At 44.7% G+C, this 68,562-nt stretch overlaps 3 protein-coding genes across 3 annotated transcripts in view; all 3 read left to right on the top strand.

The window, feature by feature from the left end:
• The window catches only part of SRGN (serglycin), a 9,944-nt gene extending 3,917 nt beyond the window's left edge, over nucleotides 1–6,027 (top strand). Inside the window, exons 2-3 of the mRNA XM_056850515.1 lie at nucleotides 5,261–5,408; nucleotides 5,832–6,027. Of these exons, the coding sequence (XP_056706493.1) occupies nucleotides 5,261–5,408; nucleotides 5,832–6,027 (344 nt within the window). The remainder of the gene's footprint in view (nucleotides 1–5,260; nucleotides 5,409–5,831) is intronic.
• Nucleotides 6,028–13,248: 7,221 nt separating this feature from the next.
• VPS26A (VPS26 retromer complex component A) lies at nucleotides 13,249–31,490 on the top strand. The gene is given in 10 exon segments (XM_056849321.1): nucleotides 13,249–13,333; nucleotides 21,129–21,278; nucleotides 23,115–23,190; nucleotides 24,545–24,701; nucleotides 25,215–25,379; nucleotides 25,986–26,092; nucleotides 27,347–27,415; nucleotides 29,678–29,820; nucleotides 30,907–30,945; nucleotides 30,947–31,490. Coding segments are annotated over 10 exon segments (1,029 nt in total). The 5' UTR covers nucleotides 13,249–13,330; the 3' UTR covers nucleotides 31,067–31,490.
• A 3,748-nt stretch (nucleotides 31,491–35,238) lies between these two features.
• SUPV3L1 (Suv3 like RNA helicase) lies at nucleotides 35,239–62,566 on the top strand. Its single transcript, XM_056849319.1, has 15 exons — nucleotides 35,239–35,392; nucleotides 39,801–39,878; nucleotides 40,241–40,348; nucleotides 41,862–41,976; nucleotides 43,106–43,274; nucleotides 47,344–47,455; nucleotides 47,794–47,871; nucleotides 50,214–50,305; nucleotides 51,438–51,618; nucleotides 52,888–52,981; nucleotides 55,230–55,449; nucleotides 56,219–56,299; nucleotides 57,989–58,165; nucleotides 59,842–59,990; nucleotides 62,064–62,566. The coding sequence occupies exons 3-15, from the start codon at nucleotides 40,285–40,287 to the stop codon at nucleotides 62,542–62,544; spliced, it is 2,013 nt and encodes a 670-aa protein (XP_056705297.1). The 5' UTR covers nucleotides 35,239–35,392; nucleotides 39,801–39,878; nucleotides 40,241–40,284; the 3' UTR covers nucleotides 62,545–62,566.
• Nucleotides 62,567–68,562: the final 5,996 nt, after the last annotated feature.

The raw sequence follows: 68,562 nt of genomic DNA, 5'->3' as shown, positions 1-68,562 counted from the left end.
GGTATCTGACGAAGGGAGCTTTGACTCTTGAAAGCTCATACCCAAAAAATCTTCTTGGTCTCTAAGGTGCTACTGGACTTGAATCTAGCATTTTGAGGACTTCCCCTTTTAAGCTGGAGGGGGGAATGGGTTGCTGCAAGTGGAGCATTCCATGTGCACTCTTCCCTCTCACTGTTATGGGGAGTGGGTTGGCACTAAGCTACATGTTCATAATGGGCAGCTAGCTGCTGTGTGCCATCACTCTGCCGTAGATCTTTAAAGGGCGTTTTCACTTTTCCTGCTAAACCATGCTGTAGTTCTACAGTGCAGCTCAGTGGGGAAAGGGAGCATGAAAGAGGAAGATTGGTATGAACTGCCCCAAATGCGCAGGACAATTCACACAGAGAACAAAGGATTACAACAACGTTTATAACTTTGGGTCAGGGGTGTTACTATTACGTAGATTCACTGCACATTGCTTGTCTATTTCACTTTAATTAGCATAGCGTATAGATATTGGTCAAAAGCTGTCTCTAAGCAAGCATTAGGTCTTGTGATCTAGAGACCACATTCCTAAGGATGAAAGTAAGACACTGTTTTTCTCTGCTGGTGAAAGGCCGTACCAGGCAAGCAAGCAATGTAGTCTTTTTGTTCTGGCAGCTCATAATGGTGTCTGCCAGACTCATGCTAACCCTAATGATTACACATTAGGGCATCTGTTCCAAGGATCAATACTTCACCCCTTATACCTGGGGCTGCCTGTCAATTACATATATGTGCTCTCACATGGTATTGTGCTAGATGCTAACCCTTATATTTTGGGCTTAGCATCTTTATAAGTGCGAGTATGCGGACTGAGCATAGAAGCATACATTTCCAATACATTTCCCATAGCATATAATGATTTCAGGCATTACAATTCAAAGTCAAGCCCGGAGAACCCGGACACCCTACGTTAAAAATGGTCATGTGTTGTTTTGGTTTTCAGAATTTGTGGGAGTGGGGATAATGGTGATTCTCTTAGGTCACTTTGCTGAGACAGAGACAAGTCAGGGTGGTGTGTGGAATGAATTGCTAGGCTCTTCCCACTGAGCAGGCCTACAGTTTGAGAAACTGTAGCAATTTTAAGAGGCAAATGAACACCCCCAGCTCATGCACATCCATTTATAGATTGGAACCGAGCCTACACATGTGTGACCGTGACCCCTTAAAAAGCAGAGTGCCCGGCCTCGTGGGGAAAGTTCTGCAGTTGCACTTGTGACCACTCCGTTCTGACCTTTAAATGCATACGCATCAGCTGGGGGCAGGACTTGCTCTCTACCCCTCCACATTCTGCCTACGTATATTGACTGTGTAAGGAAGGGAGGTGTATTAAATGCAAGTGTCCACCAAGGTAACCTCTTATCTGAAACCTGTGGAAGGAAAAACAGCTGTGGGTGAGATTTCTGAGCAGAAAAACAGCTGTCATGGAAAGGATCAGGCACGCCCTCTCCGGGCCGCGCTTCTGAGCTTTTTGAAGTGGCCTTTGCGTGTGTGGTTGTTTTTTTTTTTAATGTAAAAGGACATTTGTGTGTGTGTCTAGTTTGTTGTTTAGAAACAGGAATTTGGGTAGCTCTCTGCTCCCGCTCAATCCATAGGTACTATTATATAGGAGATAATACTAGTAAAATATGTCTTGTTTCTTTTGCCATGTATAATTAAGATCCGAAGTAGGAATGAATAGAAGATAGGAGGGGCTGAGCACAGTGTACTCACTGCCACCAGAAGTGGTGATGGGAGCTCTCGCTTGGAAGGCATAAATTTGGGGGGGGATATTAGGTAGGGGCCATGGCTCAGTGGTAGAGCATCTGCTTGGCATGCAGAAGGTCCCAGGTTCAATCCCTGGCATCTCCAGTTGAAAGGGCCAGGCAGGAGTAGATGATGTGAAATAACTCTACGTTGAACCCTGGAGAGCTGCTGCCGGTCAGAGTAGACAATACTGACCTTGATAGACCGAGAGTCTGATTCAGTATAAGGGAATTTGATGTAGGGCATTGGCATGTCTGTCTTTCCTCTCCATTTAGGGGCTGTGGCTCAGTGGTAGAGCATCTGCTTGGCATGCAGAAGGTCCCAGGTTCAATCCCCGTCATCTCCAGTTAAAGGGACTAGGCAAGTAGGTGATGTGAAAGGCCTCTCTGCCTGAGTCCTTGGAGAGCCATTGCCAGTCTGAGTGGACAGTACTGACTTTGATGGACCAAGAGTCTGATTCAGTAGAAGGCAGCTTCATGTGTTCATAGCTAATGAAAACAGCTGTCACAATATTCCATGTATCTCTACTGCTAGCACATGAGCGGACCAATTGTGTGAGCAATCGCTTGCAGGGGTTAGCAGGCTACAGCAATGACTGCACATGCTCTTCACACATGAAACTGCCTCATACTGAGTCAGACCATTGGTCAATCCAAGTCAGTATTGTCCACTCTGACTGGCAGAGGCTCTCCTGGGTCACAGGCACATTGTATACTATTAATGGGAGATGCCAGAGGCTAAACCTGGGACCTTCTGCATGCAAAGCAGATGCACTACCAGTGAACCATGGCTCCAGCTAAAACTTTCGCCATTGTATCTGAGTTAACAGCAGAAGGCATCTTGGTTGTCTCATGGTCCGGACTTATGTTCCAGGGTCTTTGCTCTGTCAGCCTCTTACCTCCTTTTCGACCAAGTGTTTGCTCAGCAAGATCAGCTTGCCTAGCTTCATCCGGTGGCCAGAGGAATAACAGCTGCTAGGAGATAGTGGTTGCAGATAGCCCATGGTTCCAAAGCAACATCCAAAAAAACAAAAGCCATGTGATACCTTTTATGAGGACCAACCATAATGGCGCAAAAAAGGTGTGCAAGCTGGAGAAATTGAAAGCTTGCACATTGTTCTGTGTTGTTATGGTTGGTCCTCAAAAAACTGAGCTGATTCACTGTCCTCTGAGTCACTGCTGGGTCCACAAAATATTTAGGAAAATTCAACTTCTTTGGGGTCTGTGGCTCTTGGCATGCAGAAGGTCCCAGATTCGATCCCTCGCATCCGAGTTAAAAAGATTACGTAACTGGTGATGTAGAAGACCTCAGTGTGAGACCCTGGAGAGCCGCCGCTAGTCTTAGACAATACTGACCTTTGATGGACTGAGGTCTGATGGTTGCCAGCTCTGGGTTGGGAAATACCTGGAGATTTTGGGGGTGGAGCCTGAGGAGGGTGGGGTTCAGGGAGGGGAGAGACCTCAATGGGGCATAATGCCACAGACTCCACCTTCCAAACCAGCCATTGTCTCCAGGGGAACTGTTGTCTGGAGATCAGTTGTAATAGTAGATCTCCGGCCACCACCTGGAGGTTGGCAACCCTAGTATAAAGCAGCTTCATGTGTTCATGTTGGTTTTCCCCTATTCTTTTTTAAGAAGTAAATTTTGAAATATTTATGCCATTGTTATGTTTGCTTCCCACCCTTCCTCCAAGGAGTTTGAGAAGTTCTACAGGGTCACTCCATATTCATTTTCACTGTGACCACAGGCTGAGAGGTAGCCTGTGATCATCAGCCAGCACTTTTCAGGTCTACAGAGCAGGGATTTGAGTCCAGCCCAAGTCAAACGCTCTGTCATATTCACTATGCCACACTCGCTCTCCTGCATAAACTACATAAAGCTTCACGGTCTCAAATAAGTACTAAATGTAATAAGTAATTTTATTTCTGGCTTGCCACCTGCCGCTTTGATACTGGCTTGACTTTTCCAGTTTAGGCCGTAAGGGGCTGAGTTAACAGAGGCATGATCTCTGTCTTCCGGGTAGTGACTACTGTAAAAAATGATACCCTCTGGGGCACCAGGCCAGATAAGGAAACTATGCAACACATCGCCCTGAGGCCAGAACAAGACATTACAATTACTACACCGTAGCTGCCGTAAGAAGCACCAGGAGCTACTGAAATCAGCTGCCAAATATACAGCCCGTCAACTCCACAAAGTGCCATGTGTTTTCTTTTTCTGGAGTGGCTCAGCTCTGTTGGCTACTTTTGCCAAGGCTTAGCCTAGAGCAGTGGTTCCCAACCTTTTTTTGACCAGGGACCACTAGGACTTTTTTGTTCGGTGCAGGGACCCCAAGGTTCAAAATAAAAATGCCGAGAATTTGAAAATAATCTTTAATCATAACTGTTAGTTAAACATTAAACTTAGAATAATATTTGAATATATATTTTTATAACAGAGAACTTTTAATTGAAAATATTAATTTATTATGGGTTTATAACTTTGTTTCGCGGACCTTAATTTAGTTCTCAGGGACCCCTGGGGGTCCATGGACCCCTGGTTGGGAACCAGTGGCCTAGAGTGACTCTTCATAGGACTGCACGGCCACTTTGATTTAAAAGGCCTTTTTGTTTGAATCACCAGTCTACCCATCTGCACTTCCCTTGGGTTTTCATGCTAATCTCTGCTGCTTTCTTGTATGGGGTCATCCCTGACAGAAATCATGCTCGCCTTGTTAGAAAACAGCTATTGACCTGCTTTTGAATTCCATACTTCCTTGATCCTCACCCAAGTTCCTAAGCGAACAGCTGCTACACAGTATTACAAATGGTGCCTTTCCCTAACCCAAACAACTCTTGGCCAGGGTCCTTTAATGGCAGAACTCTGTGTAGCAAACTGCAGTGTACAGTTTCAAGCTGAGGCAGGAAACTATCCAACAGTTTTTGGTTAAGTTTGGTAGGCACAGTAGACCTGGTTGCCAAAATCATTCCCTCTAACCCCATCAAGCTTCGGTCAGAATGAAACTTGGTGTACATACAGCGGCCCCATCCTTGAAGGACTTTTTAAAGTCACGATTATTTTAAACGGATAAACCTTGAGCTTGTACCTGCCAGTTCTGCTATGTTAATCGAGAAATTGTACATCTTACGTTTTTATTCTGTTGTTGTTCTATCACCATTGATCCCAGCCTTTGTACTACCTGACCTTTTGGTCTTAGCCACCAGGTTTTGGAATGTGTACGTGAGCCCTACAGCTGTTTGAAAAACTGGTACCCTGTGAAGCCAAGCGGTGGTATACATGGAGTTGTTTGTGTAAGATATGAAGTTCTGTCTTCAGGAAACCACAGGGTGTTTCCCTTCAAGCCTTGGCATGGAATGTCCTTTTTTGAAACTCTAATACTGAACTATTCACGTCTGTTTCTCAGTATGTATAATAGTTGTTTTCAGGAGGATAATATTCTTTAGTAAGGATTATGAATAAACCTCGCTTTTTAATATATAAACATTTCCACCAGGGGTTCCTGTTCAGATGGGCAGGTACATGAGGGTCAGATGTAGACCTGATGCCCTTTCCTCAAATTGTCGTGAAGAACAAGGTCCACGGATTGTAATCCCTGATGGAGCTGCTAACATGATCCTTCCTCCGAAGGCTGATCCAATGCTGTAAGTAAAACTAATTTTCACCTACAAAGCCTCTCGCTGGCCTTAGTCAATCTTGAAAATATCGAATGTTTGCATATGGTGCTGGATCCAAATTAAATTTTCCCTTAAGGAGCTTCCTTAAAGGCAGTTTCGTCATGGAATGGGGAACTTTTCTGTCTCCACCCATCCCAACAACGATCAATAACCATCTTCAGAAGGATATATTGAAAAGTAGGAGCAGAAAAAGAAGCATTTTGATAATGGGTTGAAATGCTATCCCAGCTCCATTTTGTTCCTAACTGTTGATGGAAGAGGACGGACCAGAGGCATGTATTTCGTTTTGTATCGTAAAACTGATTCAGTTCGTGAAGTGATGTTATTTCTGGAGAGCAGATTAGTGTGACTTCCCATGTTTTAATTGTTTTAAATGATGACATGTTTCAGGATGAAGAAATTTCAAGAGCATCCTGATACCTTTGTACTTTCTGAAGATGAATATGGATCAGGAAATGAAATGGAATTGGAGTCTGGGTCAGGCGTTGATGACAATGTCGATGGCTTCATCGTTCCCGATTTCGTTCTGCACCAGCCGGACAGGGATATGAAGCTGAGATTAACCGACGAAGGCTTATTCCTGTGATCTCTGCCATAGCCAATTACTGCCGCCTTCTTTTTCCTATGCCTTTTGTGTTTTATAACTAGAACAGATTACACTCAAAAGAAACATTGTGTGAACTCCCCCCCCCCCACAAACTCTAGACTCAGCCATAAATGCCTTAAAATATGTAGTGCTTTTCTTTGCCCTAATCCTATTGAATGCAAGCTCTTCCTTTTAAAAGATGTAGGCAGGTCTCTTTGATTATGGGTTCATAAAAACTGTTTTTTAAAGTCAGATGTTTGCTAAATGAGGAAAGAAGGAATACCACAAATTGTTAAAAAATGAAGCAAAAACAGTTGAATATCAATAATGGAATACTACAATGCCTTGAAATATTTCCTTTCACTTGGCTCTTCACTCTGTAGCAGCTCCCAGTCCTATAGGCAAACCAGAGAGAGTGCATCCCACAGCCTTGCATTCTTTGGAGTATATCTGCATTAATAAAAAATAAAATAAAAGTGGTATTCCAGGTCACAAAATATCTGTTATGTTGTTCCCATCTGGAACTTATTTGACTTTGAGGAGATACATGTTTTAAATGCCCAAATCTTTTGTTCTATTTCAGCTGTATCCTAATGTGATCTTGTGTTGGCAGAGATGCCCATCTTAAATCTTTTGTTCATCTGAAGACCAGTTACTTATTTTACAGCACCTAAGTACCCTGGATGGGCTTCCCCCTGATGACATGCATTTTTAAAACCTATAATTGTAATAAATCTAGGTGCAACTAAAGAAGCTTTTTATTTCTGGCAACTTTTTATTTTATTTATTTCATGTATACCCTCCATTTCTCCTCCAGTGGGGAGCCAAAGTGGCTTACATCATTTTCCTCTTCATTTGACCAAATACTCTTAGTATGGTGAAATAAATGCTTTATCAGCGTGCCAACCAAAACTGTAACGCCTGTGAAAATGTTAAAAGCTAAGTTATAAGTGACCTGTTGTTGCAGAAAATCTATATGTTGGAGAAAGTGGCATATATGAAATGTATCTTTCTGGGGTGCTTTACCTACAGAATGGCTCTTTGGTGAAGAGGGATGGATTATACAATCCATCGTTCTCTCTCAAGACTGAGGCATCAAACCAGCGGTGCAAGATATGAATGCACCCTAGCATTTATCAAGCCATTTCTCTTCTAGACACAACCCCACCAAATACTCAGCCCATTTGGGGCTGATTCACATGTTACAAAGTCCTGGTGGCTGCCACACAGCCTTTGGATCACATGTGAGCTGGGAGATTCATGCTTCCCCAGTGTGTATGGACCCAAATCAAATTATGCGTGGAGAAGGGGCTTCAGCATCCCCAGCGCTCCAATTTTCCCTACGTGAAATGGCCCTGGTGAGATGCCATCTGTCACACTGGGAAACATATATGCAACGGCTGCAGACTGGGCCTTATCAGGTCACGAGAATGGTTTGAGAATGTGTGCGAAGACCCTTCCTCACATGTGCCATGGTCCTGATTTGAATTCCCCTCAAACACACCAGGGAAACACAGAACTCTCAACACATGTGTGATCCAAAGTCCTCATGGCAGCCAAAAGGCCTTGTGACATGTGGATCACCCCTAGTTCATTCTCTCTGTCTCTTGCTTACACGTTTGCAATGTGAGCTGAAATTTGCCAGGTCAGAAAGGGGACAATCCTTTCACATTGTGGCCTCTGAATCCCCTGTTTTATATTATGTCATGCTTTCGTATAAAGGGTGATCGATCAACTAAGATTTATTGTGGGGAATTGACTGGTTCTTTACCTTTCTCTTAGTAGTAGAGTTGCCAGCCTCCAGGTGGCGGCAGGAGATCTCCTGCTATTAACAACTGATCTCCAGGCAAAAGAGATCAGTTCACCTGGAGAAAATGGCCGCTCTGGCAACTGGACTCTATGGCATTGAAGTCCCCCCTCTCTAAACCCCACCCTCCTCAAGCTCCACCTCCCCAAATCTCCAGGTATTTTCCAACCCAGAGCTGGCAACCCTACTTAGTAAGGATTTTTTTTTATTTCAGTGGTCATGGCATAACCAAAGTTAAGCCTGAAGCTCAGTCTGGGCTAGGATCTCCCTGGCTTTTCCACTGGTGGAAGAGAGAGAAAAAGTGATCTTGCCAGATTCCCCTCCTTACTGCTGAGCCTCTCCTGTGTGGTTCCAAAATTCCCAGCCATTGCCTTTAGAGCCTCCCCTTCCCGTTGAAGAAGTGGCAAAGTTGGTAGTATCTGTAAGGAGCTTGGCCTCTGATCACTGTACCTTTGACCATGACAAAAGGAATTGTCATCTTTTTAAACTATTGTGGATATATCCAAAATGGGCCTTCCTGGCTGTGACCAAGGGCTCAGCAGGGTGTAGAGGAAGTTGACCTCCCTGCCATTGACTGGCGAGAGGGACAGATGAGGATCTGTGTGAAAAGAAAGTACAAGTTTAGAGGTAGGAAGAGAAAAAGGTAGACAGACTCTGCTTTGAGTGGGATGAATCACCCGGAGGCTCAGGATCTCTCTCTCTCTCTTGGGGTGTAGGGTGGTAGGTCTGCTGACCTGAAGGAGTGCCTCTGTGCCTCCACTTGTGCACTCTATCTGTATATTTGTAAATAAAGCAATTACTAAAAAAGTGCAAGTTTGCCCTCCCAAGAGAACTAATCCAGTTGAGCACTAGCCCCTGACATTTCTCACCACTTGGAGAATTGGGGTAGTGCAGATACAGCCCACTCAATAGGCAGTTAACTCTCTCCCACTGAAATAAGTGAGATAGAAAACAGCTTAAATTTGGCTGGACTGTAGCCAATTTATATAGCACCACATCTGCACAGACAATTTATATAGCACCACATTTGCACCGAAATAAAACAGAAAACCTAGGAGGAAAGAAAGGTAAGCTTTGTAGTTTGACTATGTCTATCTCTACATCCACCTCACAAGTGTTCCTATGGAGAGTCCCCTTCCCCGCAGGCTAGAGTGGTGGTTCTCAGAGTCCCCTTCCCTGCAGGCTGGAGTGGTGGTTCTCAGTTCCTAGCCATCACTTTCCCTCCGAGCTCTGACTCACTGAAGCTCATCCTAATTGTCCTGCCTCAAGCTGCTTTCATCATCCTCATTTGTAAGACTGCTTGGCAAATAATCATAAATGAAAGTATCACCAAAAATTGTTCTTCAACTGTGTTCTTCTGTGTAAGTGCTGAAGCCGCTGACCAAAAAACCAGTCAGCTAGCCAACCTGGTTATCTACAGAAAGAAGCAATCATTTGTAGCTCGACCCTTGGCAATGCTTCATGAAGGTGTATTACCTTATTGTATATCAAATAACCTTACTGTAATCAAATCTTTTAAATGCACTGGAAGAGCTGCAGAAGGATATTGACAGAAGCAACTGTTATCTGCTGAACCCCTCTGTGCTGTCATTGAAACAACTGTATGTTCACAAGAACTAGGTCTGTCATCTGATTAAAAGATTTTCAGTTGATTAGAGAAATCAAATTAATCGAATACGAAAACCTTTATTGGCATTAAAAGGGAAAACGTACAGTGGAGTTTACAGTAAAATCATGATGTAAAGTATGCAGGTATATGGTAAAGTTTACTATAAAATCATTTTTTATAAGAACGTACAAATCCCACTAGATTAGTTACTTGGTTATTTAATCCTGAGTTAACCATTATATGGTGCAGAGTAGCAACCCGTTCTCTAATTACAAGCAAAAAAACCCTCGCCACCGAGTCAATAATTGTTGGATCCTGCGTGGTCATAAGGTAGGACACCTTTGAATTGGTAGGTAACTATTCCCTATCAGCAAGTAACGGTTCTATGAGATTGGAACGGCCCCTATCGTAGAGTGGACACAAGGAGGATATGTGAAACTGTTTCTATGTCGTCGAAGGCTTTCACGGTCAGAGTTCATCGGTTCTTGTAGGTTATCCGGGCTGTGTGACCGTGGTCTTGGTATTTTCTTTCCTGACGTTTCGCCAGCAGCTGTGGCAAGCATCTTCAGAGGAAGATACCTGCCACAGCTGCTGGCGAAACGTCAGGAAAGAAAATACCAAGACCATGGTCACACAGCCCGGATAACCTACAAGAACCGATGTTTTTATGTCGCCTTCTCCACATGGGCAGACCCGATCCAGATATGGAACTTCATTTAATCTTCCATATAGTAATGCAGATAGTAATACATTTAATCTAGCGAGCATATATGCTCTCTGCTGTTGGGGTACAGTTAGGCACATGAAATATTGAGCCACAGATTGTTTATATGGCCAAGGCTCCCAGCACAGGGGCGAACATCTACTACTTGCTAATCTTCTAAACTCCTGCAGTTCTATATAATTCAAATTAATCTATTCTTTGATTACATTTAAATACATCTATACATTACCAAAACCTCAATTTGGATGCATCAATGAAATGTGCCACACGCCCTTGCTTGTATCTTTCTCTGAACTTTTTTGAAAGTAAGAGCAGGCTTAGGAAGCCGTGGCTTTGAGCAGTGAAAAGTGCATGCCTGTTGTTCTCCGACCATTTCTCCAATAAAAATCCCCAGCTGCTTTTCTACCTACAGTGATTAAGCAGACCCTTTCTTCCTGCTATTTCTCCAAAGGCCAATATAGACATGATATCATCCCTGTGAGTACTGACAGGTGCCCATATGTTTCATGCACATGTACATCTTTTCATGTGTTCATTTTTCTACTCACTTGTAAACACACTTTCTCTCTTCCTGTTTGTTTTTTAAGCATGCCCTCAGATTCATGTATGGCAAGCTATCACACTATAAAGACAATGGTGTCTGCTGCATAGTGTACATTTCACAACCTCCCAAGACTACATCTCTGTGTGTGTTAAAGTGTGCATGTGGTGGGGAGAGACAAATATTTATCTGGAGCATTTGTACCCCACATTTCTGCCAATACAACACCCAAGTTATACTACTATACAAAGTTTAAAACAAGATTGTGTGTAAACTTCTAGTTTGAGCTTCTACTGCAAGAAACGTAACTTACAATAAACAAACACTAATGGTTAGAAGGAAGGGGCCTCTATTTTTCAGACTCATTGATTAAACTTTGCCCCAGGGATGGTTTCAGCTTTGCAGGGGTTCTTGACAACTTGGTCTAGAAGGACCACTTACGTTTTGAGGTGGGGTGGGTAGCTGAGGCATGGCCAGTGCAGTTGGGGAGAAAGCACACAAGTGGAGGCAATACCCTGGTCCCGTGTTGCCCCATAAGGACTCTGAGCTAGCCAGACTGGAGGTCACATGTGCTGCCTCTGCCTTAGTCAGACCGTATGCCAAGGGGGAGGTTACCAAGTGCTCTCAGTCCCCTTGTTTTGGGACCTGTCAAATATTATATATTGAATTTACCAGACAAGGCCTAGGCATTCCACACTCAGAACTCAATTTCCAGTCTCACGGTGGCCCAATCCAGATCAGGATCACGGTTCTTCCAACTTGAAAGTCCTGGAGAGGAGATCCAACAAGCACAGCAGCAGAGCCCGTTCTTTTGCCCTGTGATGTCATCTGGATTACAGCTGTACTGTACATGCCTCCTGGTGATAATCTGGGGACTCAAACCCTGACTCGGCTCGTACCCATGGCGCAGAATGGTAAGCTGCAGTAGTGCAGTCAAAGCTCTGCTCACAACCTGAGTTCGATCCCGATGGAAGTCGGTTTCAGGTAGATGGATCAAGGTTGACTCAGCCTTTCATCCTTCCAAGGTCGGTAAAACGAGTACCCAGCTTGCTGGGGGTTAAAGTGTAGAGGACTGGGGAAGGCAGTTCCAGGTTCCTCATTGTAAAACATTATGCAGAATTTATATGCAATCTAGAGTTGCTGGCATCATTTGGGGTGGGTGGGGGGTGGGAACAGCTAAGTTTAAGAACAATATGTACCTGACACTTGCTCAGAAGTTATGTTCCTGTATGTTTAATGGGACTGGCTTCCTCCCAAGACTGCAGTCACAAGCACAATCACTAGGGGGTAAGTAGTCGCAGCTACTTTACGTTTAGGATTGCACTATACGCATACACGGGAACGCTGATTTATTTTAAAATGTTATTGTGACCTTCCTATGCAGACAATAAATGCATTGCATTTAGAAGCCAGGATATATTTTTCGACTCGAATGCCACAATTTCAAGGATCACATCTCGGTATATATCACTGTCGTTAGAACTGGTGCCAAAAAATTAATTTTTGGGGGGAAAAGGTTATAAGAGAAACTAATAATTTGATTAATATGAGAGTAAAAAGAAATCCTGCATTTTGTTTACTGGGGATTCCCCAAGAAAAAATGGTTAGAAATGATAGGGTCATTTGTCAATAGTTTTGCTGCTGCATGAATTGTAATAGCCACAGTCTGGAAGCAAGTAAATAAACCTTCAATTAGGGACTGGAGAGAAAAATTATGGATATATACGAGGATGGCCAAATTAACAGAATTCCTACACGGAAAAGATATGGAAGAATTTAAAATAACACGGGCAAAGGTCGTCACATATTGGGATAAACGGGCAAAAATGGATTTTACTAAATTAGTTAGTGAGTTATAGAAACAGGTTTTGTATATTCTTTATATTATTGTTAATAATATCTTTAAAACTGTTTAGACACTTCTTCGGAAGTCTGGTGATGGGTCACTTTTTATGGTGGGTGGAGGGGCAAAGGGGTTCTTTGAAATATTGTCGAAGGCAATAGCCCGGATAACCGACAAGAACCAATGGGCTCTTTGAACTTTCTATTTTTTTTTAAATTTAGATTGTATTAATGTAGATTATTGCATTGATACTCTTTTGTATTTTCTTTTGTATTTTCTTTTATTATTATTTTATTGTTTGTTTTATTTTGTTATTAAAAAAAATTATAATAATAAAAAAAGAACTGGTGCCAAAACAAGAAAGCAAACACAAGAGCAAAGCAAACAACCGGGGGGGGGCCGGGGGGGGCAGGCGCCCGTGCTTCCAACAAGTCCCGTTGAGTTCAGCCGAGTTTACTCCCGAGCAAACGTGGCTGGGATCAGGATGCGCGACGTCAACTCAAACGTTCCACCCACGAGGCGGAGAGACCTGCCGCTTCCGGGTTCACCTGTTTCCCCCCCCCCCCACCGCCTCCAGAGCGCCCTCTAGCGACCATCCCTCTCTCAGCGCAACGCGGCCACGGCGAGCCGCGCCGCTTCTCCCACCCGGAGGGGCGGGGTGAGGGTGGTCACGTGCTGGGGGCGTGGAGCGGAGCGACGGCCCCGAAGGTCACATGACAGGGGCGCGGGGAAGGGGCCGCTACTGCTGCTCGGGGAGGGGGGCCGGAATCTGACCGACCATGGTAAGTGAGCGGGGGCCGGCTTCGGCGAGGGGGGAGCGGGGCTGTCCGCGCTGCGTCGGCCTGGCGGTTCTGAGGCCCGAAGACCCGTTGTGGCCCGAGGGACGCCGCCTTCCCACTCCTTTCCTCTCCCCCCCCCCTGAGGCAGGCCAGGCCTTGGGGAAGGGGGGGGCTCTCGAGTGTGCGAGGGAGACTTTCCGTTCCCATGGATACGGTTCTCCGAACGTTAGCCCCACCCCCGCGCCGCTTCCCCCCCCCTCGGGTGAGCGAGGGGCTTCCTCTTCTATTCAGCCCCCGCCGCCGCCTGTCTCGCACGCGCCCACTCAGCCTTCCTTGGTGACGTTGCCGGCTTGTCTCGCGTTGCCCGTTGGAAGGCGGAGAATTTGTGCCTGTGGGGGGGGGGGGGAAGAGTCGAGCTTCCATCAGCGTGGCGCGCCGCGTGAAGGGGGGGGGAGAGCGGGGACCCCCCCTGTGGGCGGGGACATGCTGGTGTCACCTGGTCTGATCGTGGAAGTTCCACAAGAAGTGTTTTCATCAATTGGCCTATTAAGTCATTTATTTCCACAGGGCCTTTTATGAGTCACCACTGATTTCTTCAGATTATGTGAAGATCCTGCCGAAGGGGAGAGTTTGGGTGGGAGTTGAATGAATGAATGAAAAACCTTTAACGGCATAAGTAATATTACAATTGTTACAGAAGGTACATAAAGTATGCAGTCATTCAGATAAAAAACATAGGCCAGTAATTGGTTCTTGTAGGTTATCCGGGCTGTGTAACCGTGGTCTTGGAATTTTCTTTCCTGACGTTTCGCCAGCAACTGTGGCAGGCATCTTCAGAGGAGTAACACTGTCCTTCAGTGTTACTACTCTGAAGATGCCTGCCACAGTTGCTGGCGAAACGTCAGGAAAGAAAATTCCAAGACCACGGTTACACAGCCCGGATAACCTACAAGAACCAATGAACTCTGACCGTGAAAGCCTTCGACAATATATAGGCCAGTAAATTCCAAAAATAGAAATTACAAACTTGGGGCTTTTTGAACTTTCATCCCACCCGCTAGAAAATTGGCAACATCTACAGTAACCTCCGGATCGGAATCATTTAATAAAAATTGACGTTTTGCTTGTGTAGATAGGTGATATTTGGAAAGAAGCCAATTTTTAAACCATTTCCCACGGGGTGTTTCATATAGAGGGCAGACCAACAGAGTATGATCAATTGAGTCCAGGGAATAGGTATCACAGGGACAAGTCCTTTCCTGGATTGGTATTTTTGATACCTTCCATATAGCATCCTTGAAGGAAAGGCATTAACCCTAGCGAGAGAGAAGGCTGGCCTATTAAGTCATTCAGTGTTAAGCTTTGTGAAGTTGTTGCATGCCGGGCCTCCTATGTCTCTCTCACCAAGTCCCTGATGTGAGGGCTTGCCCCCCCCCCCCACTGTTAACATTCTGAGTCCATGTTGAATATATAAAGGAATATACAAAGAGCTGTTGGCCCTTTTAAACTGTGACAACAGAGCCTTCATTTTTGCACTAATGGAGGTGACCAGGTTGTTACTTCTAGAATGTGTGTAGTTCTTAAAGGTAAAGGTCCCCTGTCTTCCTGACCCATGGGGTGACGTCACATCCCGACATTTACTAGGCAGACTTTGTTTTTGCGGGGTGGTTTGCCAGGGCCTTCCCCAGTCATCTTCCCTTTACCCCCAGCAAGCTGGGTACTCATTTCACCGACCTCGGAAGGATGGAAGGCTGAGTCAACCTTGAGCCGGCTACCTGAAACCGACTTCTGTCGGGATCGAACTCAGGTCGTGAGCAGAGCTTTTGACTGCAGTACGGCAGCTTACCACTCTGCGCCACGGGGCTCTTGTGTAGTTCTTACCTTGTGGGAAAAAGTTCAGTATCTTCCAGAACAGCTTGCTTTCAAAATTATTTTTGTTAAATGTTATTGCTTCTTGAGGGTGCCTTTGAGGAACTATACAAAAAAAATGATGACAGGCAGAAGTTCTGCAGATGTTCATTTTCCTGGTGTAGAGTTTGCGTAATATGCTGGACTGTCTTTTAAGATATGTGACTAGATAGCGTTGCTAATAATTTCATGAAATTAACATGCATATATCTTGTTCAGTGGTTCCTTTTTAACAATGGTCATGTAGATAATTTTTTTGCATTGTTTCTAATTTTTGTGATCCTAGTCCTGTTGTGTTGTTTGTTGGATGCATTATGCCATTTGATTGCATTATCTTATATGGTGTAATCTGCATTGAGTCTCAGTGAGAAAAACAGGCTATAAATGGAGGCAATGTATGACTAACAGATAACTGAGAATTCAAAACTGAGGATTAAAAGTCGCTTATCTGTAAAAAGCGTGTGGTCTTTATAAGGTTATAACATGTTGCAAGTATCTGAGGTTTAATAGGATTTCCTCTGACATCATATGCTGTAGAAATCTGTGGTATATTTACTGTCTTTTATAAACATTGTTGACTATCCTTACTATCATTTTTTTTAGAAAAGTAGAGCTTATGAAACTTTAACAGCAGCATGTCCAAGCGGAAGTTCCCGAGATGGAGTGTTTCATAGTGTGCGGATAAATGATGGTGAAAGCTCCATCTGCTAAATTTCTGCTTGTCACATAGGTGCTAACGGTTTCACTAACCCAATTCTTACTAATTGAATTATTGTGAGCATGTAGGTTTAAGCTTATATACTGGCACACTCAGTGTATTTATTTCATTCATATTGTTCCTGCCCTTCCTCCAAGGAGCAGTGTACATTCTTCTCTGCTCTTCCATTTTGCCCTCACAGCAACTCTGAGTTAGGTGAGACAGACTCATGGCAGAGCGGGGGATTGAACCTGGTTCTCCTGGATCCTAGTCAGATGCTCTGATCCTTACACCATGCTGGCTAGTGATATCTGCATTATTATTTAATGGGGTGTTACGAACATATTCAGCTGGTGGTCATTTAGTGTCCAGTAACCATAATGGAGTGTTGTATTCAATTTATTAATACAGTTAATCAGACCAGTAAAAATTATACAGCAATAAACCTCAACATAAACAATATAAAAACGGATTTAAAAGATAGGATATATAAATATAAATTTTTAAAAACACTCTACATAAAAGACTAAGTGAAGAGAGAAGGAGGCCCAATATGCACAAATAACATCATTTCAGCAGAGATTTATGAAGCTTCATAATAACAGCACAATATTTAGCGACCTTGTTTGTGACCTAAGGATTCTCACCGCTTAACAATTCCCTAACCCTATATGCTGAGTTCCGGCCTGGGTATTTTATCAACAATGGAGAGATCATTTCGTCACGAACATTTTCATAGAGGGGACAGAACAGTAGAATGTGTTCCATAGTATCGACCTGCCCACTACCACACAAACAAAGCCTTTGAGATTATCCGGGCTGTGTAACCGTGGTCTTGGTATTTTCTTTCCTGACGTTTCGCCAGCAGCTGTGGCAGGCATCTTCAGAGGAGTAACACTGAAGGACAGTGTCTCTGTCCTTCAGTGTCCAAAGGAGACACTGTCCTTCAGTGTTACTCCTCTGAAGATGCCTGCCACAGCTGCTGGCGAAACGTCAGGAAAGAAAATACCAAGACCACGGTTACACAGCCCGGATAACCTACAAGAGCCAATGAACTCTGACCATGAAAGCCTTCGACAAAATATTTTGAATATTTTGACATAGGGATTTTTTTGTAACGACCCTCTAAAAAAGCTGAGGGTAATGCTGAGCATCTGACAAATGAGAATGCTCTCCTGTATCCGTTTGCTTCAAGGGAAAATAATGGAGTGTTGTATCAAATACATCCATCTGTAAACCACCTCTTAAAGGGCCACTTCATATTTTTTGCTTAAACTGACAAATCCTAGTTCCTTGATGCACATGTCCCTGTCCTACAGGTAATTGAAAACACATAGTTGTCATATGTTCACATTAGGATCAATCCAGCCCTCTTGCATATGAAGTTCTTGCATGCAGAATACCAGTGCTCCGATTTAGAATCACAGTCATTCAGTCGGAAGAGGTCACACAGGCCACACAGGATCAGCCTAGAGCATCCCTGACAAGTTGTTTGTCCAGCTGCTGCTTGAAGACTGCCAGTGAGGGGAATTCCTCCCTAGGAAGCTGATTCCACTGTTGAACAACTCTTACTGTAAAAAAAAGTTCCCCTTAATGTCCAGCTGGTACCTTTCCACCCATAATTTATACCCATTACTGCTATTCCTATCCTCTGCTTCCAACAGGAACAGCTTCTTGCCTTACTCTAAGTGACAGCCTTTCAAATACTTAAAGAGAGCAATAATGTCTCCCCTCAACCTCCTCTTTTCTAGACTGAACATTCACAAGTCCCATTCCTCCTCACTTCTCATGCATGCTTGCCATGTGTACTTCAGGTCCCCTGTATCCAGTGCACATGCAGCCCCACAACAGGGCAAATAACACCTCTTGGGACTGCTTCATGTCAGGAAGTGTCACAGCGATGCTGAAGCCCTTCCCCCCACGGTCTAGCATCCTTGGGAAGTTTATTTCTTGCTGGTGATGTGGGCCACTGAGATAATCAGAGTCTGTGACCCAACTCTTGCCAGATGCTTCATCTAATTTGAGCATTAGACCTTATGATGAACTGTACTTTTATTAAGCCTCAGTCAGCAGTGATGTATGTTGGTTGGTTCTGAACCAGGACTTCCATCAACAGTTTGAAGCTGGTTTGTTAATTACAGCTTGTACAACAGGGCTCGATAAATTCCAGGCACCATATGCCTAGAAATTTCATTGCGGGACCTAGTATTTTGAGCAAAGATTTTGTTATAATTCTCTGGACAGACAAGAGGGTCGGATCCAACCACTCTCCACTGGTGCAAAAGAGAGGAAAGGATCCCTTTGTTTGGGATCATGGGACCTGCATGGACAACAGCTGTGTGATGTAGAGGCCATAATAAGGAGAGGAATTGTCTGGGTGGAAAAGGTGACTGGATCCGACCCAAAGCTTATTTATCATTTTGCATCAGAATGTTTTGTAGTATGACAAAGGAAATGTGCATGAAGTCTTGTTGCTTCTTTATTTGTAAACTTAGGTTTACACCATTCAGTGGTGGTTGGTTGAATCCATTTCTTAACCAGTTGCTTCATGTTGTGGCTCCACTATTCCATTAAATTTAGTTTTTTAAAGAAAATAATGGAATTATGAGAAATTGGAGAGAAGTTGGGCTGGGGCTAGAGGCTAGTTTTTTTGTTGTGGTGATGACAACCTGGGTTACCACTATATTTGTTTATATGTTTATATATTACACTTTTATCATAGCTTTAAAGATATTACAAGGAACTGTGAAGAGGTTAGGATGAGGTTCGGTGGCAGCAATTGTTTGAAAATTATATCCAGCCCACCAGTTAAGATTTACTTCTCCAGCCCTGCTCTCTGTGCCTCTGCCTTCAGAGGTGAGGCAGATGGCAACTAGAGACAGGGCATTTTCTGTGGTGGCACCTTGCCCCTTGGAATTCCTTTCCCTTGAGACTCTCCTGCCACCTACTTTCTTTTGGGGTCCAGGCTAAAACCCATACTTTTACCCGGGCTTTAATTAGGGATTTATCTTGCCAATGGTCTGCTCTGCTTTATGAATAGTTTTTGTTCTACTTATGTCCATTGGCTTGAGTTTTATACTGTGTTTTTTAATTGTAAGCCTCCTCGAGCAGAACTTTGAAGAACCAACATAAAATACTCTAAATAAACAATAAATATCTGAAGAAGTGAGCTGTGACTCATGGAAGCTCATACCCTGCCAGAAATTTTGAATGATTTTAAGTTGCTACTGGACTCTTGCTCTTTTCTACTGCTACCGCTAGCGATCGTGATCCAACCGAATAAATAATAAAATATGGTTGTTAAAAGACAAAACCTTGAAGGCTGAAAAATTGGGCTGGCTTCTAATTTTTGGGCTGGCTTGTGGAGCCAGAGAAAAATTGTTGTATTAAATGTGGCTTGTGATATCTAATTCACAATCTGTAGTTTGTTGAGTAGACCATCTGTGACTGGTCTCTGGCTGCACTGGGATATGGGGAGGTTGTCCTGCTGAGGGGTGGCAAGAAGCAGAAAAAAGGGGTTACTTTGTTCATCTAACCAGAGTTTGTTGCAGTTTATGATACCTGAATGCAGCCATGGTGAAATAATTTTGTATTTACATATTTTTATAAGGCTGATGTGAAATAGCTTGTAGCTGTTTTCTCCGCTAGGAAAGCTTATGGTCTCTGTGGGAAATAAGACTCAACAAAGAATGTGTACGTTAGGGTCAAAGGTATTGCAAGTGAATTCTTTTTAGGATTTAAAAGCTTTTTTTAAAAAATAAAGCATTGTTTTATGGGAGATCAAAGGTGTTCATAAAATGTAGGGTTTAGCACTTCTTAAAGTCCTGCCATTCTGCAAGAAGTGGTAGTTTATTTATCTTTTAAAGGCAGCTTATTTTTTAGAATGCCTTTGAAGTCTGGACTTCCTTTTTGTGTATTGTTTAGGTAGCTTAGTTTTTGCTATCACAGTAAGCATATATTTTTTTAAAGGCTTACAATAATAGTTAAAACTCGGGCAAAATGACATCCAAATTTTTTTGATACTCTAAGACAGGATGCAGGTGCTGTGTCTCCATCGGTTCCTCTTTTCCATTCTCCTTCCATTCTTGTTTTGGGGTAAAATTAAGTGTTCTGCTGGCTGCCGTAGGTGGAAGACTTTTAAACAAATGGATTGGTGAAGGAATGCACCTTCACAGTATTTGTACAGCACCTGTTTTGATATCACTGAAATCTTGACAATTTTGATATCATCATATAGCCTAGCATTTTACTGAGCCCTGCATCACTATTTTTAACTGCTGTAAAAGAAGTCAGCAGCTAGAAGTTCCTGGGTCAGATTGTTCTATTTTCCCTGTAAGGGAAACCAATCTCATTGTCATTGATGCTGCTTAGTCATATTCTTTTCCCTGAAGGAAAAGAGGTATAAGTGGGCAGCATCTGTACCAGTGAGACTTGGCAATAGACTCTTAGGGGGATAAGGCATAAAGTCTTCTCTGAAGTCCCCCATTGTACTGTCGAGTGGCTCTCAGATGATGCTAATTGCTGACCAGAGTGTATATCATCTGTGTATCTTGTATAATTTCCCACACACCATATTGCTTCCAACTCTTGGGCTGCATCGACAGAGGTATAGTGTCCAAATCAGGTGAAGTGATGGCATCTCTTTACTCTGCTCTGGTTAGACCTCACCTAGAGGTTTTGGGCACCACAATTTAAGAAAGAGTGGACAAACTGGAACGTGTCCAGAGGAAGGCAACAAAGATGGTGAGGGGTCTGGAGATCAAGTCCTATGAGGAAAGGTTGAAGGAGCTGGGTGTTTTTAGCCTGAAGAGAAGACTGAGAGGGGACATGATAACCATCTTCATGTACTTGAAGAGCTGTCATATAGAGGATGGTGCCGAGTTGTTTTCTGTTGCCCTTCCAACTCTGATTCTGTGATTCTATGCTTTTGCATTGATGAAGGAATTTCTTTAAATTTAAATTGTTCTAACCTGGATAGCCCAGACTAGCCCGATCTTGTCAGATTTCAGAAGTTAAGCAGGGGTGGTCTGGTTAGTATTTAGATCAGAGACCACCAGGGACATCCATCCTATGGCGTCACCATAAGTTGGCTGTGACTTGATGGCAAAAAAATATAATTTTTTACGACACCTTATGGATACAATATTGTAAAAAGTTGTTCAGTTTTCTAAATTAATGTGCTTTTTATTACAGAGTTTTCTTGGAGGATTGTTTGGTCCCATTTGTGAAATTGATGTTGTTCTTAATGACGCAGAATCACGAAAAACCGCTGAAATCAAAACAGAAGATGGTAAAATTGAAAAGCATTATCTCTTCTATGATGGAGAATCAGTTTCAGGAAAGGTGAATTCCCATTTTTTTCTGTTTAAAAATCTTTATTTGAAAGAACATGCAGATAGAAACAGTCACTAATCAGTCCACTACTGTATCTTGGATTAACTACTCCAGTTAATTTTATTTTGCTGTCAAAGTAGGAATTAAGCTAGAATGTGTGTTCTAAATCTGGATATTTGAGAGTGAGCTAAACTGATTTATGGATGGCTGTCATCAGGAGTGAAAAACTGACATCTTCTGGTTCTTTCTTCCAAGAACTATTTGTTTGTTTAAAATATTTCTGCCTCCCACTTCTCCAAAATCTTGCTCCTGGTGGCAAACATAAGATAAAAACCATAAATAGAAATATAAAATAAATTCAGACAGTTTAAAAGAGTTAAAAAGTACTTGGCAGTAAAATTATCTGCAATAGGACCATCTCATTTGTAAAACAATCTAACCAGCAGCATAAAATAATTAACACCAGAAGGCAGGCTATGAAACATCAGATGGGGAGCACTGTTAAAATATCAAAGGCTGGGGGGTAGAAGTTCTTATCTGAAATCCTGGCTGAAGAGAAATGGTTTCATCCGTTGCCCAGAAGCCAATAAAGTCAGTGCCAATCACATTTTAAGGGGAGGGCATTCTATACTTGGAACATCACCAGTGGAGGAAGGCCTATTTCTAGACACTAGAGCACGGCTTGCTTTTTGCATAGCCGTTAGCTGCAGTGAGGAGGGGAAAGAGGAATGTTTCTCTCTCCGTCTTCCTTTTTTTGCCAGTTGTCCTTCTGTTGAAGCAAGAGGCATCCCCAGCATAGAGCAAGATAGGAGCAGTTATACCCAGCTCTCCCTCTTTACTCTAGTCTCATGCCCATGGACATTTTTGAAGGTGTCATGGGTGGTGTTGGTCTTGGGGGAAGGTCTGTATCAGCAAGTGCCTTCTGCTGGTACTTTGTTGGCTTCAGCTCTCAGTAATGATACCAAACTAATCATCTGTCCCATTAAATTGTATCCAGATCGTCACTGTAGAGCTAAAACAGTATTTGGTGAACACCGGGATGCTCTTACTAAAAAGTGTCACTGGGATCTGAGTTGACATTTGGGAAAAAGAACAAACCACAGAACAACTTAACGTTGCCAGAAAGCTCAAGTGATTTGTGTTTAAGCCATGCTTAGAGTGTGCTATTTCCACAGCTAGTAGGTGAAGTCTGTTTAAATTTACTGTCAAAATTGCAGACAAACAGTTGGAAAAGTTTCTGGGCAGTCTAGCTCATATAGTAGGTTTCAGATGTACACAAGGAACACTTAACGTGGCCTGGTGCTGCCTCATTTTCTTCTCTGTCAGGAAGTATTCCGTAAATGGGATATGTGTGGGTGGGGCACCTGATGCATAGAAAAGAACAGGGTGGCCTCTGTGTGTACACTGGATGTCCTGGATCAGAATATCTGTATTCTTCTATCCCACTGTTCTTCAAAGCCCCTTTGGAAAGCTACACAGATGTGGGAAAAATTGGCGTATTTGCCTCACGCATATGCTCCGAAACATTTTTTGCTTCTTGCCTGCCTGCTTGCTTTCTCCTTAATAACTCCTGTGTCCTCTGTGTCACATAGCTGCTTCATCACATTCTCTTCCCACATTCCGACTTCCGTATGACTTTTTTAGCCTTGCAAAGGATTGCATAAGGAGTAATGGAAGAGAGTGCTGGTGACATCCAACAGAAACTTCTCAGAACTGGAACCAACAATCTAGTCTAGCTGTTGGATGAGCAAACGCTGTAGTCCTTGTTTAGTCTTGGTTCAGAAAATGTGTGTATGCCTGCGCTAAATGGGAGGGAAACTTTAATCAGTGTCTTGCTTTTTGCAGGTGAACATAGTCTTTAAGCAACATGGAAAGAGGCTAGAGCACCAAGGAATAAGAATTGAATTTGTAGGACAAATTGGTGAGTTTTAGAATGGCTGTCGTGCTTGAATGGTTGCACAGTTCCGTAAACCAGGGTTGTGATCGTTCATCACCTGGGCTAGTCAACAGGGCATTGGAGTCTGCTTTGAAGTAAATAGTGCTTGGGATGGGGGCACTTCTGTCATTTTGCCTTACTTTTAAACAAGTGCTGTTTGCACTTATTTTAGTGAATATAGCCCAGAACATTATGTACATCTTTACATTAAGAACATGATCTAGGGTACGGGGTGGTTCTTTTAGTTCATCCCAAAAACGAAGGTGCAGTAAGTAAAAGTGATACCACTAATTGAAATAGCTTCTCAGTACTTTGCTTTTCTTCCTTTTTCAAGCTTATAAAGCTTGTGTATATAATGTTTATCTGCAGAAGTCAGACAAAAATATCTCTATTCCTAGTTGATAACATTATGGGAAATAAAATTATATGTATTTTACCTGTACTAAACCTTTGTATTTTTAAAGCTACTGCATAAAGACCTCTTCTATTAGTCAAGCTTGCTGTGTCAGCAGCCTGGTGGTTGTGGAGCTAAATAATGAATAAAACTGTTGTATTATTGACTTAAATGAAGAACCAACCAAAATAGCTCCAACTATTAAGCATGCTTTCAGGTTCCATGGAATTCTTCCTCAGGAATGTAGAAGTTGGGTGGAGGAGAGAGTTGTTGTTGGGCATGATGCAGAATCTTCTTTTAGCAGATTGCAGTCTTCAGATGTAGCAAACAATGGCGCTGTATATAGCTCCCTGAGTAGAATTACATTCTAGAACCATTGAGTTCACTGAATTTAGAAGCATGTAATGCTGTTAGTGTGTAAGAAATATCCAGGATTGCTGGGATGAAGAAGCAATGGCTGACCATACTTTGAAAAAATATAAACTCTAATTGCTCTGAAGCAGTAATGAGAATGCACAGTCCCTAGTAAGGTAGAGAACACAAATGAAGCAAAATGTAGATTATGTGTCCTGTAAACAGTATTGACTCTCAACTGAATGTGCCAAGCTTGCTAATATAAAGACTGGCTATATTTTTTTTACATGTGCTTTGTCAAGGCAGAGAGCAGAAGTATTCTGATTACTGAAGTACGGCTCCATAGCTTTCTTCCCTCCCCCTGTCTGATGAAGAGTTCTGGGGAATGTCAAAGCTTACTCTCTAAGCTGTGATAGTTGTGTTAGTCTTAATAAAAGTTGTTGTGCTACTAGGACATTTGTATTGATGCTCAAGGTATAAATATTTCTCCCAGCTTTGTATAATCTCATGCAACAACTTAGATTTCAAGCCATTTAAAGAGCATTGTGTGCTCTAAGAAGAAATGTGGTGTTCTTTTTCTGTCTTTTTTAGAACTTTTCAATGACAAGAGCAATACTCATGAGTTTGTAAACCTTGTGAAAGAGCTGGCCTTACCTGGTGAATTAACACAAAGCAGAAGTTATGACTTTGAATTTATGCAAGTTGAGAAGCCATACGAATCCTACATTGGTGCCAATGTCAGATTGAGGTATGGGCTCTAAAGAACAGTTTTTTCTCTCTAGCTACATTTACCATAGTCTTTCTCTGTAGTGCATTATTGGTAGGGATACAGTAAAAAAATTATTCAAATAAACATTTTTTGCTTGGATTTGTAAGAATTTTTTTCTGGCTTTCAGAAGTTTAGTATAACACCTTGTTAATCAAAATGCCGCAGAGCTGTAGCATAGTGCAGCTTGTGTTTCATAGGCAGAGCGAGCAAACTATGAGTCTTATTCTGTACCAAGAAACGTAAAGCATGTTAGAATAAATTCTGCATATCAGATTCTTGTTTCACTTCATTTATCTTACATAATCCACGTTGGTTATATTGCTGTGTTTGGACAAAGCAAATGCGGCAGCTGAATTTTATGATACAGTCATCTAGTAATTGGTTAAGTTAATAGAGAACATCTTCTCAGAGAGCAAATTCTGTGTATGTGTTTATATACATATATAGCATTCCGTGTATATAATTTCTACCAATGTCCCTCTCTTTTTAAAGGTATTTCCTTAAAGTGACAATAGTAAGAAGATTGTCAGACTTGATAAAAGAGTATGACCTTATTGTACACCAGCTTGCAACATATCCAGATGTTAACAATTCTATTAAAATGGAAGTCGGCATTGAAGATTGTCTGCATATAGAATTCGAATACAACAAATCCAAGTATGTATGACTCTGAATTAGCCCAAGGCATGATCTTGCACAACATAACACGGGTAGATATTCTTACTGAAAAGGAGAGAGCCCATAGCAGTCAGTACCAGTTGATTGCTAAAGACTTGCCCTCCTGGTTTTCCAGTGTAGAGGCCTTCTACCTTTTTAACAGCTTTATTTGTGATGCTTGTTCAGTCTCCTGCTTGTTCAGAATTGGTGTCCTACTGCTGTGGGTACGTTTGCATCAGCTGGCTTGTCTGATGGTGTGATAATGTGGATCCTTTCTTATTAGTGGCATATTTTTAGACCACTTGCAAAGTACACTTCTTTAGTGCTGGCATTCTTTCTTAGGCTTATTTGAAAATGGGTTTCATGTGGCTCCTAGAAACATACTAATCAACTGAAAAATCAAAATTGTTTGTAGCTGTGAGCATCCAGTGGAAGGCAATTTGTACAGTATTTTCCAGTAAAATAAACCATTTCAGTAGAGAGCAGTATTTCATGGGGTGGGGGGGCAATAACAATACAAATATGTTCCATGCATTTCTGTAAACTAGTTACAATGGTCATACAAATTATATATTTCTACAAGCCTCCTTCTTTTATCTCCTTAAGGTATCACTTAAAGGATGTGATTGTTGGAAAAATTTACTTCCTCTTAGTAAGAATAAAAATTCAGCATATGGAATTGCAGTTGATCAAAAAGGAGATCACTGGAATTGGTAAGAGGAGCAAGACCTGGGAAAATGTCAATTTTGAGGAATAATTTGACGTAGAAACATTCTGAGTTTAGCTTTGGTAATAGATTTAATTTTTAATTTGCCACAGAATCTTGTGACATGGGCATGTAAAGTTTAGCTACAGCTTTATAACTGCAATGCGTTGTCTGAAGTTATAATAATATAGTTTGTCAGCAATTTGTTCAGGTAGTGACCAGTACTCATTATTATTATTTGCAGATAATTAATTTCCTTTAAAATGGCTTGTAAATCAGTGCCAGAAGTATGCAACTGTAAAATTACATGGGTAGACGATTAGACATTTTGAGGGTACAGGAAGAGGCAGAAGAACTTTCTGTACCGTCTACATTTTAGAACATAGCAAAATCTCAGAGCTACCGTATCATGGGGTGCCTCAGCAATGATTTGTGAAAGTAGTAAATAAAAGGTTCCATAGTTGTATGGAAGATAGGTAGGTGCCCTTGTATGCTTTGGGAAAACAAAGTTACCCGCCACATTTTTTCGCCCTTTTACTGCTTTTACTGGCCATGAGGCATGCAAACATTTTGTTCAATGCTTACTACCAAGAGGGTTGTATACTGGTTTTCTGATTATTTGTGTAATTAAGAACTCTCACAAATGACAACACTTTCCTGTAGAAGCTGCATTGTTGCTGCAGCTGCCAGTGGAGCAAGGCAACAACGGGGCTTCCGGATAGCAAGCTTCTGTGTGGTGGCCGTTCCCCCATATTCCCTGGGGGGCTTTTTCAAGGATATTTTAAACCAAGTATTGACCATGTTACATCATTAAATCAGTCTATTGATGTGTCGACTTCCAGTTAAAACAAACAAAAAACCCTCAGAGTGCTCCCTAGTGGTAAGGGGGGAAGAATGGCTGTATGTGGGTGGGACCACAAAAATATGGAATTTCCTGCCCACATGGCAGCCATTCAGGCTTTTCTGTGGTATTAACCAAAACTTTGCAGCAAAGCAGGTTTCAGAAATATTGGGGGGAAGCTGGGAAAAACCGGGAACATGCACAAATGCACACAGTGCTGTGGGAAAGCGGGAAGAACCTGCTTCCTGACAGCATTGAGCCCAGGACAAATAATCCATATGGGAAATATAAAAATAAGTAGAAGTGTTCTTGCCAAGATAAAACTGCTATGGCCCTCTGGTTTGCAGAAGTCAGTAGCTAAATTAAACTATAGATGTTCAAATTACTTGGACATAAACAGCTTGCTTCCTGTTTAACCAGGACCCAGTACCACAACAGAGACAGAGACCATCGCAAAGTATGAAATTATGGATGGTGCACCAGTCAAAGGTAAGTTGGTGCCTGTCATTGTTGGCGGGAAGGGCTTCTGTGCTGAAATGTAGGCTGTCTTTGGTTCTTGTAGGTTATCCGGGCTGTGTGAGACCGTGGTCTTGGTATTTTCTTTCCTGACATTTCGCCAGCAGCTGTGGCAGGCATCTTCAGAGGAGTAACATTGAAGGACAGTGTCTCTCAGTGTCAAGTGTGTAGGAAGAGTAATATATAGCCAGAAAAGGGGGGGGGTTTGAGCTGAATCATTGTCCTGCAAAAAGTATCAAAGGTAATGTGTTAATCATTGTCCTGTAAGTATCAAGATAATGTGCTAATGAGGGTGTGGTATGTTAATATGGAACCATTGTATCCTGAAGTGATCTGTTAATGTGTGAAATCCAAAGCTAATCTGCATGGCTATTGTGGACTGTAGTCTTTGTTAGTCTGGAGGTTTTCAGGACAGGAAGCCAAGCCTTATTCATTCTTAAACTCTCTTCTTTTCTGTTAAAGTTGTGCTGATGTTTATGAATTTCAATGGCTTCTCTGTGCAATCTGACAAAATAGTTGGTAGAATTGTCCAGTCTTTCAGTGTCTTGGAATAAGACCCTGTGTCCTGTTTGTGTCAGTCCATGTTCAGCCACTGCTGATTTCTCAGGTTGGCCAAGTCTGCAGTATCTTTCATGTTCTTTTATCCTTGTTTGTATGCTCCTCTGAAGATGACTGCCACAGCTGCTGGAGAAACGTCAGGAAAGAAAATACCAAGACCACGGTCACACAGCCCGGATAACCTACAAGAGCCAATGAACTCTGACAGTGAAAGCCTTTGACAATATTTAGGCTGTCTTTAATTTAATTTTTTTATGATAATCAAAAACATCCCGTTCTGAAAGCTGGAACTGGTACAAATAGCAAACCAAAATTCTAAACAATGCTGTTGGTCTCTTAAATGAATTAGGCTCCCTAGTTTAGGAGTTCAGTCTCCTTTCTCTTCATTCCTTTTCATCATGTTGGTGATCTGTTCTTCCTATTGTGCTCATTACACTATTAAAGGGTGATCTTAAGATTCAAGTAAGGTAGCAGGGAAAATGGGGTCAAAGGCATGAGTCTTCATAATGTTGGAATGCTGTGTGCTAGTCTTCACACATGGAAATGGCAGCACTCTCCAGACTGTTCTGAAGATCATACAAGTCACTTGCATTTGACTGTTCTAGCAGTCATTCCTTTTCTGGTGACTTCCTACTTGTATCATAAACTCCAGTAGGGAGTAAGGTCAGGTGCTGGAAGGTAAGGTCAGGCGCTGGAAGCCATGTTTGGAATACTATATCAATGTGTCTCTTCATAATACTTCTTGGCTAACTACCTGCAATTCCCAATTTCATGTATCGTATGAGAGGAAGGCTATTTAGCAAGAATGTTTATTATCAAGCATCTGTTTACTACTTGAGGGCTGAGAAGTGCTGCTGCAAGTATTGCAGAGTAATTTAATCATTTAAAAATGTCTTTCCAGGTGTATAGCATCCATAAAATAAGTTCCTTTGGGATCCATTCTGACTTTGGTTTCTTTAGACTACTTTGATTCATAGGGTCGCCATGAGTCGGAAGTGACTTGACAGCACTTAACACACACACAGACTATTTAGGTAACAATCATGGTAATGTACTGTTTTTCCCCATGAAACGAATAGTGACCCAAAGTTGTTTATTCTAGTGAATTTCTGATTAAATGTAAAACTTATTAAGTAATACTTCAAAGCTTATTAAGTAATACTGCACAAAACTTGGTCGACTAGTGTTTAGAGTTCAAAGGATGGTTAATCCCACACCTTTGCATTCTAACTGGTACCCTTTTTTAGCAAGTAAAATTAACAGGAATTTCAACTGAGTTGACTGTGTCCCATGGATGCATGCAGAAGAGCTATCCCAGAGACACCCATGCACTGCCATGCATGTAATTTTAAAACCTTCCAGTCTCCCTAAGTTGTCACAAACTCTGATGAGAGTGGGTTGAAGAGAAACGCCCTTCCTTTTCCTTTCCCCTAATTGCTCTTACGCCAAGAATACACAGTGCTTTTAAAACCTTGGAGTATTTAAAGATTTCTTTGAAGAAGCCTTTGAAAAGGAACTGCAAGACCTCTAGGAGTGCCTGCCGATCACCCAGCAGCACACCATGTAGCTGAAATGCCTCAGAGTTATTGAATACCTCAAAACTGCTATATCGTTAAACCTCTCAATTCGTTAAAACTTTCAGTCAGCTACAAATAACCATGATTTATTCTCTTTAAGGTGAATCTATTCCCATAAGACTCTTCTTGGCAGGATATGATCCAACTCCTACAATGAGGGATGTGAACAAAAAGTTTTCAGTAAGATACTTCTTGAATCTAGTGCTAGTAGATGAAGAGGACAGACGGTACTTCAAGCAACAGGTATAATGCTGAGCAAATGAGTGTTTCAATGTGGTGGATTTCTTAGGAGCTGCCTTTCTCTTAAACAATATTCAAGTTGACTTAAAGTGCTATTCTGTGCAGAGTTTCGGCCGTCTAAGCCCATTGATTCCAAAAGGCTTAAACTGGAATAACTGCATAGGTAGGATTGTATTGAAAACAACCAATAAAATCATAAAACACTAAACAGTAAAATACAGTCCACTAAACCAGCAATAAAATTTGTTTAGAAATTGTTTAAAGAGAAGTAGGAGGTTGTAATTAGGAGCTTGACACTAAAAATATGAGTAATGGATCTTATTTCTTAATATGTTACCTTTGAACTGATAAGAAGGGGAGGCAAGAGGGAGCAAATCAGCTGTATGACCAATGAAAAGACCCATCTATAACTTGATTTGGAGCACTAGAAATCTTTTCTTGCTTGTATCTGATCCAGTATACTAATTAAAGCGACCCCTTTGCATTTCTCAGAACGCTCCGGAGCAAGTCAGGATGCACAGACTTGAATCTTATGATTTACTTTGAAAAATATCAGAGTATGTAACTCTCTTCTGGCTTTTAGACAGTTTTATACAAGAGCCATCTGTAAGTGGAGAGAAAGCTTTTGAGTACCAAGTAGTGTGCTGGATCCAAACTCGTATCCCAGTGGCAGAGGGGGGCGAGCCTTTTTGCTGATTTCCCCCATTCCACTGCAGGCCTCCTTGTTGTACTCTGTGTGCTTTCTTGAGGGAACCCAACCCTGAGAGCAGCATTTTGGGGGATGCAGTGGGCTGTAGTGGGAAAGGGGAGGTTGGAAAGATCCTCATGGTCCTCTGGATATGCTTGTTGGATGGTTTATGCTGAAGAATAATTTTTATTGCTGTTTTCAAATATGATTTTGCTACTGCTTAGTTACTGTGGTTTTAATATTAGGTTGCAAGCAATCTTTTGCATATGGAAAAGGTTGGAGAAATGAATACATTTTATCCAACTTAGAATTTTGATTCAGTTGTTACCATAGCTGCTTCTTTCTGCAGCTGGTTACTATAAAGCTTCTAAAATATGTATTTTCTTCCATCTTTTAATAAGGAGATAATTCTTTGGAGAAAAGCTCCCGAGAAACTGAGGAAACAACGAACCAACTTTCACCAGCGATTTGAAAGTCCAGAACCTCAAGCAACTGCAGAGCAGCCAGAAATGTGAATTGGGTCTCGGGGATAAAAGAACTTTTGGCAGATTAGCAGGTTAAATGGTGGTAACAGCCTGTAGGGAAGAAGGCCAAAATTCTCATTACAACAGTCTTCCTTCATCTTACAGTGCTGCATTTCCCACACTACTAAAACATTCTTCAAGTAAACATTCAAATGTGTACATACATTTAAAATAAGAGCTTTCTCAAACACTGGAACTTTCTTAAGCTATTTTATACTGCACATTTTATTTTTGTCTGGTGTGATGCACTCAGATATGCATAAAGCTTAAAAGAAATCTAGTTATTTGTTTCCATGCATGTAGGCTGGTGCATTTAATTTTTGCTTTATCATTGATGGTAGACTAAAGCATTTCTTCTTCCTATACCACATTTCATATCATACATCTTCAGTGTCTTTTACTTGTATCCTTGGAAATCAATAAAAGTACGATGGCCTAAAATGTCAATTTTGGGATTTATAATGGGCATTTGTCCTAAAACGACTCTTTTGCTCTCCTCCCTCCCCAGGAAGTATTTAATGTGTACAAAACACTACGTATTTGCTGGGGTAATTTTGAGACCATACTGTGTTTAGACTTCCCATTTTTCTGAGTAACCTGGTAGGCAAACTTCTTCCTGATCTCAATTTTGTATGAGGGGATTCTGCTCTTCTGATTCGTTTCTTAGTACTTCCATCCCAATAATCCTGTTGTCTGGCTCCAAAGTCCCTGAGAAGGCTTATTAGCTTACAGGATAAATGTAGATGTATAATTTCACATGGAGGGTAAGAAGTGTGAATGTATTAGTATAGCTTTTAGTGATTAAAGTATTGAATTCCAGGTCACATGCATAAAACTCTGCTGTGCTTGCACTTAAACCCTCACAGATTCGTCTTATTTTCCTTTAATCAGCTCCAACTGAGTGAAAGCTGTGTGTATGTGTGTTTCCCTGCACATTTTCATCTCCACCCTACTGTAATGAAAGCTAATTGGGCCTTACAGAAACATATAGTTTTACCAACTGTATTCCAAGCACACATTAAAAGTCTGTGAAATGAAACATCAGATCATTTAACACTGAGTGACTGTGCCACATTTGGACAAATCTCAGTAGCCTTTGAGTGTTTCCACATGGGTAGTTTTTTGCCCAAGGCTTGATGCTGTTGGTAAGCAGAGTTTTTCCCGGCTTCCCCAAGGCATCGTGGTGCATTTGTGCACTTCCTGGGTTTCCTCTAGTCTTTCCCAAATCATCTTTGCCACAGTTTTGGGAAAGATTGCAGCAAGCCTGGGTGGCTGTTGTACGGGTGGGAAACGTTTGGACTTTCCAGGCCTGCACACAATGCAGCCGTTTTCCCTGCAGCAGCTATTTCCTCTCACTTTCACCAGGGATTTTTTCTTTTCTTAAAAATTGGCAATTGAATAGCATTATCAATATACGATTATACCAATATATTAATCATGTTCCCTGAATTAACAGCTTTCTTTTTAAAAAAGTGTCTACCCCCTTTCATTGCAGTCATATAAGGAAAAGGGCATATTTTCAAGGAAAGGGACTAGAGAAGCTGGTAATTCAAAGAATCTGATACATAAATAGGAAATCTGCTGTGTAGAAACCCTGTTGCTTCTTGTGCTGTATTAGTAGCCACGGCAGCAAGGACAAGCCTGTCCTTGTGTGGAAACACCTTCCTCTCTCCCTCTACAGTTAAGGATGCTGTTTTCATAACACTTTGTATGTGTCAGGCACCACATGGGACCTGCTGAATGGAAGCCTTCTCACGTTTGTAGTTCACTTGGCCTATATACCAAGAATGTTTCTAAACTTCAGTGCAAGTATTATTGGTTACCTTACTTTATGAGTAAGCAAAATTACTAAATCTATACTTCTGTAAGAACTGTTTTATTACTATGGCACTTTGATAAAAGCAATCAGATACTGCTGGCTAGGATGCTTCTGTTAATACGGCTGCCTGTGACTGAGAGAACTTAACTCCCTCATGTAAGTGCCTGATCAGAATTTCAGAAAAAAAGCCAAATATTTTCATGGACACTTGCATGTTGCAATCTGGAAACTATTCTAAGACATTTTGAAAACTGATTGTATTTAACCAGCCTCAACTTGTGCAACTGTGTATAATAGTCATAATGAACTGCTATTTGAATTATTAAAAATAGCTGTATTCTCACTAAAACTTCTGAATTGTCTTTACTTACATATTGTGCCAAAAATGCATCTATTAGTTCTATTTAATCTTTTATTCTGTTACTAGAGGCCTTGAAGTCATGCTTGGGAGAGAGGTTAAGAGTGTTGCACTAGTATCTGGGAGACCCAGGTTTGAATTCCCACTCATGCCCTGGAAGCCTGCTGGGTGACCTTGGGTCACACTTTCTCAGCCTATCCTCCCTCACAGTGTTGTTGTGAGGTTCAAACGGAGGAGAATAATGTAAGCCACTTTGGTCCCTGCTGGGGAGAAAGGTGGGGTATAAATGAGTTAAATAAATAAAGCAAAATAAATGGGTATAATTTAGGGAACAATCCTAAGCAGGTCCACTCAGAAGCAAGGATATAAATTCAATAAATATATTGCCCTTTGTTTAACTGCTTGTTCTCACAAGTAGATTTGGTGCAGTACACGCACACAGGTTAGTAGAAACCTTGAGAAAAAAATTCTTGAGGTATCTTCATATCTAGATACACTAGCCCCTATCTAGTGTACGTTCATTAATCCCCCCGCCACCATTTTAAAATGGTTTTTCCCATTCACTTTCCAATGCAGACATTCCTTTGTGCATATCAGCTCACTCTGGTGACTTTCCTGTCAAAGCACATATACTCTGGACTGAAGTATCAAACTATTTACAATGTCAACACTTGTAAACATCTGGCAAATACATTAGATGGGGGAATACTGTAAATAAGTTTGCTATACCTGATCTGCTATCACTTAGTCTCAAATCTAGACTGACTTAAAGCTGAGGGTGCTGCATGCTAAAGGTTCTATTTAAACAAAGTTTTGTTCAACTTTTTATGCAGTTTCTGAAGGGAAAGGTTTTTTCTTAGGTTTTGCATATGAAATTCAAAACTTTAAGAAACTGTCATCTTTTAAGTAAGTCCTGAGTATGCGGTGTTGTCTAGATGAGAAAAAGACTTACTGAACCAACATTACCCCAACACCTTGCAGGTATTCAGTGAGTAAGCCACAAGATCTTGGCCAGTGGTGGACCACAATTAATCTTAACCCCACTCCCCTTTGGCATAAACTGTGGCGTCAGAACGTAACGAAAACAAACGAGCCATGGGAAAATAAGGGACTCGTGTAAGCGCTGCATACTGTTGTGACAAACCGGGGGTTCGGAGGGGAGAGAGACCCAAAGACCATTGTTTCAAGAAACAGTTATTTATTTGGAGCAGCTGCAACCCAGAGGCCCTAATGGGCAGAAATCTCTGAGTCCCGATTGTACTGAGGGAGAGATATTTATCCAAATTCAAGATATGACAACCCATCAATACATTCAGGGTAAAGCTGATAGCACTACAGACATAGAGGCGGCAGTAAAGTAACAGTTTCACTCAGTTCTTGTTATGGTTTACTGTAACCCTCCGTGACTCTTGCCCCAGTTACTTAGCCCACAGAGATACCCTGCCCAGCCACAAGCTATTCCCTTGCTGTCCTAATACATTTACAGAAAGGAAAAGAGATGATTACAAATTGCTAAATCAGTGGATCTTCCATAGTCAGGGGAAGTCTACCTTGCCGTCTCAATACGTTCCCACTTTACCACGAGGGCTCCGACTACTCACGTGCAATGCTAGGAAGCCGGCGGTCTCGGGCCTTGCTGGATACCAACCACACATGTGAGTGGCTGGCCTGCTCGATGCCTGAGGAGAGCGAGTGGTGGTACTGAAGGTCGTCGCAGCTTGGGCTGAGAGTGGTGGCGGGGAGGCAGGGGGGAGGCACTGCTGTTCCTCGGGTTCCCTTCAGTCCGGCTCAGCCTCCCCAACGGCCTGCGTCGCTTGGAGCGTTTCTCTCTCGCTCACTCAGGCACTCGAGTAGCCGCCCTCTGGGGGCCTGCCGCGCCGGGCGCTGACGCAAAAACGGCGCGCCGGAGGGCTGTGAGCATTCCGTGCCGATGTCCGTGGGTCGCTGCGCGCGGCTCGTGTCTCGGCTCCGCTATGGCGGCGCCGCCGTCGTCCTCCGGAGCCGGCAGAGCGGCCCGAGCCGGGCAGCCGCGGCGGGGGGAGCCTTCTCCACCGCTTCGTCCGACGGCCGCGACGCAGGCGCCAAAGCTCCGGACACTTCCTTGTTCGTGCCGCTCGCGGTGGCGCCGGTGGCGCCTGGCCCCGAGGGGGATGTCGGCGCCGAGCTTACTCGCCCGCTCAATAAGAGTAAGCCACTGCGCTTGCGCGGGAGGCAGAGACAGTTTGATTCGGGTTTGGACCAGGGGAGAGGGGCTGTGGCTCAGTTTGTAGAGCCTCTGCTTGGCGTGCAGAAGGTCCCAGGTTCAATCCCCGGCATCTCCAGTTAAAGGGACGAGGCAGGTAGGTGGTGTGACAGACCTCTGCCTGAGACCCTGGAGAGCATCTGCTTGGCATGCAGAAGGTCCCAGGTTCAATCCCTGGCATCTCCAGTTAAAGGGACGAGGCAGGTAGGTGGTGTGACAGACCTCTGCCTAAGACCCTGGAGAGCATTTGCTTGGCATGCAGAAGGTCCCAGGTTCAATCCCCAGCATCTCCAGTTAAAGGGACGAGGCAGATAGGTGATGTGACAGACCTCTGCCTGAGACCCTGGAGAGCATCTGCTTGGCATGCAGAAGGTCCCAGGTTCAATCCCCGGCATCTCCAGTTAAAGGGACGAGGCAGGTAGGTGGTGTGACAGACCTCTGCCTGAGACCCTGGAGAGCATCTGCTTGGCATGCAGAAGGTCCCAGGTTCAATCCCTGGCATCTCCAGTTAAAGGGACGAGGCAGGTAGGTGGTGTGACAGACCTCTGCCTGAGACCCTGGAGAGCATTTGCTTGGCATGCAGAAGGTCCCAGGTTCAATCCCCAGCATCTCCAGTTAAAGGGACGAGGCAGATAGGTGATGTGACAGACCTCTGCCTAAGACCCTGGAGAGCATTTGCTTGGAATGCAGAAGGTCCCAGGTTCAATCCCTGGCATCTCCAGTTAAAGGGACGAGGCAGGTAGGTGGTGTGAAAGACCTCTGCCTAAGACCCTGGAGAGCCTCTGCTTGGCATGCAGAAGGTCCCAGGTTCAATCCCTGGCATCTCCAGTTAAAGGGACGAGGCAGGTAGGTGGTGTGAAAGACCTCTGCCTGAGACCCTGGAGAGCCTCTGCTTGGCATGCAGAAGGTCCCAGGTTCAATCCCTGGCATCTCCAGTTAAAGGGACGAGGCAGGTAGGTGGTGTGAAAGACCTCTGCCTAAGACCCTGGACAGCCTCTGCTTGGCATGCAGAAGGTCCCAGGTTCAATCCCTGGCATCTCCAGTTAAAGGGACGAGGCAGGTAGGTGATGTGACAGACCTCTGCCTAAGACCCTGGAGAGCATTTGCTTGGCATGCAGAAGGTCCCAGGTTCAATCCCTGGCATCTCCAGTTAAAGGGACGAGGCAGGTAGGTGGTGTGAAAGACCTCTGCCTAAGACCCTGGAGAGCCTCTGCTTGGCATGCAGAAGGTCCCAGGTTCAATCCCTGGCATCTCCAGTTAAAGGGACGAGGCAGGTAGGTGGTGTGAAAGACCTCTGCCTAAGACCCTGGAGAGCCTCTGCTTGGCATGCAGAAGGTCCCAGGTTCAATCCCCGGCATCTCCAGTTAAAGGGACGAGGCAGGTAGGTGATGTGACAGACCTCTGCCTAAGACCCTGGAGAGCATTTGCTTGGCATGCAGAAGGTCCCAGGTTCAATCCCTGGCATCTCCAGTTAAAGGGACGAGGCAGGTAGGTGGTGTGACAGACCTCTGCCTAAGACCCTGGAGAGCCTCTGCTTGGCATGCAGAAGGTCCCAGGTTCAATCCCTGGCATCTGCAGTTAAAGGGACGAGGCAGGTAGGTGGTGTGACAGACCTCTGCCTAAGACCCTGGAGAGCATTTGCTTGGCATGCAGAAGGTCCCAGGTTCAATCCCCAGCATCTCCAGTTAAAGGGACGAGGCAGATAGGTGATGTGACAGACCTCTGCCTAAGACCCTGGAGAGCATTTGCTTGGAATGCAGAAGGTCCCAGGTTCAATCCCTGGCATCTCCAGTTAAAGGGACGAGGCAGGTAGGTGGTGTGAAAGACCTCTGCCTAAGACCCTGGAGAGCCTCTGCTTGGCATGCAGAAGGTCCCAGGTTCAATCCCTGGCATCTCCAGTTAAAGGGACGAGGCAGGTAGGTGGTGTGAAAGACCTCTGCCTAAGACCCTGGAGAGCCTCTGCTTGGCATGCAGAAGGTCCCAGGTTCAATCCCTGGCATCTCCAGTTAAAGGGACGAGGCAGGTAGGTGATGTGACAGACCTCTGCCTAAGACCCTGGAGAGCATTTGCTTGGCATGCAGAAGGTCCCAGGTTCAATCCCCGGCATCTCCAGTTAAAGGGACGAGGCAGGTAGGTGATGTGACAGACCTCTGCCTAAGACCCTGGAGAGCATTTGCTTGGCATGCAGAAGGTCCCAGGTTCAATCCCTGGCATCTCCAGTTAAAGGGACGAGGCAGGTAGGTGGTGTGAAAGACCTCTGCCTAAGACCCTGGAGAGCCTCTGCTTGGCATGCAGAAGGTCCCAGGTTCAATCCCTGGCATCTCCAGTTAAAGGGACGAGGCAGGTAGGTGGTGTGAAAGACCTCTGCCTAAGACCCTGGAGAGCCTCTGCTTGGCATGCAGAAGGTCCCAGGTTCAATCCCCGGCATCTCCAGTTAAAGGGGCCAGGCAAGTAGGTGATGTGAAAGACCTCTGCCTGAGACCCCGGAGAGCCATGGAGAGGGGCCGTGGCTCAGTGGTAGAGCCTCTGCTTGGCATGTAGAAGGTCCCAGGTTCAATCCCCGGCATCTCCAGTTAAAGGGACTCGGCAGGTTAGTGATGGGAAAGACCCCTGCCTGAGACCCCGGAGAGCCATGGGGAGGGGGCATGGCTCAGTGGTAGAGCCTCTGCTTGGCATGTAGAAGGTCCCAGGTTCAATCCCCGGCATCTCCAGTTAAAGGGACTCGGCAGGTTAGTGATGGGAAAGACCCCTGCCTGAGACCCCGGAGAGCCATGGGGAGGGGGCATGGCTCAGTGGTAGAGCCTCTGCTTGGCATGTAGAAGGTCCCAGGTTCAATCCCCGGCATCTCCAGTTAAAGGGACTCGGCAGGTTAGTGATGGGAAAGACCTCTTCCTGAGACCCTGGAGAGCCATGGGGAGGGGGCGTGGCTCAGTGGTAGAGCATCCGCTTGGCATCCAGGAGGTCCCAGGTTCCAGGTCAAAGGGACTGGGAGGGTGATGGGAAAGACCTCTGCCTGAGACCCTGGAGAGCCGCTGCCGGTCTGAGTAGACAATACTGACTTTGATGGACCAAGGGGCTGGTTCAGTATAAGGCAGATTCATGTGTTCGTGTGATTCCCCCCTCCTCCACATGAGCGGCGGAGGCTAACCTGGTGGACTGGATTTGTTTCCCCACTCCTCCACACGAAGCCAGCTGGGTGACCTTAGTCACACTCTCTCAGCCTCACCTACCTCACAGGGTGTCTGTTGTGGGGAAGGGAAGGCGATTGTAAGCTGGTTTGAGTCTCCCTTAAGTGGCAGAGAAAGTCGGCATATAAAAACCAACTCTTCTTCTTCTTTAGCTGTAAACCCTGGTTTCTGGCAAATGGTTGTAGAGGCAAACGAGAGCCGTTTTGTTGTAGTGGTCAAAGCAGTACTGGGGATTCCAGGATTCTCCCCGCTCCAGTGGCTTTAGGCCAGTCACCCTCATTCGTCCTGCTCTGCCTCACTAGGTTGTGAGGATGAAATGGAAGAGACAGCCTACATTGTAGAGGATGGATGCTGGCCTTATTTATTAATCTGTTATTATGAGTCAAAGTTTAAGGGTTTCAGCAAGTGGTGTTCCTGCAGCATACAATGTAGAGGTGTAGCTCTCATTCCTATGCTTAGGTCTAGAGAGTCCAGTCTTTGCCTTGGCAGGCACAGTTACAACTATTGTTCTTTACAGGCCCACCAGGATGTGCTTGTATTTTTCAGTAAAGGAACATAGCCAGCTGGCAGTTTGCCAGCAACATTTATTTATTTACATACCTGATTGATTTGCTCTCTTTCTCCCCACCAAGGGCCCAGAGCAGCTTACATTGTTTTCCTCTGCTCCATTTTATCCTCACAGTAGACCTGTGAGGTCAGTTATGCTAAGAGTGTGTGACTGGCCCAAGGTCACCAAGCAAGCTTCTGTGGCAAAGTGGGGATTCAAATATTGTCCCATTTTCATTTGCACTTTCTGGGGACTTTCAGGAAGTACACTTCATCCTCATCTTCATGTTCTATATGCGTGGAGCTCTTCTTGCTGTAGCATGCCAACTGCATTGTAGAGCCTAATCATCCATAACGTTTCAGGTATCTCTCCCCACACACATGGCCACTACTGTTTGGAGAACTTTGCCCAAGTATTCAGAAATCATCCATTCCTCATCTAAAGCACCCTAAGCAAGAAAAGACAGCTTATTGGAAGTGAGTGTGTGAAGACCGTTGTTCTTCACAGGAGATTTAAGGGAATGTTTTATAATACATGCTTGATGACAGCTGCTTGTTTCTTATGTTTTATCCATGTTTGTATAATTAAGATGCTACCCTTTGTGTTTTGTTTTCTAGGTGAAGTCTTGAAAGTACTGAATAAATTTTACAGGAGGAGAGAAGTACAAAAACTAGGGGCGGAAAATGGTCTAGATGGTATGAAATACTGAAGACTAATTTTGCTAGATGTTTTATCATTTTTGGGGCAAAAAATGTCTGTTACTTAATTTTCAATAGTTCTGAGCATGACCTATTTTTGAAGGTGCCTGGCTAAGGCGTATATTGTTTAAATATTAGTGCCTGAAAAAAACTGTGTTCTTCACTTACCCTTTCTTGTAAAGAAGTTCAGTGGCCATTTGCATCAATTACCATTTCAGTATGAAAGCAAAATACATTACAATTATTGAACTTTATTAAGCGGTTTTTAAAAATGTATTCTTACTAGGACTTTATTTTCAATTTTAGGGAGCCTGATGCTTGCATGTAACGCTGAGCTACTCCCCCCTCTTCTTTTACAGCTCGTCTTTTTCATCAAGCATTTATAAGCTTTAGGAAATACATCATGGAATCTAGTTCATTGAGGCCAGATGTGCACATTATTCTAAATGATATATGTTGTGGGGCAGGTAAGCATGAAGAATATCCAGTGATTTCATCATCATAGTTTAAAAAGATACGTGAATTGGTTTGATTTAGGGTTAGGTGTTTAAATTCAGACTTTTCTTGTATATGTATCGAAAGAAACTGCCAACAATGGTCTCTTTCATTCTACATGGAGACCTTGGAGTCTTTATTGGAGTCTTTTAGTCTTTTAGATTGTCAGCATGGCTGTTCACCACCTTGCTTCATTTTGTTACTTATATCATCCTACCTAATAGTGAAGTCTTGGCCCCTGCGCTGGCAACTGAAGCAATGCTGAGAGACCAGCCCTGATATTGGTATTAGGTTCTGCATATCCAGGGGAATCCCTAGGTATGAGGAAAAATAAGAATCCCCTCCAAAGGGATAGCCAAAATTATGCAGGCCTTGCTGAAATTCAGTGTTGACTGGGTTTCTGATGAGGTTGCTAAGATAACCAAAATGGTGACACATAGTTTTTTGCAATTCTCTTGTGAGAGTTTGGGTGCCATTTTGGTTGCCTTAGCAGCCTCAGCAGATGGGGAAGATGCCATCTCGTGTGCCACTGTGGGGCCTAGGTGAAGAGTTCAGATCCCTCACCCCAGCATCTGGCATCCATGCGTGCAAAATTATAGTTGTTGTACTTGATCATGCATAGAATTATCCTTAGTAACTTAATAAAAAGAATGCTAGAAGATGATTCTGCCCTGACCTGGACATCCCAGGCTAGCTCGATCTTGTCAGATCTCAGAAGCTAATCAGGATTGGCCTTGGTTAGTATTTGGATGGGAGATCACCAAGGAAGTGCAGGGTGGCTATGCAGAGGCAGGCAATGGCAAACCACCTCTGAATGTCTCTTGCCTTGAAAACCCCATGGGATCACCATAAGTCAGCTGAGACTTGACAACCCCCCTCCAAAAGGTGACAACTTTAGCAAAAGTGGAATATGGAAATGCTAGTATGTATTCTCTGCTTCTAATATCTGTACTACAGCAACTGTTCCTTACAGTTAAATGTAATCTAAAGTGCAGAATCTGGGCACTGCTTGTCCAAGGGTGTGACCCTGCTCTGGTTGTGTGGATGCTCCTGCTGTGACAGGCAAGCAGCAATACACCAGGCCAAAGTTCAGCAACTCCGAGACCTTTGGGGCATCCATTTAGACCCAGTGCCAGGAGATGAAGCTGTGCTTATGGGTAACTCCTTGGTTGTTCTCTGCTTCTTGAGCAGTATCCAGAAAGTGGGCATATAGCGAACATAGGGGAGCGAAAGGGAGGCTGGCTGAGCCTGTGCTCCCTCCCCCCAGTGGCCCCTTCCTTCGTGCAACCAATCTTGCCCCTCTACATGTTTACCCTCTGTGCTCCAATTAGTGAGAACGTGTGGAAGGCCACTTTTATAGCTTGAAACAGTGCTGAATGTCACATGTCTACTTTGGAGTGTTAAGTCCGAGATGTTATAGGGCAGTTGGGTGGCAATTTGTTAGTTACATTTTGATGTGTGTATGTGTGTCTCTTCTGTTTTCAGGGCATGTTGATGATCTGTTCCCATTTTTCATGAGACACGCTAAGCAGATCTTTCCTATGTTGGAGTGTATGGATGATCTGCGCAAAATCAGTGATTTACGATTGCCACCCAATTGGTTAGTTGCTTCAAAATAGCATATCCAGTCTTTAATATGATCACCAGCTGCCATCTCAGTTTATATGTTTTTATCAAGTGTTTAAGACTTGTTGCTTGTGTTTAGTTTTGCTGCTCTGTAGGAGAATGAATTAAAGGGTTGCTTTTCCCTCATTTTCTAGAAACATATTGCTGCAGATGAAATTTTGGATACTGGGATGTTGTATACTGGGATACCTTTTTTTTCAGTCTTCTTTCTCAAATGAATTTTTGGAACCATTTAATGATCTGAATATTTTAAAAATAGACTGCAAAATAAAAGAGAGCCAGTGTGATGTAGCGGTTAAGAGTGTTTGACTGTTATCTGGGAGACCTGGGTTTGAATCCCCGCTTGTGCCATGGTAGCTCGCTGGGTGACCTTGGGCTGGTCATGCTGTCTCAGCATAGGTGCTGGTTTTGACCTTTAAAGCCTTACATGGCCTGGGACTTTCATACCTTCAGGACCGCCTCTTCTGGTATACCCCCGAATATCTTTATGATCACCTGATAATAACTTACTGGTGGTCCCTGGCCCTAAGAGTGTGCGGCTGTCCTCGATGAGAGCATAGTGGAATGCTCTGTCTGGTGACATCAGGGCCCTGTGGGACCTTAAAGAGTTCCACCAGGCCTATAGTTGAGGGCAGCCACAGGTATCAGATCTGCTGGCCTCTTTAACCCCCTCCATATGATATATTATACCAACTGAGGGGGTAGCCTGTCATCTATCTCGGTCAGAATGATTGGAATGAGGCACCGTCTTATGATTCTTGGGGATTGTTTTTAACTTGATATTTTATTGTTTTAAATTTAGGATTTACTGGTATTCTTATTGTTTTAATATTTCATTGTATTTTAAAATGATGTTACCTGCTCTGAGCCTTGCCTTGGCTGGGGAGGGCGGGCTACAAATCACAAATTTAAATAAATAAATAAAATAACCTACCTCACAAGGTTGTTGCAAGGATAAAATGGAGGAGAGGAAAACAGTATAAGACGCTTTGGGTCCCCGTTGGAGAGAAAGGTGGAGTACAGATGAATTAAATAAATGAATACACATTTGAATCAAGACTTACCTATGTGTATCAATTTGTGTGTCTTTTCTTACCTTCCAGGTATCCAGAAGCCAGGGCTATCCAGAGAAAAATTGTGTTTCATGCGGGTCCGACAAATAGTGGAAAAACCTATCATGCAATCCAAAGATATTTAGCAGCAAAATCAGGAGTATACTGTGGCCCTTTGAAGCTGCTGGCACATGAGATCTTCCAAAAGAGTAACGATGCAGTCAGTATTTTTGCATATTTCTGTGCTGTTGTGAATCTCGGGGATTGATTGCTGTAATACTGACTATTGTAGTGGCTGTTTATGATATAATGTCATTGGCTTGCATAATATCCTTCCCAACTGTATAAGCAGAAAACAACCCAGTACTCCAAGGAGCACACCATCTGTACTTTGATGGTGTGTGAGACATTTGGCCAAGGGGGTGGGCAGGAAGGAAAGGGAGAGTCAAGTACCTCTGGAAATACAGTTATGATCATTTTCACTAATCTAAGTTTATTTGACTTGGCTGGAGGCACTGCTAGTCAGTTCTGTAACTGTAAAATTTGCAAAGAAAATATCTAGCTGTGCGGGCAGATTCTGGATCCTGTTGTTGCTGAATTTGAAACTCTGTAATAGCTGTTTGGTAAGCTGCAGTACTGAAGTCAAAAGCTCTGCTCATGACATGAGTTCGATGGAAGTTGGTTTCAGGTAGCTGGCTCAGGGTTGACTCAGCCTTCCATCCTTCCGAGGTTGGTAAAATGAGTACCCAGCTTGCTTGGGGATAAAGGGAAGATGACTGGGGAAGGCACTGGCAAACCACCCCGTAAACAAAGTCTGCCTAGTAAACGTCGGGATATGACGTCACCCCATGGGTCAGGAATGACCCAGTGCTTGCACAGGGGACCTTTAATAGCTGTTTACTGTATATATTCTGTGCTGTCTTATATATTCTCCAAGCATCAATTAAAGAAAACTGAAATCACTGTGAGCTGCTAAAAATCTGTAATCTGGAGCAGCTCAGTAGATCTCCTAAGGCTTCTTCAAATGAAGCAGCTATGAGTTTCAAAGCAAAACCAAGCCAGCACAGCAATGTTTCGCTTGCCTTTGCGCTGCTGCATGATTGGCAGTCCAGGGCAGTTGGAGCCTCTTCTCCCCAGGTGCATCTGTTTTCCATAAGAGGTTACGAGGCGTTTATCTAATTACTTGTAGCTACTCCAAAGTTTTACAAATTTTTACAATGAGGTTCAATTAAATTGCAAAACATGTATTACAGTATGCAGATAATGAGTAAATGCCAAAAGCAAAAGTGTTGATAATGGCAGCAACTTTTTGCTTATAATGATAATGACAAAGCTAAATTACTAGCAGGCACAATCTCTGTTTGCTTTTTGTGTTTGCTCATTATTTGTATACTGTAATATATGTTTTGCCTTGACCTGGATGGCCCAGGTTAGTCTGATCTTGTCAGATCTCAGAAGCTAAGCAAGTTCAGCCCTGGTTAGTATTTGGATGGGAGACCACCAAGGAATACCAGGGTTGCTGGGCAGAGGAAGGCACTGGCAAACCACCTCTGTTAGTCTCTTGCCATGAAAACCCCCCAAAAGGATTGCCATAAATTGGCTGCGACTTGACGGCACTTTACACACAAACAATACAGGGAGGGAAAAAAGTATTTGATCCCCTGCTGAATTTGCCCGTTTGCCCTCTGACGAAAAAATGACCAGTCCATAATTTTAATGGGAGGTCTATTGTAGCTGTGAGAGACAGAATAACAACAAGAAAACCCCCAGAAACCCAGAAGACAAAAGTCAGAGATTGATGTGCATTATAATGAGTGAAATAAGTATTTGATCCCTTTGCAAAAGATGACTTAGTACTTGGTGGCAAAACCCTTGTTGGCAATTACAGAGGTCAGACGTTTCTTGTAGGTGGCCACCAGGTTTGCACACATCTCAGGAGGTATTTTGTCCCACTCCTCTTTGCAGATCCTCTCCAAGTCAGTAAGATTTTGAGGCTGATGTGTAGCTACTCGAACCTTCAGCTCCCTCCACAGATTTTCGATGGGCTTAAGGTCTGGAGACTGGCTAGGCCACTCCAGGACCTTAATGTGCTTCTTCTTGAGCCACTGCTTTGTTGCCTTGGCCGTGTGTTTTGGGTCATTGTCATGCTGGAATACCCATCCTCGACCCATTTTCAATGCCCTGGCTGAGGGAAGGAGGTGCTCACCCAAGATTTGACGATACATGGTCCCGTCCATCGTCCCTTTGATGCGGTGAAGGTGTCCTGTCCCCTTAGCAGAAAAACACCCCCAAAGCATAATATGTCCCCCTCCATGTTTGACGGTGGGGATGGTGTTCTTGGGGTCATAGGTAGCATTCCTCCTCCAAACACGGCAAATTGAGTTGATGCCAAAGAGCTCGGTTTTGGTCTCATCTGACCACAACACTTTCACCCAGTTCTCCTCTGGGTCATTCAGATGTGCATTGGCAAACTGCAGACGGGCCTGTACATGTGCTGAGTTGAGCAAGGGGACCTTGCGGGCTCTGCAAGATCTCAGTCCTTCATGGCGTAGTGCGTTACCAACTGTTTTCATGGTGACTATGGTCCCAGCTGCCCTGAGATCATTGACAAGTTCCCCCTGTGTAGTTCTGGGCTGCTTCATCACCGAAGGCTTTCACGGTCAGAGTTCATTGGTTCTTGTAGGTTATCCGGGCTGTGTGACCGTGGTCTTGGTATTTTCTTTCCTGACGTTTCGCCAGCAGCTGTGGCAGGCATCTTCAGAGGAGTAACACTGAAGGACAGTGTCTCTCAATGTCAAGTGTGTACACTTGACACTGAGAGACACTGTCCTTCAGTGTTACTCCTCTGAAGATGCCTGCCACAGCTGCTGGCGAAACGTCAGGAAAGAAAATACCAAGACCACGGTCACACAGCCCGGATAACCTACAAGAACCAATGCTTCATCACCGTTCTCATGATCATGGCAACTCCACGAGATGAGATCTTGCATGGAGCCCCAGACCGAGAGAGGTTGACAGTTATTTTGTGTTTCTTCCATTTGCGAATTATTGCACCAACTTTTGTCACCTTCTCACCAAGCTGCTTGGCAATAGTCTTGTAGCCCAGTCCAGCCTTGTGCAGGTCTACAATCTTGTCCCTGACATCCTTGGACAGCTCTTTGGTCTTGGTCATGGTGGCTAGTTTGGAATCTGATGGATTGATTGCTTCTGTCGACAGGTGTCTTTTGTACAGGTACTGTAACGAGCTGGGATTACAGGTAAGACCTCTCCCTTACAGCAGGTGCTTCTAATCTCAGCTCATTACATACAGTGAAGATACCAGGTAGCCTGGCTGGTTGATAGGGGATCGAATCTGGCTGGTTGATAGGGGATCAAATCTGACTGGTTGATACGGGATCAAATACTTATTTCACTCATTATAGTGCACATCAATCTCTGACTTTTGTCTTCTGGGTTTCTGGGGGTTTTCCTGTTGTTATTCTGTCTCTCACAGCTACAATAGACCTCCCATTAAAATTATGGACTGGTCATTTTTTCGTCAGAGGGCAAACGGGCAAATTCAGGGGATCAAATACTTTTTCCCCTCACTGTATATGTTTTGCAATTTAATTGAACCTTGTTGTAAAAGTTTGTAAAACTTTGGAGTAGCTACTCTGGTGCTTTGCCCATTTTTTTCTTTGTCTCCCATCTACCTCCCCCTTCTTTCTCTCTGTTTTCCATCACACTTACTGTTTATGACCATGAGGGCTAGTCCTTTGTAAGTTTTAGAGAAATGAATGGGTGTGCTGTGCCTTAGAAAATGTGTATTAGAATTTACATTTTAAAAGAAAAATCTCCATTCTCCAAACATTGTGGGGGAATTTGCTTCTTTGTGAAATCAGTCTAAGATGGGAAAAAGACAGGAGAGATGAAATGCTAGCTGGGGAGAGTGACAGTTAGGTGAGGGGGTGGAAACTAGGCTGATAAGAAACGCTTGATAGTGGTCTGAGGAAGGCTCCTTACTTAAATTAAGTGCCAGAAGAAAGGGTAAGCCTGGCTTAGCATCTGTTGGTTCTCTTCAGAAGGGTTTTGTCTGACAGCAGTGGAGAGTTCCATCAGCTTTTCCTTCCTTCCCCATTTGCCTCTTTGTGTCTATTTTTCTTCTAGATCTACTTTAACGTTGGAAATCAGGATGTCCAGGTTTATACAAAGCTCCTGCCTGCTGTACCCGATGCTTTGTGTAGGACCCTTGCAGGAGATTCCTTTCTTTTTTTGTTTCTTATCTGTGTGTCCTTTCTCTGCCCTTCTAGAACGTGCCGTGTGATCTGGTGACTGGGGAAGAGCGCGTCTGTGTAGATGGTGACGGGAGACCATCTGCCCACGTTGCTTGCACTATTGAGATGTGCAGTGTTAATACACCCTGTGAGTATATCCATTAAAAAATCTCTAGGAGTGTGTAATCATGTCATGCTGTAGTGTGGAATCTATATTGTACTATATTCTGGTGCATTATAAGTTGAAATTTGTTCTGTTAACAAGAAATGAACAGGACAAACAATAAAAAGATGTATTTAATAGGAATTATGAAGTTGCCTCAGGGAATTTACTGGGAAAGGAGTGATCTTAAAATCATATAAGGGCAGTTGTTAAATTGAGTGAATAACCTGTTTAAATAACTTAGCTTGGGAGATGATTACTTCTGTACATTTAACCTTTCAAGTTACCCTGCATAATTTACCCATATATGTTTTGTTTTTTAGATGAAGTAGCTGTGATTGATGAAATTCAGATGATCAAAGATCCTTCCAGGGGTTGGGCTTGGACGCGAGCACTCTTGGGTATGTCCTCTATTAGTATCTGTCACGTGATAAGTGAAATGTCTCTAATCCTTGTTGTCGTAGAGGAAGACTAGGGTGGAATCCATAATTCTCCTGGCAATTGCAGTTTTGAGCAGGTGGCTCCAAAGAGTCTGCGTACTTTTTGGTTGCTAGTTTGGGGGCTTATGTCTCAAGCTTCCCAAGTGAGAAAGTTTATTTTAGGGGTGTGACTGGTTGGGCAAGACAAACAAAGGCTGAAGTGTAACTCCGGCACACTCCAGGTTATTACTGCCACTAGCCCCTTTAACTGTCCAGCCAGCCAGAGACCAAGCCTCTAGGTCTCCTGGGTCTAAACAAGAAATCAACCCTGCAAGGTTTCACACTTACAAGTGAGTTCCAGAAACAAGTTACTTTGGTAACTGTAGGTAACTGTAGCCAACCTGGGCCAAAGTACTGGATTCAGATTGAAGCCCCTGAATTCAAGAACCCACCAAATATAATTAAAGTGATTTCTTAAAAGAATGTGCAGGAATATACAATAAAAGAGCAGTGAAGATAAATCCTTTTTACAAACAATGGTTCTCTAATCCAGAGGTTAGCTTAGCAAGACTGAGTCCAAGATAGTTCCAAAGTCTAAACCAGGGGTGGGGAACCTTTTTTCCACCAAGGGCCATTTAGATATTCATAACACCATTCGCGGGCCATACAGAATTATCAACTTAAAAATTGGTCGACCAAACCCCAAGCAGGCAGCTGCCCCAGAGGACACCCCCGCAGTGCGGGCAAGTAGGCAGGCATCCAACCAGTGGCATCTTGGGCGGTCCTAGCAGCTCCATAGCTAATGACTCTTCTGCAAGGGGGAAAAAAGGTTCCTTTTCTCGGCAAAACAAACTCACATCTGCCTTGAATAGAGGCTATTCCTGTCCTGGCAGGGGTGGATCACCAGTCTTAGATCCTTCTGAGCTAGAGATCTGCCAAGACCCACGAAGGGCCAGACCAAATGATTTCGCGGGCCTTAAACGGCCCCCGAGCCTGATGTTCCCCACTCCTGGTCTAAACCAACAGGTGTCTGGCTGTGCTGGCCCACCCCAGATCAAAAGCTAGTTCTATTCCAAGCAAAGGAATAAAGAATATTTCCTTTATGCCTGGCGTCTAGCACCAATGTGATTCTGACTAGCCAATCAAATATAAGCCCAATGATGTAACCATTGGTGTCACTGTCCCGGTGATGGAACCAATTAGGTATGATTGCCAATTAGTCTAACATTTTGCAGCTGTATTAGATCCAATTAACAAGCACCCACAAATCTTTGCATTAATGAGATGGAGTGTGTAGGGCCACTTAGGTGGCCTTGAAACTGTTAGGGCAGATGATGTACCCAGCACCTGTGAATACCTCCCATCCCCTTTATCTTTCCCTCTGAACTACAGTCAGCTCGACCTTGATATTCCAGGGAACAGAAATCTTCCATGTTCTTTAGGCCTCAGTTTTGAACAAGAGGCTATGGAAGAGACCTAGTCCCTTGACAGCTTGCATGCAGCAAGACGTGCTGGGTTTTGCTAATTATTCCTTTTGGCAAGCAAAAGTGACCATTAAACTGCCCTGCTTTTCTTAGGGCAGAGGCCCCTCAACCTTTTTGAGCCTGTGGGCACCTTTGGAATTCTGACACGGGGTGGTGGGCGCAACCACAAAATGGCTGCCACGCGAGGTGGATCCAACCACAACATATCAGAGACGGAAGTTATGCATAACACTGTTCAATATTTCAGGCAGAAGCTCTGTTTAACTGGATGCCTTTTAACATGAACATATTGTTAAAAATATTTCCTTACATATATACACACAGTAATGCAGTGAAGGTCCTTGCGTTGTGGAAGCAGCTGTTGGTGAAGCAACTTTAAAAAAATTTGCATAGCCAATCAGATGCCCTGCTGGGCACAAGCCCCACCCACTTTCTAAAAACACTTGGGCACCAGGAGAGGTTTCGGTAGGTGCCAGGGCACCAACAGGCACTGTGTTGGGGTCCCCTGTATTAGAGCATGGTAAACATCCCAGGGAACTGAGCGGGGCTTCATTCATGGAATGGATCTCTCTCACGTGCCCATTCATCCTTAACTCCCCCTCCTGCAACTGCTTCTGAGGGCCAGGGAGCCTTTGGGAAACAGGATAGGGTAAGTGTCTGAGGACTGTGGTGGGGAGAAGTATCCCTAGTCTCTTCTTCCTACTGTGTGAGCGGAAGTGACTGTCACATGGACAAAGAGGTGTTGGGGTCCAGCCCCATTTGACTGAGTTCAGTCTGTCTGCATTGAAAACACTTTTATAATTGCCTTCCAAGTTACTGGGGGATTTCTTCTTTCCCAAGGGCTCTGTGCAGAAGAAATTCATGTCTGCGGGGAAGCTGCTGCTATTAACTTGGTGACCGAGCTGATGTACACGACAGGGGAGGAAGTGGAGGTGGGTGCCGCACCCCTTTGCAAAGTGTCTGCATCTTCCAGGCTCCTTCCTCTTAACAATCTGAATGGCATTGTGTGTGTGTGTGTGTGTGTGTGTGTAAATTATGAGTGCTTTTTAGGAATTAGAATAGGTACGTCTTAAAAGTAAAACCCCTGCAAAGGTAGATGAAGAGTAGAATTTCTTCAGCAGATCTCATTGACGTGGACTAAATTATATAGATTGATACGTGCTGAGTCCTGCTATAACAGCTGCCTCGATGATTTAACTTTTTAGTAATACTGGTGATGACTGGGGCATACAGAAACTGAAAAGAAAAACAAGGAACAATAGAGTTTTTTGTATAGATGTTAACTCCCCCGCCCCGGAAAACAAAAGTCAGTTTAACAATTCATAGGTCTATATTTACAGTACAAAGCACATCTTTAGAGCAAGTAATTCTGACAAGCTTTTTGCCAGGTGAGGTGCACTCAAGTAAGTTAGATGGCTGCCTTGCCCCAGGATGTGGTGATGGCTGCCAACTTGGAAGGCTTTAAGAGGGGAGTGGACATATTCATGGAGGAAAGGGGTATTCATGGCTATTAGTTAAAATGGATACTAGTCATGCTGCATACCTATTCTCTCTAGTATCAGAGGAGTATGCCTATTATCTTGGGTGCTGTGGAGCACAGGCAGGATTGTGCTGCTGGCGTCGTCTTGTTTGGGGGCTTCCTAGAGGCACCTGGTTGGCCACTGTGTGAACAGACTGCTGGACTTGGTCTGATCCAGCGGGCCTGCCTTATGTTCTTATGAAGGGTAATGAGTGCAAGTTGGGATCCTTCATTTCTACAGTAATCCCATTGCCAAGACCAGGAAAGGATCATAGGGAGAATAAAATCTGTGCATGATTTACCTCAGTGCACCCCCACCCCCAGTTGTTATGTGACAAACTGCATTTGAAAGCTGTAGGGGGGGTTTCCCCAATCAGTTTGCAGCCATGAGAGCTTCTGTTTGAGCTGTTAGGGGTGGGGAGTACACACCATTGCAAGCAGGCGAGTCCTTGTGGGTACCTCAAGGAGCTCTCTCGATCAGTGCACTTCTGTTCATCATAATTCTGTGGGCGGTTACAGTTGTAAGCTCTGCTGTCTGTCATTAGGTGAGAAACTACAAGAGGCTTACCCCTATAACGGTGCTGGATCAGGCACTTGGATCTCTGGATAACCTTCGTCCTGGAGACTGCATTGTTTGTTTCAGTAAGAACGATATTTATTCTGTGAGCCGGCAGATTGAAGCCCGCGGACTGGAGTGTGCTGTCATCTACGGAAGCCTGCCACCTGGTAAATGTTGTTACTGTCTATCGTGGGAAAGCCACTCGTGCCTAGCTGTTGGCGTATGTGATGAGTAATTTTGAAATGCTTGGCATTTGGAGTCTGAATCGGGTACAGCATTAAGCGGAGTTTCTGTACTTAGTGTGTTCACCTTTCCTTTTGTTCCATAGAATTTTATTTCCATGTCTTGTTCTTTGATTAGACCAGGGGTCCCCAACCTTTTTGAGCCTGCGGGCACATTTGGAATTCTGACATGGCAGGAGGCGGAGCCAGCCACAATATGATTGCCACAGCTTAACCAGTAAAACAGTGCAGATCCTTGTGCTGTGGTGGCAGCTACTGTCAAAGCAACATTTTAAAAAATCTGCATGGCCAGTCAGAAGCCTTGCTGGGCAACGGCCCTACCTGGCCCTGCTCAGTTCCTTAAAAAACTCAGTTCCTAAAAAATGGGTCAGACCGCTTTTATGGAGGAGTTTGATTACGTTAAGGTTAGGATGTAGCTGAGCTTAGCTCGTTAATGCATTCAAGCAGCCTGCAGTCCAGCCCCACTCGGATTTAGTTTCCTGTTAAAGCTGATGCTGCTCCAAAGTCGGCACTCATTGGGGGTCCTGCTGTGCTCCTTTTCTCCCATGGGCTATGTCATGTTGCTTGTGGCAGAGCTGGCTTCCCTGTAGATCTTGCAAGACATTGAGAAGGAAGAGAGGAAAGCCGTGATCTTCCCACGTGCTGCTGGCCTCCCTCCCCACCCCCAGTTGTCCTGGGAGCACAAAGCACCACCTGGCTGGCATGAACACATCATCTATGTGAAGCAAGAAGTCCATGCGGGGTGGTGTATATGCAGGGTCAGAAAAGGGTCCAGGAGATCTAGGTTCAAACCCCCGATCTGCCATTAAAGCAGATCTTGGGCCAGCCAATGTGCTCCCAGCCTAACCTACCTCACAAGGTAGCTGTTGAGGGGATAAAATGGAGCAGGGGAGAGTGATGCTAGCTGCTTTGGGGACACCCATGGGCAGAAAAGTGGGGTATAAATACTAAAGGCAACACTTCATTGTTGTGAAAATCACAGTGGCCACGTCTGCACCACCCCACAAGGATGCACCTGTTCCACGTGAACTATGCTTCCGTGTGAGTGCCCTGGGGCTACTTCCGAGGCAGCCTCTGTGCTGCTGCCCTCTTAGATGGTGTGTCTCTCAGTCCACTGTGAATGTCACAGCTGCAGGAGAACTTGAAATGGTCAATGCTACATCACACATGCAACTTGTGATTGGATTGTTTCAGGAACAAAGCTTACTCAAGCCAAAAAATTCAACGATCCTGATGACCCTTGTAAAATCATGGTTGCCACAGATGCCATTGGAATGGGGCTCAACTTGTAAGTATCCTGGATGAATGAAAGGTGTTATGCTTAAGTGAAGTGAATGTGGTGGAGGTTCTCAGCTTTTTCAGGATGTGTCTCTCAGTTATACTTTTCCCATGTGGCCTTTTTGAATACAGGCATGTCCTAGTTCAGTGGTCGGCAAACTCATTAGTCAACAGAGCCAAATATTAACAGTACAACGATTGAGATTTCTTTTGAGAGCCAAATTTCTTAAACTTAAACTATATAGGTAGGTACACTGTTTATTAACTTAATAAACTTTAATTAATAATAATTATAATAATAAAGCCACCAACACAAAATAATTACAATTTTTAAATTGATGACAAAAAAAAATACCTTTCCTCTGAGCTGGCCAGCTTGGTATCCCTGACACAGAGATCTGAGCAAGTAGGCAGCCAGCTTCCTCCTTGGCCTCCACCCTTGTCCTGCTTTATACTCCTTCCCCTTTGTGCTCCGACCCCATCCGCCCCAAGCCGAGACTATAAACACCCCCTTCCCGTCCCTCTTTCTCTCCTTGTTGGGAGAGTCTCTGCAGAGGGCGGGGGTTGCGCTTTAGACCTGCTCTGGCTCTTCCGCCCATCCTGAGCGTGCTGGGCTCGAGGCAAGGGCTTCCCTTCTTAGGTGTGCTTTCCTCGCACCTGTTCTCTCCCCCCCCTCCCCACCAGTTTACCCGCGGCTGCTGGGGCTGGTGCCTCTCCGGCCTGCCAGCTGTCCAGGAATAGCCCCCCTCCGTCGTGGCTCCCTCCCGCCAACCAGCTGAGGGGCGGCCTTGTCCGCTACCACCCCGAGGTTCCGGCTTGGGGACTGCGGGCCATTGTGGCTGCCGCGGCGCCTTATTTACTGGGTGGGCTCCGCCCAGGCCGCTTCCCCCGCTCGCCAGCTGACGAGCGGGTCTTTTGGCGGCGGCTGGGGCTTCTGGCGGGTTTGCCTTGCTGCGGGGTGGCGATTATGGTCGGTCCCCGCTTGTTGCCTCCGCGAGCCCCCTTCCAGGTAAGTGGGGGTGCGAGGGTTCCTCCCCCCTCCCCTGGAGGCTGCCGTCGGGAGCGGGGCCTGACGAGGCGTCCCGAGTGAAACTTGCCTTCGTTGCCGCCGCCTATCCCTCCCAAGCGGCAGCGCAATGCGACCCCGGAACCGGATGGGCACAAGGACAGGAAGTGACTGCGGCCGCAGCAGCTCGGGGCAGCGTAGCGCGCATGCGCCGCACACCCGGCTTTTCCCTCCCTCCCTCGCCGCCTCCTCCCCCCGCTCGTAGAGCTCACACAGGTGACGGCTGCCGCCTTCCCGCCGGGGAATAGAAAGTTGGCCGGCCCGCAGAGCGCATGGGCACGCGCTGCAGCGCCGCGAACTCTTGCCGGCCCGCCTGCTCTTGTGGGCGCCACCGCGGCGCTTTCGAGTGGCAGGAGCTGCGCAGTGGAACTCGGCGCTCCCGGCTTGCGCTGGATGCGGGGATGCTCTTTTCCTTCAGCGGCCCCAAATAAAACCATCCCGCGGTTTGCAGATTCTGAGGGGAAGGCTGCCGCCTCCCTGCCAGGGAATAGAAAGTTGGGCTGCTGTGGAAGGTGCTGCGGTGCTCCTGGCTCGCGTTGGCAGAGCCGCACTCAAGGGGCCAAAGAGCCGCATGTGGCTCGGGAGCCACGGTTTGCCGACCACTGTCCTAGTTCAACAAACTGCTGACTTGAGACAAGATTCTTAAATGTGTAAACCTCACGAAGCCCAGAGCCCTTCTAAAGGCCACCAGGTTTGAGAGAGCTTGTAATGCCACATGGGGAGCAAGCATCCCACTCTGAAATCTGATGCGGGTCAGCCAGGGGTCATATGGCTCTGGTTAGCTGCACCTTGCCTGTTCCATCCTTTTACCTTATTACTCCTGATGGCAGTTAGGTGAGTGTCAGCTGCTGGTTGGACCTTGGTGCTCACATAGCATATCCAAGTTTCATGCAGAGCTCAGAATAGACATTGGATAATTAGCAGTCCTCCGCTGGTATAAAGCAAATGGGACAGCAGGAAAGAAAGGGAGGTTTCCTTCACTGCAGTATTACTTCTGAGACCGCCACAAAGTCTTTTACTGTCATTGTCTTCCTTCTGGTACCCTCTTTGACCTACGTTCATGTTTCCAGGCAAAGATAGCATTGCCTAGAAGAGTATTTGCAGAACTTAGACTATGGTAGAATAAATGCAATAGTTTTTCTCCCCCCTGTGATTTTGACACCAGTCTTTTTTATTTGTGCTTTGGTTCTAGGAGCATAAAGAGAATCATTTTCAACTCTCTGATTAAGCCAGTGGTCAATGAGAAGGGTGAGAAAGAAATGGATACGATCACAACCTCCCAGGCGTTACAGATCTCAGGAAGAGCTGGAAGGTTTAGCACAGTTTTCAAAGAGGGGGAGGTCACTACTATGCATCGTGACGACCTTGCCTTGTTAAAGGAAATCTTGAATAAATCGGTGGAACCCATAGTGGTAAGATCTCTTCTGAATAGACTGATACTGTTGAAGCATTTTACAGTTGTCTGATTGGTACTCTGGATTTGCAGAGCAGTGTCCTCTTAACATGGACTGCACTGATGGAAGAGGGAGGGTGAGGGGTGATCTTGTCCCCTTCCTCATGGCGGTGCTCCCCCCTCCCAGCCCACTGGGCACAGGTCCCATGACTATGGAAATCATCTTTTCAAGGATCAGAAAGGTCTGCTGGTGCACAGGGGTACAAGGCAAAGAACTGCATCCATCAGGGCTTTCCGCTGATGGATTACAGGATCCAACTCACAGCCCTTATTAGTTGTTGATCTCCCCCTACATGGAACTGTCTGCCAGCAGAGGTGTAGAGATCTGCCTCTCTGGCTTCTTTTCAGAGGAGCCTAAAGCATTTTGGTTTCAGAAGGTTTTCTCAGTCTGGCTTGGCTTGAGTTGTAATGGGGAGCCCGGCTGCTTCTGTGGGTTTTTATTTTTCCTTAACGTGTGTTAAATGGTTTCCCAAGCTGCCCTGAACAGATGGAAGCTGCAGGATACGAGTGAGCCAAGATAGAGCGTTTGAACTCTTGCCCTGAGTAGCTGTTAGGCTTCCTCTGCTCAATGGTGTGTGTATGGGGGCGGGCGCACACACCTGCATGTGGTGGCATGAGATTAATGGGACACTGTGTTGTCTTGCAGGTCATTGATGATCTAATACAGTAAACTATTTCTGTTTAAAGAAAAAAAAATAGATGTTTCTGTTCCATTTTCCCCTCCACAGGCTGCTGGCCTGCATCCAACTGCTGAGCAGATTGAAATGTTTGCGTATCATCTTCCTGGTGCCACACTCTCCAATCTAATTGTAAGACCAGAAGGCCTGTTGAGTGCTTTGAGCAGTGCTTTAAATGTTGTGTTTGTCTACCGAGGGCATGCCCCTTGGGATCCCAAGGATCAGTTTTACATTCATGAACATGGCACTTTGAGGGTTTTGGAAATATATGATGTGTTGCTTGTGTAGCTGAAGGGGCAGGCTGCCTTAAAATTTTAATGGGTTTGCATCATTAGCAGCTAAAGCAGGAATCATGAGGAATCAAAGTTATGCACTGCTCCACAGGAAGTTTGAGTTTTAAATATATGTTGACTCAAATATATTAGAACACATACACATATAAAACACCAAAACAGCAAGACATACATCCACGTATAATTGTGCCAAATATAGTCATTCAAATATAGTCATTCATCTATGTGGGTATATTAAAGTAGTTCAAGATCTCGATTTAATGTTGGAGACCATGTGTCTGTGATGCTTTTGTATTTCACAATGGATATTAAATAGGTGGACTACCTAGAGATGTTAAAATGTCAGATTTTATGGCATGTTTAGTTTAAAAAAAAAAAACAGCGAAGAAGCAGATATACCTGATCCTATGGATCAGGTAATGGATTCCTACCGAGCAGGAGATCTTAGGTGAGAGATATGTTTGCCATGTGAATCCAGCAAGCTCTTCGGTGTCCACACGGTTGGATTCCCCCCCCCCCCGAAAGCAGATCATCCTTCTGCTGTCCCACAAACTGCATTTGGAACTTCCCTGATTTCTGTATCTATGTGCGGATGGCTGGATCGGAGCCCTAATGCTTAACTAAAACCTTATTACCGACATCTGAGCGCTCCTTTTCCTTTGTTGATTTTTTAAAAAAATGTTGTAATCTTAGACTTCAGAAACTTTACTTTCTTTCATCTAAACGTAGACAAAAACATCAAGAGTTGGGTGGGGAAAACCAACACATACACACAGCTGGAACACAACAGGTCACACCTTCATTATTGATAAAACCTAAGGGGGCTCAGTCTAAGGAACTGGTGTGGGTGTCGTTTCTATAGCTTCTTGCATACAAGCTGGGAATACAGACGGAAAAGAGCCACATGAGAGAGAAAGGAATGTTATGACTTTGCTGCCTTTTACCAATACTCGGAAGCGGTGGCTTTTGTTCCTTCTGTCTGAAGCCATCCCAGAGCCTCTGCGGCCTTTTGAGATGGCCTTCTCTCCAAACACCATTTGATCCATTTTGGATTCTTTCTGTGTTTATTTTCTAGTGGCACTGCACAAGAACTGTGTTCTATATCTCAAGAATCTCAACTTTTTTATTTTTAATAAGCAAGTTTCTAGCCCTTAAGGCCTGCAAGGATAAGCATTAAAGTATATGAGCAATGCTTGCTAAAATCATGAGGAAGGATCTAAGTGGTATCAAAGTTAATGAGAAGAAACAGTAAATTATGCAGAGCAAATGCATGTGATATTCTCATGGGTTTGGTATGCAAAATGACTGCGTTGTAGCATTCACCTTTTCTTGCCTCAGAAACCTGACATTTTATGTGGCATAGTATATGCATGCACGCACACACACAGATCACAGTGCCCACTGTTATAACCCCCTCCCGTGCAACTCTACATAGAAAGGACCCTGGAAGCTTTGGTTTGCTCTTGCAAGGTTTGAAACATTGACTGAAATCCCTTTTCTGCCTTCTTGACCTGTGGTATTTTAACAGGATATTTTTGTGAGTCTCTCACAAGTGGACGGCCTCTACTTTGTCTGCAATGTTGAGGACTTCAAATTCCTAGCTGACATGATTCAGCACATTCCCCTTAACTTGCGAGCGAGATACGTGTTCTGTACCGCACCTATCAACAAAAAGCAGCCGTACGTGTGCACCTCACTGCTGAAGGTAAGTGATTTGCATCGGTGGGTGTGTAGGTGGCTGGGTGGGGATCAGAGGTTGCCTGTTATAGTTACTCAAGGTTGCGACTTGGGATTCCCGAGATAGCCCAGGCTAGCCTGATCTCATCATGTCTCAAAAGCTAAGCAGGGGTCAACCCTGGCAAGTATTTGGATGGGCAACCTCCAAGGAATTTCCGAGTCACAACGCAGAGGCAAGCAATGGCAAACCACCTCTGAATGTCTTTTGTGTTGAAAACCCCTCCAGGGGTCGCCGTAAGTCAGATGTGACTTAGTGGCAAAAAAGAGAGAAAAGAAACACTTGGAAAGGATGGCTTGGCTTTTGTGGGAGATGCTGCCACCTGGAGGTGTTGAAGCGTGCAGTTTGTCACAACCTTGGTCAAAGGAAAACAGCTTGAGTGGATGTACCAGTTTAGCTCTTTGGTGACAGTTCTGCTGTCCTGCTTAAGCTTTTAGAGCAGATTGGTGTGTGATAGACTCGTAGAGGCTGACAAAGCCTCCTTCAGCTGTTAGCTGCTTGGGTCTGCAGTTGCTTAGAAGACAACAGGGCATGGCTGGTGGATAACAAATCTTTCAGGCCCGATACTCAGAGTTGTGACATCAGCCCAAATTCTATTCCTTTTCAGGAGGGGTTCTTGAAGCAGCCTCTGGCGCATCCTAATACTGACATAACCTCACAAAGAGGATACGTTTAGCTATCTCAGCGGTGTGTGGGTTACTGGTAACTTGTGGCCGATATTGGCTCACAGGGGAAGGAGGAAAAAGACGCCATAGGACAAGTCTGCTACCCTCACCCATCTTGGATTATGACTCAGCTTACAAGTCCGTACAAAATTGTAGCATAAAAAGCCTTGGATGTGCTTTGGGGAGATCTTCCTATAGGAGTAACAAGGTGCCCTTTCCTTTGAAATGGATGAGAATGGCTTTAGTGGAGAAGGCTTCTGTAGGTCTCCTGCCAGTTTTGTTTTGCTCACTGTGGACTTGTTGGTGCAATGAAACAGAATGAAATCTAGAATCACCTGCTAAACTCCCAGCTATTTAGAAAAACATTTACAGCGCTTGTTAGAATTGATCAGAAAGGAAAACACGTGGCCACAAGAGCTACTGTCGTCCTTGTACCACCCAGGAAAGAAATTCCTGGGAAATCACACAACTCTGCCCTCCTTCCCCTCCCTTCATTCTCTTTGTGCCAGAGCCAAACCTAAAGAGAACACAACCGCGGAAGCCAACAGCCAAAGGCCAGCGGTGTTAATCAGCCAGGCTGACTTTGCTCCCTCTCCTCCAACAGTGGCCCATATAAAATCCTGCTAATGAGGGTTGGGGAGGCGAAACCTCTAATATCCCTTGCTGAACTCGAGAGTGTGGGACATGCGATGTAAACCTTTATGTGCTCCAAACAAACATCTTTGTAATGTGTTTAATAAAAAAGTTAAATATCTTTTCCTTGCTTTGCTACACAGTTGGATCTTGTGTGCCAAACCAAGGTGTTAAGCAAAAATTCTGCTATAAATTACTGTGCCTGGCCTTGGTAAGGGAAGAGTAGCTTTCCACAAACAGTGTTGGGGAATATGAGACAGTGGTTGATATTTGGGATGAAAGTAACTTTAGTTCTGGAGGAAATCCAGCTGTTTGCTCCTCCAACTCCGGCATTTTTTTATTTTCTAGTTTGCTCGGCAGTTCAGCAGAAATGAACCTCTGACGTTTGACTGGCTGTGCAGACACATTAATTGGCCTCTGACTCCACCCAGGAATATAAAGGAGCTTGTTCATCTGGAAGCCGTTCACGATGTCCTCGATCTCTACCTTTGGCTGAGGTATTGAAAAGGATGCTTGGGTTGAGTCTTAATGAGGGCAGCTTTGGGGCATAAGGAAGTCTCCACTGTGGGCAGAAATTGATTTCAGCAGCACCTTTTGGCATGGTGCCGCCCTCTTATAGGACTGTACAATTTCAGAAAGCTCAGACCAAACTACTTGTTCAAATGTCTTCCTTCAAGTGGAAAGCTCACACTCCCGGGAACCAGTTTAACCTTTTCCTTGATGTGTAACTTTCCAGGTGAAGGGGCATTGTGATCCCCCACGTGTACTTTCTCTGGTACAGTCCCAGCAGAGGACTGTACTGCATCGGAAGCTACATGTCTGAATAATTTCCAAGTAGAAACTATGTGGGAATTGTGTGTTATATCTCAGAGGCCTAGGACAAAGTATATGCGAAATCACGTAACTGTGATCAGCCTCTATGATCAACACATTCTTCAGAATGGCTTATTAGACAATGCACTAATGCAGAACAGAAACAAATCACTTGGAGGCAGAGAAATAGATGAGAGCTTGTGGGGTATAGTAAGTCTAGAGCGTTGGACTAGGATCAGGGAAACATTGGTTCAAATCCCTGCTCAGCTGTGATTCTCTCTGGGTCAGGTTACCACAATACTAGAACGCGGGGTCATCTGCTGAAGCTGGAGGGTGAGAGATTCAAAACAGATAAAAGGAAGTATTTCTTCACACAACGCATAGTTAAATTGTGGAACTCTCTGCCCCAGGATGTGGTGATGGCTGCCAACTTGGAAGGCTTTAAGAGGGGAGTGGACATATTCATGGAGGAAAGGGGTATTCATGGCTACTAGTTAAAATGGATACTAGTCATGATGCATACCTATTCTCTCCAGGATCAGAGGAGCATGCCTATTATCTTGGGTGCTGTGGAGCACAGGCAGGATGGTGCTGCTGCAGTTGTCTTGTTAGTGGCTTCCTAGAGGCCCCTGGTTGGCCACCGTGTGAACAGACTGCTGGACTTGATGGGCCTTGGTCTGATCCAGCAGGGCCTTTCTTATGTTCTTATCTCTCAGCCTGGCTTACTGGCTCCAGGCTCTAGTGAGGACAAAACGGGGTAACCCTTACATGCCACGCAGAGAGTCTTGGGAAAAACGTGGGATACATTGTAATTAATATCTTTCATAGATTGCTTACATAGATCGTTTCTATGAGGCTCCCCATCAGTTGTGTGTGATAGATAATTGGTTGGATGTAGTAAGTCCCTTCCATTAAGTGAGGCGTCTTTTTCTAGCAGAGAGAGCTGTTGCTTCCAGTTCAGTATGTTCTTCAAGAACTCACCTTGCTGGCTCTAGATCAGGGGTCAACAACCTTTTTGAGCCTGCCGGCACCTTTGGAATTCTGACATAGGGTGGTGGGTGCAGCCACAAAAGGTTTGCGACAAAATGGCTGCTGCAAGACGTGGACCCAGCCACAAAATGGCTGCCATAGCTTACCTTCATTCATGCAGCGAAGCAGCTTTTCCCAAGGAATGTTTTGAAAAATCTGCTTAGCCAATCAAATCTCCAATGGCCAGTTTCCTAGTCAGAAACCCTTCCAGACCACACCCGTTGTAGAAACACTTGGCAGGCACCAGGAAAGGTGTCAGTGGGTGCCATGGTGGCCATGGATACCATGTTGGGGATCCCTGCTTTTGAAATTACCCTCTGGAAGTGGCAACAGTTTTCTCATAATTGCTCTTAGGGAAGGGACTGTGGCTTAGTGGTAGAGCCTCTAGTTTGCATGCGGAAGGTCCCAGGTTCAATCCCCCGGCATCTCAGGTTAAAGGGACTAGGTAACTGGGGGATTTGAAAGACCCCTGCCTGAGACCCTGGAGCGCCGCTGCCGGTCTGAGTAGACAAGACTGACTTTGATGGACCAAGGGTCTGATTCAGTATAAGGCAGCTTCATGTGTTCACTTTCTTTCTGTATTCCTTTCTAAACTCAAGGAGTAGGTAACTGTTTAAAAAAACCCACCTGTCACTCCCTTGGTGACTGGGATTCAGGGGAGGTTGATACCTTTCAGGATTCCTTATAGTGTCCACTTACCACAGGTGCCCACTTGCGCTCTCTTTCAGTTACCGCTTTATGGACATGTTCCCCGACACAAGCCTTGTGAGGGACATTGAGAAGGAGCTGGACGACATCATACAAATCGGGGTACTCAACATCACGAGGCTGATCAAAATCTCGGAAGCTGTTTCTGGAACTGTGGCTGTTCCGGATGATTTCCCACTTCAGAGGACTCACATCGGTGACGGGATGTTGAACGCAGAAGACCTTCCGGAGAGCGGCCAGGCGCCTCTCCCAAATGAAGCCAAGGGCCAAGGGCAGCGAAGAGCAAGGGGGTCTAAAGCGCTGGGCCACCGGCCGGCCGGAGTGCAGGCGGAGCCCCCGGGTCGGGTCCAGGGCGCGTTGGCTGCTAGACTCATACAGCAGGGACTCCTCACCCAGGAAATGCTGAAGCAGCTGGAGAACGAGTGGTTAGCGGATCGCGGAGGGGATGCTGCTGGCAGTGCTGCCCAGAACGCAGACCCAAAGGGGAAGAATAGAAAGTGAAATGGTCTATCTTTGCAAAATAAAGGAGGTTATTTAGTAATGTTTTAGTTTTGTATTACTGGAAAAATATATAGTGCTTTTACAGCACAAGCTGCAGAGACAAGTGTGTGCTCCGAGGCGCTCACGGCCCAAAGTTTGATGAATGGAGGGGCGTGCAATAAGGAGTGCAGGCGAGCGAGCACAGACAGAGCGGGCAGGCTGCTTTTGAGGAGGGAGCCTTGGGTATTAAGCAAGGGATTTGGAAGAACTGTACCAGGTGTGGTTTCAGGAATGTCTTTTGATCCCACATTATAAAGATGACCTGAAGGGATTGCTCCAGCGTGGTATAGTGGTTAAGAGTGGTGGTTAAGAGTGGACCCTGATCTGGAGAAACGGGTTTGATTCCCCACTCCTCCACATGAGCGGTGGACGCTAATCTGGTGAACCAGGTTGATTTCCCCACTCCTCCTCATGAAGCCAGCTGGGTGACCTTGGGCTAGTCACAGTTTTCTCTGACCTCTCTCAGCCCCACCTAACTCACAGGGTGTCTGTTGTGGGGAGGGGAAGGGGAAGGCCGGTTGTAAGATTGTAAGCCGGTTTGATTCTGCCCTAAGTGGTAGAGAAAGTCGGCATGTAAAAACCAACTCTTCTCCTCCTCCTTCTTCTCCTATCAGAAAAGTTGAGCTTCAAACAGTGCAGTACACTGACTGAGTCATGTCACAAAGTTCAGACTTATTTCCCTTACAGTCCAGTGTAGTTTGTCTTTTAACTCCTTATCCAAGGTACATAGTTTAGCAGATAAAACAGCAATATAAATGATAATCTACAACTTCACAGGAAATCCCAGATGAGTGGAATGGTGAACCAAATTGTTTGCCTTCTGGATTTGCACCTACCTTGGATGAAAATTCAGCACCATGTAATTGCCCTCCATATGAAGGAAATTCAGTGGTGTACTTTGGAGTGAAGGGAGGAAAATGCATGGGCTTCTCTATTCTGGTTTCTGAAGGTGTCTTTTAATTAAAACCAAACAACTGACCGCTTTCTCCAACTATGTTCTAGGAACACCTGCCCCAGTTATTTCTCTATATGAAATCAAGGTTATTCTTGAATTAAGACTTTAGCCGCTATCCACACACACAGCAATGGGAGCATCCCAAAAGGTACCAAAGCACACATCTCTTTCCTGTGTAATATTCACCCCTTCTCCACAGCAGTGTGGGATCTTGCTGCAGAGGAGCAAACTCTCGCACCATTTGGGGTGCGGAGTGTCCGCTTCAAAGAAAGTCTTTGTTTCCCTGAAGCTGTAGCGTGGGTCTCAAAGATGAGCTGTGCTCTGTAGGAAGAGCCCATTTCTGAATGATTGCAGTGCAGGTACCCTTACTGAGATGAGCTTTGTTACCACGGAAGCAAGTGGTATTGCATTTAGGCTGCACTCTCACTAACATGTCCACTAGGCAGCCTCCAAGATCCACGCTGCATATGACATGCGCCTGTGTCTGTATTCAGAGCTCCGCCTCCTGCACCGGTGTATTATCTTTTTGCTGGTGCTAGAGGGTAGGAGAGCAGTGAAGCAGAACCAGCAGGCACAGAACTGGACAGTCTGGTTACCTTTACGAGTCGGAAGAGCACCATCTGTTGTGGGTGGATGGCTGTGTGTGGCGCGAAAGACAGGGCTTGACTCAACGCAGAGCTTTTGAGGCTAGCAGCCGAGTGCTTGAGCCGCTGGGCAACGGCCACTGTTCAGGGCAAATGATGACTGGCGGAGGTGGATGGCATCTCGCTGGCCCCAACGAAACAAACGCGTCCAAAGGGTTGGGAAATGGGGCCGCCCCGAGCAGGCTCCATACAAGGGAGACACATTCTCCTTTGCTGAACTCCCAGTGCTCGGGGGCCAAAAGAGCAGAAGGAGGTGCCGTGGCGGTGAGGTGGAAGGAAGGGGAAGAGCGGCAGCTGCAGGAGAGAAAGCTGGCCTGGGGCCTCCCAAAATGCCAGAATCAGGCTCTTGAACTGCCTACCTCTATGTGGGGTAGGTGTAGAAATTAAAAAACTTTTTTGGGGGTTTAAACAGCTTGTGGCGAATCATTTGTTGTTTCTCTCAAAAGATTTGCTCGTGCCATTTTGAGAACGAACGAGAGGTTCTCAAACCTCGGGTCTTGACTCTTGCCTGGGGAGGGGGGCATCGCGACGCTCAAATTTGCCTGAACTGGGAGGGAGGGGCTCTGGAGCTCCCCTGTTCTCACTGGTGGGGAAAAAAACTTTCCTTATCTCAAGTTCAAATGGACCGGATGTGTGGCAAATGGAGGGCATTTGAAGTCAGGGGAAGGGTCGGAAGGGTTAACTTCACGCACCCCCCCCCACACGCTCCGATCTCTTTTAGAGGGTCCTGCAGCTGCTTATGACTAATTTAAAAAGCCAACCTCCCAGCGCTTTGTTTGATTTCCATCCTGACGTGACGAGTGTTTGGAAAGACAAACTCCTTAGCCAAGACTGACTTGCCTCCAATTGCACAGTAAGGATATAGAACTTCGACTCAAAAAGCTGCTGGGTAGTGGGGAACTTGCCCTGACCTGGATGGCCCAGGCTAGCCTGATCTCATCAGATCTCAGAAGCTAAGCAGGGTCAGCCCTGGTTAGTATTTGGATGGGAGACCATCAAGGAATACCAGGGTTGCTGTGCAGAGGAAGGCACTGGCAAACCACCTCTGTTAGACTCTTGCCATGAAAACCCCAAAAGGGGTCACCATAAGTCGGCTGCGACTTGACGGCACTTAACACACACACAAGTGGGGAACTTGGACCGGCTCAGTGGGAAGAGTTGTGCTTTTGTTTTTAAATGTAGGGAAATGATGTGGAGGGAAACCCCCACGTGCTGGGGGAAAGAGAGATACAATATGGCTGCCCCTACACACAGGAAGCACTATTCCTAAATCCCCAGCCTCATATTGAGTGAGCTGGCTGTGCATGATGAATGTACATTGGTGGCAAACCTGGGTTTGTTCCTGTGTATTGGCGGGGTAAGAGCAGCGGACTCTAATCTGGAGAAAGGGGTTTGATGCCCCATTCCTCCCCATGAAGCCTGCTGGGTGACCTTGGGCCAGTCACAATTCTCTCTGGATGCTCTCGGCCCGCGCGGAGGCAGGCGACGGCAACAACCTCCAAACGTCTCTGGGTCGCCATAAGTCGGCTGTAACCTGACGGCACTTTACACACCTTGTGAAAGCGCGTTGGGTCTCTTGTAGGGTTTCGTCTGATAAGAAAGTGCTTGAGCTGTGTGCACTTAGGAGGGATGGAAATGAAATCTGGTTTCTGAGCTGTGAGCCTTTAAGGACGAAGCCCAGGACGTTCTTTTGGATTTTTGCTGAGATTAGCACTTCCTCTACTTCATTGCTTGTTCCCATAGTGACTCCATAGTAACTGCTGTAAATCCTCTGAAGTTTGTTCAGGCATTTCTAAGGCTGATTTGGATGGAAGTTTTCTGCTGCGCTAATGATGTGGATGCAATTTGCCTTGATGAAAAGGGCTGGATTCACATGATCTGCATGAATGGCGGGGGTGTATTAATGTATTAATCTCCTTTGAACAAGTCTGGAAGTAGGTAGTGCTGGACTGAGTTCTTTACATTTGTGGACTGTAACGGCATTTTAGCATCCTCTAGATGTTGTTAGCATAGCAGTATGAAAGTGGTGTATGTGTGTGTGTTAAGTGCCGTCAAGTCGCTTCCGACTCATGGCGACACTATGAATCAAAGTCCTCCAAAATGTCCTATCTTTGACAGCCTTGCTCAGATCTTGCAAATTGAGGGCTGTGGCTTCCTTTATTGAGTCCGTCCATCTCTTGTTGGGTCTTCCTCTTTTCCTGCTGCCCTCAACTTTTCCTAGCATGACTGTCTTTTCCAGTGACTTTTGTCTTCTCATAATATGACCAAAATACGATAGCCTCAGTTTAGTCATTTTAGCTTCTTGGGTCAGTTCTCTGCAATCTCTGTAAAAGGAAAAGCATAGACCCAGTCATGTGCCACGAAAGTCTCTTGTGCTCCATGAACAACTAGGAAGCTTTTGTTTTGTGCTGGTTTACCAACATGTGTAGAATTGTGGTGAAAGGAAGAGGCTGTGGGCTCTTGTTTCCCAGTGTTGGCGTGTGAAGTAGCCCTCAGGAATAAGGCAAAGTGTTTGGCTTGTGTTGGTGTGGTATGAAGACTGGAATTAGCCTTTTAGTACCAAACTATATACAAGGGAATGCCTTTAATGTGTATTTTAAAAGTGTTCTTGCTCGATGTCTCATTTTTCTGTATACCGAAAAGGCCGGCTGAGCCAAAATCATAGTTTCCCTAGGGTACCAAAAAAGCCAAGGGCTGTGCCTGTCATTGCAACATCCCTGTGAGGTAGGTCAGGCTCAGAGACGGCGACTGGCGTATCAGAATGGCAACCTGAGGGATCCCATTACAACACACTGGCTCTGAGCAGTTTGAGGCTAATGTGTCTTGCTGTGGCAAAGAAGTCTTTTGGGAAGGTGAGTTAAGTAAGAAGTGGTATATTTGTCATGAGAGGTAGGAGACAACACGGCTGGTTTGCTTTTTCAGTCTGGGTGTTTTCCTAGATGTGGGTTGTTCTGTAGCAAGTGTTTCTTTAGAGGCTTGCGGTCAAACATAAAAGGCTTCCTGAATAAACAAATGCAGATTGTCAAGGACAAGCCAGAAGGCTCTCCTGCGGTCCTGGTTTCCCCATCAGTTTATTGTGCTACTGTGGAGACCCCCACCTTTCAGCACTTTCTTGTGCCTGTGTCAGCTTGGAAGAAACACAGGGGGTTACAGCACTTTGTATTCCCAGCGATGTATTAAGAGTTTGAAAATGTTGCAAAAAACATCGCTTTAAAAGGGTCTTTGGATACCATGGCTTATAAATGGTTGGAAAACGTTTTCACAGCTAAAGGGGCCAAACAAAGTGCGAAGAGTATTTTTATAACGTTTTCAAACTCTTAATACATCGCTGGGAATACAAGTACGGTAACAGCCTCTGTCGAAGTCTGCATCCTATGCTGCAAAAACTGTCAAGGGTATCCTTAGTTTTCAGAAAGCCTTCGAGTGGGATCTTGCCTGGCTGGCAGAATTTGGCTTCCCACTTGTTTGACCGGACAGAATGACTCTTCAAGCACACTTGCTCTGTCTAACGCAGGTAGAAGCAGACTTAAATGTGAGGCTTCACCAGCTGGATTGGGAATGGCATGTGCCAACTGGATGCTGATGCGCTTCTGCGTTATGATGAACTGTTAAATGCAGCGCATCCAGTTTGATCTCACCCACACTGCAGTCTGTAGATGGGGATGTCTGTTCCTCTGCGAATGCAACCTCACCAGCCATGTCGGGCTACTAGCTGTGCATAAAACTGCTGCTCTCGCTGGATTAGAGCCAAGATCTAGGGCAGACTTTGGTCACAAGCAAGTATAGTATAATCCAGCTACTGATCAGCAGGCCTAATTCCATTTTGCTGTCATTTCTCTGATAGTACTAGGGCTCACCTAGTAAAATCGATAGGTAGTCAGTTGAAGACTTAATAACAGAATACGCTTCTTTCACATGATGCATAACTAATCTATGGAATTCACTATCATAAAATGTGATGAGGACCCCACTACCTTTGATAGTTTTAAAAGGTCTGAGTGATTCACACTGGTCTGTCCGGGACTGTTTATTAATCATGATAATTCAGTAGAACTTCCATATGCATGGGCAGTAGATCTCTAAACAGCAAGTACTAGGACAAATGAGAGAAGACCATAAGCTTCTCACAAGCAGGGCAGCCTGGTGGCCTATTGTTGGGAACTGAAATCTGGACTTGGGGACAGGCTGTGGCTCAGTGGTAGAGCATCTACTTGGCATGCAGAAGGTCCCAGGTTCAATCCCAGACATCTCCAGTTAAAAGGACCAGGCAGTAGGTGATGTGAAAGACCTATGCCTGAAACTCTGGAGATCTGCTGCCAGTCTGAGTAGACAATACTGACCTTGAAGGAGGAATGGTCTGATTCAGTATAAAACAGTATA

This window comes from Euleptes europaea, chromosome 5, assembly GCF_029931775.1.
Source record: "Euleptes europaea isolate rEulEur1 chromosome 5, rEulEur1.hap1, whole genome shotgun sequence".
Taxonomy (NCBI): Eukaryota; Metazoa; Chordata; class Lepidosauria; order Squamata; family Sphaerodactylidae; genus Euleptes; species Euleptes europaea.
This window is presented reverse-complemented; position numbering and strand designations above follow the sequence as displayed.

What these genes read in the sequence shown, in the direction of transcription:
- SUPV3L1 (XM_056849319.1), top strand. Translation starts at nt 40,285, where the DNA reads ATGGAATCTAGTTCATTGAGGCCAGATGTGCACATTATTCTAAATGAT. An exon ending in GTGCAGTGTTAATACACCCT is followed by an intron (nt 47,456 to 47,793) that starts GTGAGTATATCC and finishes TTTGTTTTTTAG; the next exon opens with ATGAAGTAGCTGTGATTGAT. An exon ending in TTGGACGCGAGCACTCTTGG is followed by an intron (nt 47,872 to 50,213) that starts GTATGTCCTCTA and finishes TTCTTTCCCAAG; the next exon opens with GGCTCTGTGCAGAAGAAATT.